Source organism: Triticum urartu, chromosome 1A (genome assembly GCF_056163025.1).
Source record: "Triticum urartu cultivar PI428250 chromosome 1A, HENAU_Tu73, whole genome shotgun sequence".
Lineage (NCBI taxonomy): Eukaryota > Viridiplantae > Streptophyta > Magnoliopsida > Poales > Poaceae > Triticum > Triticum urartu.
This window is the reverse complement of record NC_141873.1, coordinates 202,013,943-202,086,031: the sequence shown is the minus strand read 5'-3', so window position 1 is coordinate 202,086,031 and position 72,089 is coordinate 202,013,943. Positions and strand designations below refer to the sequence as shown.

Genomic DNA, 72,089 nt, shown 5'->3' with positions numbered 1-72,089 from the left:
ATTCTTTTTACTTCCCAGTCTCCTCATCGCTCTAGTAAGGCATCCTAACGTAGAGTTTTGACTCTTCTCTTCTCAAATTTCACTAAAAAATATTTTTTTAGGATCACGCGGGTATCTTGGAATCGTTTCGATGGTTTTATGATGAGAACATTGTCTTGGTGCCTCCTGTCAGGGGTTTAGTGGAAGTGTCCCGGGGAGTTGAGCTCTGAGGTGTTTTCATCATAATTTTATCGTTGCAGTTCTGGAATACCTGAGTTTAGTACGCCGACATCGAAAATCTCTTTTATGCAGTTCGTTGGTGAGATAACCTCGACGCCACCCAGTACTGGGGCGGGAGTTCGGGAGTATCGCCATAACTTGTATAACGGATGCTTTTCGAAGGTTGAGGTAGATGGTTTCCGAAGGTTTCTTGGTTATGTGTTGAAGGATGGATACAATTGGATGTAGGATTTGCTAGTTTGGGTGATATATTATGCTTCCCCTGTATCCCCAACACCTGATTGCTTAACCGAAAAGGTTCGGGAGTTTCATAGGTGGGAATTCTAGTAGCTCTAGTTCTTCTTCCAAGGATATTGGTTTGAGATTGGGATTTCTTACCGATTATTCGTTCTTGATCCGTACCTTGTTAATTTATTTCTCTACCTTAATTCTACGTGGCTTCTCAATTTATGGATATGTGACCATTTCAAGAGGAATGCATTCGTTCATTTTGTTCGGATGTGAAGACTATATGTTGCAATTTTCATTCCGTTGGATTCAGCTTCAATATTTCTCTGTCAATGTGCTAATGGTGGTCAACCTCTTCAGGATGGCTCCTCCAACGCGCGCGACTCCGAATCCTGATCCGCCACCACCTCCACCTCCTCCGGAAGCATGGCAAGCTGTGATGGCTGCAACCAATGCAAACACACAGTTGATCATGCAAATTCTCCAAGAGCGTAATCAAGGCAACCAAGGGAATCAAGGCAACAATCAGAATCACTTTGCTACAGTCAACCTGTTCCTTGCTAACGGGCCAAAGACTTTCAGCAATTGTGTTGAGGCAACCGATGCTGACGATTGGCGTGTGGATCTGTGCAACCATTTCGAGTGCAGTAACGTCAGGCCTGAGGACTTTGTTAAGTTCGCTTCGTTCCAACTCAAAGATCAAGCTGCAGAATGGTTCCAGCAGTACAAGGATTTCATAGGTGGACGTGTTATCACTTGGGATGACTTCCCTCGAGATTTCCGAGCTCATCATATTCCGCAGAGCATGGTTGAAAGCAAGCGTGATAAATTCCGCAATCTGAAGCAAGGATCTTGGTCTGTCTATGACTACAACAAGTTGTTCCAGAAGCTCGCCCGCTTTGCCAAGCAGGACATCAATGATGAGAAGAGCATGATATACCAGTTTAGAGGTGGTCTCAGAGAAGAAATTCAGCTAGTTCTTGTCCTCTTTGAGCCCTTGAGGTACGATGAGTTCTACAACATGGCACTGAAGCAAGGGGCTGCTCAGTTGAGGTGTGATGCTTCCAAGAAGCGAGTCAGAGATGTTACTCCTTCTTCCTCTACTCAAGTGGCCAAGCAGCAGAAGTATTGGCTTCCTCCTCCTCCGTTCCGTCAGCCGCATCAGCAAAAGAGCAAAGGTGGCAGTGGATCTTCCCACCCACCCAACCCTGGCTTTCAGAACAATACTTCGTCTCAAGCTCCAAGATCGAGTGCTCCGTATCACCGTCCGCTTTCAGAGGTCACGTGCAACAAGTGCCAACAGAAGGGTCACTATGCCAACAAGTGTTTCAACCAGAGGCGTCTTCCTCCTCCTCCTCCTGTCAGATCGGCAAGTACAGCTGTGGTCAAGCATAACCCCAAGTACGCCGAGGTCAATATGGTGAATGCAGCTCAGGCAGAGGACTCGTCAGATGTGATCATGGGTAACCTTCCTGTTAATGATGTTCCCGCAAAAGTTCTTTTTGACATGGGTGCATCGCATTGCTTTATCTCGAGACCTTTTGCATCTAAGCATGGGTGGTTTTCTCAAGTTATGCATAAGCCATTAGCAGTCGTCTCTCCAGGTAGATGCTTGCTTGCTAACTACGAAGTTCCGGATATTTCTATCTCGATGGGTGATTTCAAGTTTCTGGCTTCCCCAATGATCCTTGATAACTCGGATATTGATCTTATTCTCGGAATGGATTGGCTTTCTAAGCACAAGGCTCAGCTTGATTGTGCAGCCAGGCGGATTCAATTGACTCATTCTTCTGAGGATGTGATTGTCTTTGCCGCTCGGGATAATACCATCCGTCTATTTTCTCTCAATGAGAAGGGTGAATTGGACGCTATCTCGCAAATTCCAGTCGTTTGCGAATATCAAGACGTCTTTCCAGAAGAGCTCCCAGGAATGCCTCCGCACCGGCCAGTTGAATTCGTTATTGATCTTGAGCCTGGCACGGAACCTGTGTGCAAACGTCCTTACAAGCTCGGACCTGAAGAGTTGATGGAGCTGAAGAAGCAACTCGATATTCAAGAGAAAATGGGTCTCATCCGGCTTAGTTCTTCTCCGTGGGGTTGTGGTGTTCTTTTTGTGAAGAAGAAGGATGGAACGGACCGACTTTGTGTTGATTACCGTCCAGTGAACAAGAAGACCATAAAGAACAAATACCCACTTCCCAACATCAATGAGCTGTTCGAACAACTCAAAGGTGCCCAAGTATTCTCCAAGCTTGATCTCCGTATGGGTTATCATCAGATTCGAATCCGTGAGCAAGATATTCCCAAGACAGCTTTCAGAACAAGTTTTGGTTCATATGAATACACTGTCATGTGTTTTGGTCTCGCCAACGCTCCTCCGACGTTCTCTCGCATGATGAACTTCATCTTCAATGCCTACACCAATGACTTCGTTTTGGTCTATCTCGATGGCATTCTGGTTTTCTCGAAGAACAAGGAAGATCATGCCAAGCATTTGCGTTTGGTGCTTGATAAGCTCAGAGAACATCAGTTCTACGCCAAGTTCTCCAAGTGTGAATTTTGGCTCGATGAGGTTCTTTATCTTGGTCATATCATCTCTTCCAAGGGCATTGCCGTGAATCCTGAGAAGGTGTCTGCAATTGTGAATTGGGAACCTCCTCAGAACGTGAAGCAACTCCGTAGCTTCCTCGGTCTCGCAAGCTACTGCCGAAGATTCGTTGAAAACTTTTCTAAGATCGCGAAGCCTCTCTCAAATCTTCTCCAGAAGCATGTCAAGTACGTTTGGTCTCCGGAGTGTGACATTGCTTTCAACACTTTGAAAGAGAAATTGATCACTGCTCCAGTTCTGACTCCGGCTGATGAATCCAAGCCGTACGAGGTATTTTGTGATGCCTCTCTCCAAGGTCTAGGCGCAGTATTGATGCAAGAGAAGAAAGTTGTTGCTTATACATCGCGCCAGTTGAAGCCTAATGAGAAGAACTACCCCACTCATGATCTCGGGTTGGCGGCAGTTGTGCATGCTCTTTTGACTTGGAGACATCTTCTATTGGGAAGAAAAGTGGACATTTTCACTGATCACAAGAGTCTCAAGTACATCTTCACTTAGCCTAATCTCAACCTCAGGCAAACTCGATGGGTCGAAATGATTCAAGAGTATAATCCGAGTATTGAGTATACTCTAGGCAAGGCCAATGTGATTGCTGACGCATTGAGCAGGAAAGCTTACTGCAACAGTCTGATTCTCAAGCCTTATCAACCCGAGCTTTGTGAAGCTTTCCGCAAACTTAATCTGCAAGTTGTTCCTCAATGTTTCCTCGCCAACCTTCAAGTCTCTCCTACCTTGGAAGACCAGATTCGCCAAGCTCAGCTTCTTGATGCTATGGTTAAAAAGGTGAAGATTGGGATTGCCAAGAGTCAGTCCAAGTACAAGTGCTACCGCCTTGATGACAAGGACACTCTCTTCTTCGAGGATCGTATTGTTGTACCCAAAGGTGACCTCCGTAAAGTGATCATGAACGAGGCTCACAATTCTCTCCTCTCCATCCACCCTGGGAGCACGAAGATGTATCAGGACCTTAAGCAGGCTTATTGGTGGACTCGAATGAAGCGCGAGATCGCTCAATTCGTGAATGAATGTGATGTCTGCAGAAGAGTGAAGGCAGAACACCAAAGGCCAGCTGGTCTCCTCCAACCTCTTGCCATTCCAGAATGGAAGTTTGACCACATTGAAATGGACTTCGTGACTAGGTTTCCAAAGTCCAAGCGTGGCAATGATGCTATATTCGTTGTCATCGATAAACTTACCAAAGTGGCTCACTTTCTACCTATCAAAGAGTCGATCACTGCAGCTCAATTGGCAGAACTCTATACCTCTCATATTGTCTCTCTGCATGGTATTCCACAAGTGATCTCTTCAGACCGTGGCAGCATCTTTACCTCGAAGTTTTGGGATTCTTTCCAGAAGGCCATGGGCACGAACATCCGCTTCAGCACAGCTTTCCATCCTCAAACTAGCGGTCAAGTCGAGCGTGTCAACCAGATTCTTGAAGATATGCTCAGGGCTTGTGTGATCTCTTTCGGCATGAAGTGGGAGGATTGTCTTCCTTATGCTGAATTCTCCTACAACAGCAGTTTTCAAGCAAGTTCGGGCAAGCCCCATTTGAAATTCTGTATGGCAGGAAGTGCCATACCCCTCTCAACTGGTTTGAAACCGGTGAACGTCAGCTTTTGGGTGATGACTTAATCACAGAAGCAGAGGAAATGTGCAAAGTCATTCGTGATAACCTCAAAGTAGCCCAATCCCGCCAAAAGAGCTACTATGATAGTAAGCACCGTGATTTGGCTTTTGAGATCGGAGATCATGTTTACCTCCGCGTCTCTCCTATGAAAGGTACTCGTCGCTTCGGTATCAAAGGGAAGCTTGCCCCTAGATACGTGAGACCTTTCAAGATTCTCAGCAAGAGAGGCGACCTCGCCTATCAACTCGAGCTTCCGTCAAACTTTGCAAATGTTCATGACGTGTTCCATGTCTCTCAGCTTTGAAAGTGCTTCAAGACTCCTGACCGCACTGTCAACTTCGAGGACATTGAGCTCCAAGAAGATCTCTCTTATCGTGAGCACCCAGTTGCTATTCTCGAAGAGACTGAACGCAAGACTCGCAACAAGTCAATCAAATTTCTCAAAGTCAAGTGGTCACACCATTCCGACCGTGAAGCTACCTGCGAACGCGAGGATCACCTCCGTTCTGAGTACCCGACATTCTTTCAGTCCTAGATCTCGGGACAAGATCCTTTCGTAGTGGTGGAGTGTTGTAACACCATGGATGTAACTTTCCCTATTTGTACTCCAACTCTTGCCATTTCTGGCGTTAAGTTATATTTATTTCCTCGGGCTCGGTTTTTTGTCTCCGTGTGTTGTTATCGTTGTCATGCATCTCATATCATGTCATCATGTGCATTGCATTTGCATACGTGTTCGTCTCATGCATTCGAGCTTTTTCCCCGTTGTCCGTTTTGCATTCCGGCGCTTCGTTCTCCTCCCGTGGCCATTTCTAGCTTTCTTTCGTGTGTGGGGATTAAACATTTCCGGATTGGACCAGGACTTGCCAAGAGGCCTTGGTTTACTACCGGTAGACCGCCTGTCAAGTTTCGTATCATTTGGACTTTGTTTGATACTCCAACGGTTAACCGAGGGACCGAAAAGGTCTCGTGTGTGTTGAAGCCCAACACCCCTCCAATTTGGCCCAAAACCCACCTAACTCTGCTCCATCATCTAGAGCGTTCGATCACGATCGCGTGGCCGAAAACCGCACCTCATTTGGACTCTCCTAGCTCCCTCTATGCCTATTTAAGGAACCCTAGAAATCTCCCCGCCGCCGCGGGACAACGTCCGCGCCGAGTCGGACGTGTCCGACCTGCGCGCCGCTGCCGCCAGCCACTCGCCGCCCGCCAAGTCACCACCGCCACCCGCACGCCGCCGCGGCCCGGAGGGCCCATCCCTGGCCCCCGAGGCCCAGTTTGCCGCGCCCCGCCGCCCGTTGGTCGTCCGCCGCCCGCGCCTGCCCTTCCCCGACACCGGCAGGTCCCGCCGCCGCCTTGTCCGACCAATGGCCGCCGCGGATCCACGCCGCCGGCCGCCGCCTTCCGGCCCGCGCCTCCACCCAGCTGAGGCACGCCACCGCCTCCGTCCTTGCTCCGCGCCGCCACCCGGGGAGAGCGCCGGCCGCCACGGTGCCTTCGCCGGCCTTCCCCCTCCACCGGCGAGCTGTTCCTCTCCGGCAAGTCTGGTCAACCTCGAAGGGCACGCCGGCCGATCTGGATCCGGTTTGCGATGAACAGTAAACCCTAGGAGGTGTTTTTTTACAAAGTCCCGAAATTCCAGGCCCATATGCACATGTTCGTCAGGCCCATATGCGCCATTGCCGGGGAGTCTGCGCAAAAGTCAACATACCAAGTACCCATCACAATCCCTATCTCCCGCATTACATTATTTGCCATTTGCCTCTCATTTTCCTCTCCCCCACTTCACCCATGCCATTTTATTCACCCTATCTCTCTCTATCCTCCCTCTCTTTCTCTATTTGCCTCTTTTGCCCGTTTGCTTTTTGTTTGCTTGTGTGTTGGATTGCTTGTTTGTCGCGATGGCTCAAGATAATACTAAATTGTGTGACTTCACCAATACCAACAATAATGATTTCCTTAGCACTCCGATTGCTCCTCTTACTGATGCTGAATCTTGTGAAATTAGTGCTGCTTTGCTGAATCTTGTCATGAAAGATCCGTTCTCCGGCCTTCCTAGTGAAGATGCTGCTACCCATCTTAATAGCTTCGTTGATTTGTGTGACATGCAAAAGAAGAAAGATGTCGATAATGATATTGTTAAATTGAAGCTATTTCCTTTTTCGCTTAGAGATCGTGCTAAAGCTTGGTTTTCATCTTTGCCTAAAAATAGTATTGATTCATGGAACAAGTGCAAAGATGCTTTTATCTCTAAGTATTTTCCTCCCACTAAGATCATCTCTCTTAGAAACGATATTATGAATTTTAAGCAACTTGATCATGAACATGTTGCACAAGCTTGGGAGAGAATGAAATTAATGATACGTAATTGCCCTACTCATGGTTTGAATTTGTGGATGATTATACAAATTTTTTTATGCCGGATTGAATTTTGCTTCTAGAATTCTTTTAGATTCGGCCGCGGGAGGCACTTTTATAGAAATCACTTTAGGAGATGCTACTAAACTCCTAGATAATATTATGGTTAATTATTATCAATGGCATACTGAAAGATCTACTAATGGGCCACGTCACCACCGCCACCCACACGCCGCCGCGGCCCGGAGGGCCCGTCCCCGGCCCCCGAGGCCCACTTCGCCGCGCCCCGCCGCCCGTTGGTCATCCGCCGCCCGCCCTGCCCTTCCCCGACGCCGGCAGGTCCCGCCGCCACCTCGTCTGACCAACGGCCGCTGCGCCGCCGCGGATCCACGCCGCCGGCCGCCGCCTTCCGGCCCGCGCCTCCACCCAGCTGAGGCACACCACCGCCTCCGTCCTTGCTCCGCGTCGCCACCCGGGGAGAGCGCCGGCCGCCGCGGTGCCTTTGCCGGCCTTCCCCCTCCACCGGCGAGCTGTTCCTCTCCGGCAAGTCCGGTCAACCTCGAAGGGCGCGCCGGCCGATCTGGATCCGGTTTGCGATGAACAGTAAACCCTAGGAGGTGTTTTTTTACAAAGTCCCGAAATTCTAGGCCCATATGCACATGTTCGTCAGGCTGTAACTCTGCATCCGTATCTCCGATTTATGCATATAGTATATCAAAATGTTCATCTCAGAGAGTCCATCATTTCATTCCATTGCGTCATTTTCATTTGAGTTCATCTTGATGCCCGAAATGCTGTTAGAAGAGGGATACTTGAGTTAATTGTCAGATCTGCTACTCCGTTTAGCACTTTTGTCTTTTTTGCCATGATTAATGTGTGCATGCTATGCCCTGATGCTCTACATGTGTTTTGTTAAGGGTTTTGTCATCTTTCCAGAGGTGCAACCCATGTATTTTTGTGATGTGTGTGGTGACTTGTGCAAGCTTGCAAAGTGGGGCACTTGCTAATTCTGTTTTCAGGGACTTAGTAATTTCACCAAGTCATGGAGCTGTTTATCTCATGATGCCATATGTTTATGTTGTTTCCTAGTGATCCGTGCCTCTTTTGAGGATGATCAGTAAGGATGTTTTGTTAATATTGTAGTTCTCTATCCATCCATGTCTTTGTTTGCAATTATGGAGCAACCTATATTGAGTCAATTGACCTCTACTTTTGCTACTTTGTGAATCTGGGCAGATTGTCAACTTGTTTGCAATTTTGCCGGTGATGTTGTAGTTGATCCGTGCATGCTATGCCATTGTTCTTGCCATGTATAGCTTGTATTTTGTGCCTTCTTGAAGGATGTATGCTTGTCTTGCCATGACTTGCACCGTGGTGAGTGCATCGAGCTCGTAAACACGCCTTCGTGAGTTATATTTCAGCATGTGTCAGTTTTCACCAAGTCTGAAAACTGATTATGTTTTTTCTATGTTCACGTGCTTGCAATTGTATTTTAGGATCCCTTATGGCTCAAGGTCACTAAGGGACTTTTGTTAATATCTTTGAGTAGCTCCATGCCATGCTTTACTTTTCCATGTTCAGATCCTGTAGCATGTAGTTTTGTTGCTCCGAAGTGGGCTACCTGATCTGAAATTCCAGACAAGTGTTAATTTCACTAAGTCTGAGATCTGTTTGCCATATGCATTTTTGCCATGCTTGTTTGAACCTGTTAATGGATGAATTGGCCATAGCTCAGTGCTAGACTTTTGTTAAGCATCTTGTGTGCATCCCTGCCATGTATTTTGTTGTCATTTTTGGGTGCTGTAGCATGTTCGTTTCTTTGCATTTAGATGCCTACTTGCTGTAAATCGCAAACCGGTGTCATTTTTGAATCGCTTGCCATTTCCAAACCGTAACTCCGATTCCGGCGTTCTTTATATCGTTTTCAAGCGATTTCACCTCATCTTTCCAGTGGCACACTTGGATTGCCAAGTTGAGGCCAGGTTCATGCATTTCCTGTCATATCTTGCATTTTGCATCCCGCATCACATCCCGCATAGCATATCATCATTGCATCGTTTTGCTTGGTCTTGCACATGGTTGATTGTATCCTTGTTGCTTGTTTGTCTTGTGTAGGTAGAGCCGGGAGACGAGTTCGCTAACGAGGAGCCCGTTGAGTTTGCTTTTGAGGATCCAGTCAACTCTGACAACTGTGCAGGCAAGATGATCATACCCTCGAAATCACCACTATCTTTGCTATGCTAGTTTCCTCGCTCTTTTGCTATGCCATTGCTACGATGCCTACCATTTTCTTTCAAGCCTCCCAAATTGCCATGTCAAACCTTCTAGCCCACCATTGTCCTAGCAAACCGTCGATTGGCTATGTTACCGCTTTGCTCAGCCCCTCTTATAGCGTTGCTAGTTGTAGGTCAAGATTGGAGGCCGTTCCTCGTTGGAACATTTATTTACTTGTTGGGATATCATTATATTACTTTGTTATCTTAATGCATCTATATACTTGGTAAATGGTGGAAGGCTCGGCCTCTCGCCTAGTGTTTTGTTCCACTCTTGCCGCCCTAGTTTCCGTCATATCGGTGTTATGTTCCCGGATTTTGCGTTCCTTACGCGGTTGGGTTATAATGGGAACCCCTTGATATTTCGCCTTGATTAAAGCTTTTCTAGCAATGCCCAACCTTAGTATTACCATTTTCCACCTAGCCTTTTCTTTCCCTTGGGTTCTTCAGACTCAAGGGTCATCATTATTTTAACCTCCCCGGGCCAGTGCTCCTCTGAGTGTTGGTCCAAACTGTCAGCCGCCGGTGGCTGCCAGGGGCAACTCTGGGCTAGCCTACCAGAAGTTTAGACAATCTGAGTGTGCCCTGAGAAAGAGATATGTGCAGCTCCTATCGGGATTTGTCGGCACATTCGGGCGGTGTTGCTGGTCTTGTTTTAACCTGTCGAAGTGTCTTGAATTACCGAGATACCGTGTCTGATCGGAACGTCTTGGGAGGAGGTCTATTCCTTCGTTGACCGTGAGAGCTTGTCATGGGCTAAGTTGGGACTCCCCTGCAAGGATTTGAATTTTCGAAAGCCGTGCCCGCGGTTATGGGCAGATGGGAATTTGTTAATGTCCGGTTGTAGATAACTTGAACCTTAATTAATTAAAATGAATCAACTGAGTGTGTCACCGTGATGGCCTCTTCTCGGCGGAGTCCGGGAAGTGGACACGGTGTTGGAGTAATGTTTGCGTAGGTTGCTCGCTAGTTTCTCGCTCGAGCCTTGTCTCCTCTTCTCGCTCTCTTTTGCGAATAAGTTAGCCACCATACTTGCTAGTCGCTTGCTGCAGCTCCACTAATATTTTACCTTGCCTTACCTTTAAGCTTAAATAGTCTTGATCACGAGGGTGCGAGATTGCTGAGTCCTTGTGGCTCACAGATTACTATTACACCAGATGCAGGGCCTGATGATTCCGCTCCAGGTGACGCGTATGAGCTCAAGTGGGAGTTCGACGAAGACTCTCAGCGTTACTATGTCTCCTTTCCCGATGATCAGTAGTGGTGCCCAGTTGGGGGTGATAGGGACCGTGTCTCTTGTTGTGCTCTCTTTTATTTTGGCGCCGTAGTCGGGCCATGAGTGTTTGGATGATGTAATGTTATTTATGTACTTTATTGACGTGGCGAGTGTAAGCCAACTATGTTATCTCCCCTTTCATTATTATATTACATGGGATGTTGTGAAGATTGCCTAACTTGCGACATATGCATTCAATGCGATTATGTCTCTAAGTCATGCCTCGACACGTGGGAGCTATAGTCGCATCGAGGGTGTTACAGGTTATCAATGCAATTGCAAGGGTGAATGGACAATGGTGTCGTCGAGGTTACTGTCCTTGAAGATGGTGAGTGGCGGTGTTCTTGATGTAGATACCAAGATGATGGAGACTCGTCCCTAAGTAGCCGAAACACCTTAGGAAACAGTAAAAACCGCGAATTCAAAATCTCAAGGGCAAAAGTCAAATGATGGTAGAGGAGATGGTAATGTGGAAGTGGTGGTGATGGATGATGAAGAAGCAACCGTCCCTAAGTAGCCGAAACACCTTAGGAGACTCAACTCACCACTCAAACAACCACAAATGCTAAATGGAGCAAAATTGATTAGGTTGTGGAAGGCTATGGTGGTTTATGCGGATGATATGGTGGAAGGCCTAGGCAAAGATGCCAAAATGTCAAAATTTTGATGGAGTCAAATGGTGATGGAACCTATCTAGGTGGATGGGGGATGTCAATAGCTACTCAACGAGCTAAAGAACGCGAAAATCGGACTCCGGATGTGGAAGTTATGGGCAAAACGGTGAAGCACTCGTGGCTGTCCTGGGGGGTGTCGTGCGCACGGGGGTAGGAGCCCGTGGGCACGGGGTGTCCAGAGAGTTTTCGGGGGCCCGTGCGCACGGGGTCTGGGGTCCATGGGCACGAGGTCACCTGGGACACATGGGTTTGGCGGAAAATGGAGATTTCTTGGGCAAAAATGGGGAAATTTTGGGGGTGGATGGTGGGGAAAAGATGGGGGAAAGCTAGATCCACTTGAAACCAAGCAAATCCATGGATCAAATCCAACAAAACATCATCAAAACCAACAAATCACAAAAAAATGGGCTATTTTTGGTGGGGAATTTTCGAATTTAGGACGAAATCAACAAAACTAGGCTAGAAAACAAAGAGGGGGGCTCCAATTTCGTGAGAAACCATGGCTCATGATACCAAAATGATGTAGGATGACATCCTAGAGTTTGCCCTTTTCATTCTCCAAGTGTGAAAAGATCCCCCTCTAGGATTTCATCCTATATGATACCAAAATGATATAGGATGAAATCCTAGAGGGGGATCTTTTCACACTTGGTGGGGGAAAAGGGCAAACTCTCAAGAACACAAAGAGGAGATCACTCAAACAATTCCCCAATCACACATCCACTAGAATAGCGAAATAAGATCGACAAGTCACAAGCACAATCAAAGGAAAGATACAATGGCAAAGTTCTTCCCACTCCTAGGAGATGAGGTCTTGAAGATTGTCTTCTCCTAGAGGAGGTCTTGAAATCCACTAGGATTCTTCCCAAAGGGGTCTTGATTCCACAAATGGGAAGGTAGAAGGAGCAAAGCTCACAAATATCTCATCTCATACTTTGCCCATACTTTGCTAACCCTAAACATAGCCCTAGGTACGGTTTATATAGTGTTGGGGTCGAAAGAGATGAAGAGGGGCTCGGATTGGGGATCTCAGCCATCCATCCAGGGACGCCCGTGTGCACGGGGTAAGTTGGGCCCCTGCGCATGGGGTGCTCCAGCGCCAACTTCCTCGATAGCCCATGGGCACGGTGTCTCGGAGTCCCGTGCGCACGGGGTCACCTGGGACTTCTAGTTTTGATGCTGTTGCACTCCGTCTTGGTCCGTGTGGCCTTGGGGTGGTTCCTCTTCTCCTTGGGGTTGCTCCTGAGCCTCTTGGTGGTGTTCCTCTTCGTACCTAATGAGACATAGCGTATATTGGTGAGGTAGCAACAATGTCCCATTCGTATCCATATGCGAGTTAAGTAGGAAGGAGTTCACCTCGGTTTCCAAAGCACGTGTTCTCGCTCTTGTCATAGGTCCACGTGGGGCTTGATGTGTTGGTGTAGAGTCCGTGGGGATGATGGAAGGATGCTCCGCATCATCTCCCCCCCCCCCCCTTGGGAGAGATCCGTCCACTGATCATGATCTTCATCAACATGGTACTTGGCCAAGTCTTTGACGTTGAATGTGTCGCTCACATTGTATTTGTCTCGTGGGATGCCGACCTTGTAGGCGTTGCCGTTGTAGCGTGCGAGTACCTTGAATGGGCCATCGGCTCTTGGAAGTAGCTTGGACTTGCGTTCCTTGGGGAAACGATCCTTTTGGAGATGTACCCAAACTAGGTCACCCAGTTGGAACACCATTGGGGACTTGTTGGCGTTGCGCTTGGTCGTGAGTCGTTGTACTTGGCGCTCTATGGTGTGCCTTGTATCTTCATGCATCTTCTTGAGGAGGTTCACTCAGTCGCTCGCGTCCATGTTGATGTGCTCTTGTAGCGGTAGAGGAAGAATGTCCAATGGGGACAATGGGTTGAAGCCATAGACGACTTTGAAAGGGGACTTGCCGGTAGTTGAATGTCTTGCACGGTTGTAGGAGAACTCGGCGATTGGTAGGCACTCCTCCCAGTCCTTGATGTTCTTCTTGATCAAGACACGTAGTAGAGTGGAGAGTGTACGGTTCGTCACCTCCGTTTGGCCGTCGGTTTGAGGATGGTACGCCGTGGAGAAGAGTAACTTGATTCCGAGATTGGCGCATAAGGTCTTCCAAAAGTAACTCAAGAACTTGACGTCGTGGTCCGAGACAATTGTCCTTGGCATTCCATGAAGACATAATATGTCCCTACAAAACAAGTGTGCAACATGTGAAGCATCGTCTATCTTGTTGCAAGGAATGAAATGAGCCATTTTGGAGAAACGGTCCACAACAACAAACACGGAGTACTTGCCATTTCGAGTTCTAGGCAAACCAAGTACAAAGTCCATGCTATTGTCTTCCCAAGGTTGGTATGGAATTGGTAAAGGCATATAGAGACCATGAGATTGAGATTTGGACTTAGCTTTGCGACATGTAGAACATCGGTTGGTGAAATGATTGACATCACGAACCATCTTTGGCCAAAAATAGTTCTTGGAGAGCATAGCGAGTGTCTTGTCATGTCCAAAGTGTCCCATTAAGCCTCCTCCATGGGATTCCTGAGCTTTGCGAGCTCGAGGAGGAACTTGATGATGCAAGCGAGCTTGAAATCTTTGTTCTTGAATTTCTTTGCGAAGTGCTTCATCTTGTTCATGGGTTTGACGGCTTCGGTCGGCAACGGCTTGACTCGAATCGCGTAGAGCTTGTTGCGCCGCAAGTGCTTGAGTGTCACGGAGTTGTTGTTCTTGACGTTGTGTCTCGGCATCTTGTGCATGTTGGTGTAGACGCGCACGTTCTTCCTCTTCATGTTGGCGTTGACGTTGCCGTTCTCGTGCTAGCGCAAAGGCTTCTTGGGTTTGATGTCGCCGATGCTCTTGCGAGTCGATGTCGCGTAAAGGATTGAGGTTTGCTTGACGGCCGGTGCGTGGGCTTGACGAAGAGTGTTCGATGTCGGTGTACTTGAGCCGGAGAGGGTGAAGTCGGAGTGGCGGCTTGAACAGCTCCTTCTTGAAGTGGAAGACGAGCGGTCGAGCAACAAAGCGCGAATTTCGTCCATCCTTGCGTCATTCTCTTGCTTGTGATCATCGAGCTTGTGGTCGAAATAGTCCCTTGTATGTTGCTCGGACAGTCGCAAGTCGGCGGCAAGGTTGTCGGTGCGATCACTCATAGCTTGTTGCTCTTGATGCAAAGCACATTGTGCACCAAAGAGGTGACTCTTGGTGACAAAGGAGTTCATGTTGTCGTCTTGCTCCATGAAGAGTGGGTTGGTAGAAGTACTTGGCCTATCCATCATGAGCAAGTGGTGGTGAGTAGGAAAAATGAGAGAACAAAACCAAAGTTACCTTTTCCGAAGATTGTGGATGTAACAAGTACGATCACACGATGCTATAATAGGGGAATTGGTACCGGGAATTGTTTCTCACACCTACAAGTAAAAGGCTTATGGAGGAGCTCGGTTAGGATGGTGGCAAAAATTTCAAGCAAATGTTAGACAAGATATCGAAAAGGTTGAGAAGATTCACAAAAATGCAAGTAAAAACATATAGATCAAACCCAATGATATCACGAGGAACACACACACGGAAGATAGATGGGATCTGCACAACCAAGGGGTGAGCTGAAAATGTGCAACCACGGAAAATGCTCTTGTTGTGCGAATACTAGAGAGACGATAGCTTGATTGCTCAAATGGGCTAGATACGCATGTGCACCAACCTATAAGAGAAACGTGCCATCTTCGATCCCAACTATGCTACGTATGAGGTGTCGAAGATGATATGCAAAATGCCTCGATGCTATTGCTTACAAGCTCTTTGTTGCTCCTCTTTTGCTTAAAAGCTTTTCTTGAAGTTTTTTAAGCTAGAGCCAAGTATGATATGAGACAAGTATGTAAGATATGCACGGGAGAGACTAATGGCACTAAGATGGTAACAAGATCACTACAGTGCACAATAGCGTGGCCCGGCAATTCTCAACTTGCTAGTCTCGATGGGTATGCGACGTGAAATGGCTCGGGTTATCAATGCAAAAGCAAGGGTGAGATGTTGTCGAGGTTACCGTCTCATCGTACGGTAAGAATGAAGTTGGTGAAGGCGATGTGGTGTCCGAGTCGATCATCGAGTGGCGGCAATGATGATGTCCAAATGCGCCTAAGTAGCCGAAACACCTTAGGACACAAGAGAAACCGCGGTCCGAAACTCAAACAACCACAAGAAATAGTGCGTAAGAACACGAGTGTTGGTATGGAAGCAAAATGGTGCAAACAAAAGATGGACGAAAGTTTCTGGATGGTTCGTGCACACGGGGTAAGTGAGGCCCGTGTGCACGGGGTCTCGAGGGCCCGTGTGCACGGGGTGTGCTGAGAGCGGATGAACAGCTCCGGATCCATGGGGATTTTCCAAGATAAGGACAATTTCGAGGATTTGGAAGGTGGGGAAGAAGGAAGATGGGTAGATCCACTTGCCAAACTCCAAATTCGTGGATCAAAACAACCAAATCTCACAAGATCCAACAAATTGCAAGAAAAAAAATTGGGCTATTTTTGTGGGGATTTTCGAATTTGGACGAAAAACAACAAAATCAAGCTAGCAAATGGGGGGATGGGACTCCAAGATGTGAATCAACCTTTCTCATGATACCAAAATGATATAGGATTAAATCCTAGAGGGGGATCTTTTCACACTTGGAGGGGGAAAAGGGCTAACTCTCAAGAACACAAAGAGGAAAACACTCAAACAATTCCCCAATCACACATCCACTAGGATAGCAACATAAGATCCACAAGTCACAAACACAATAAAAGGAAAGATACAATGGCAAAGTTCTTCCCACTCCTACCGAGATGAGGTCCTGAATATAGTCTTCTCCTAGAGGAGGTCTTGAAATCCACTAGGATTCTTCCCAAAGGGGTCTTGATTCCACAAATGGGAAGGTAGAAGGAGCAAAGCTCACAAATATCTCATCTCATACTTTGCTCATACTTTGCTAACCCTAAACACAGCCCTAGGTACGGTTTATATAGTCTTGGGGTCGAAAGAGATGAAGAGGGGCTCGGTTTGGGGATCTCAGTCGTCCATCCTGGGAGGCCCGTGCGCACGGGGTAAGTTGGGCCCGTGCGCACGGGTGTCCCGTGGGCACGGTACAGGCCCGTGCGCACGGGGTGCTCTAGTGCCAACTTTCTGGATAGCCCATGGACATGGGGTCTCGGGGGCCCGTGCGAACGGGGTCACCTGGGACTTCCAGTTTTGCTGGTGTTGCACTCCGTCTTGGTCCGCGTGACCTTGGGGTGGTTCCTCTTCTCCTTGGGTGCTCCTGAGCCTCTTGGTGGTGTTCCTCTTCGTACCTAATGAGACATAGCGTATCTTGGTGAGCTAGCAACAATGTTCCATTCGTATCCATATGCAAGTTAAGTAGGAAGGAGTTCACCTGGGTTTCCAAAGCACGTGTTCTCGCTCTTGTCATAGGTCCAGGTGGGGCTTGATGTGTCGGTGTAGAGTCGATGGGGATGATGGAAGGATGCTCCGCATCATCATGGGCCCACTTGGAGCTTGGATAGTTGAGGTGGCATCCATGGGGATGGTCGTGGGATGCTCCGCATCACACATTATGCATACTAAGGTATCATGGCGAATCTAAGGAGCAAGGAGAAGAAGAAGAGAAAGATGGACGTGAAGACAGAGACGAAGAAGAAGAGCTTCTCAAAGTCTCCAAGCTCCGGACGACCGACGAACCCCTGACGTCCGATGACCTCCAGGCTCCGGACGCCCGGCCTCCTCCGGACGACCGACACTTCCACACCCGAGCCAAAACAGATGGACATCCGACGCCCCACGGACGCCCGATGCCCGGACATCCGACCCCGACCGGACGACCTACCGAAGACCACCCGAGCCGAATCTACGGACGTTCGACAGGCACCGGACGTCCGGACCCTCACGAGCCTCCGGACGACCGGTGACCTCCAGACGTCCGACGCCTGTGCGCTGTTTCATGTTGGGCCGCAGCCCATGTACCCCTTCGCTCCCCCCTCTTTTGCACTAAGACTATATATACTCCACCTCGTCGAACTTTCTAGGGTTAGCATTGGTTTAGCTCATTTGAGAGATAGAGCATTGCTCATCCACATCAGATCTACTCGTCGAGAGAGACCGCGGCCTCTTTGGAGAAGATCCCTTTGGATTCAAGACCTCCTTGCGGAGAAGATCATCAAGACCCCCTCTTGAGCGGCCCCATCAAGACGTCCTCACGGAGAAGACCATTACCTCTTGTATCGACTTTTGTTGACTTTGGATCTTGTATCTCTCTTTGTGTTTCGAGGATCTAGCACATGTGTGACTTAATCTTGTTGGTTTGAGTGTTCCTCTTTGTGCCCCTTTGTGATTTCCCCTCGTGTTCTTCGTGTTCATCGCGGGATCCGCTCCTTTCATGAAAGATCGGCCGTATAGGGTTCCACCCTACATCACAGCGCTGCTGCTTTCATTTGCTATTTAGCAGCACCGCTTGCTTCTAAAAGGTGCTACTGGTGAGCTTCTGTGTATAAGCATTTCCCTAGGAGTGATCAGCTAGTACTTGGACCGCGCCCAGTCTTGTCCATTGTCGGTGAGGAGGATTGCCGCACTGCCGACATGAAATATCTTGTTGTTCACCAACATCGGACGGTTTTGGCCCATGCAGGTGTTGAGGGTGATGGTCTTCGTGCTCACCACCATCGTGTACATGTTTCCGGTGCACCTGCAACACCATAGCAAATGAACGACATCACCTTTATTAGAGCGATTTGTTTTTCTCTAAGAAGATTGCTACTGTAACGCGTACTGATTTGATGAGATTTTATTTTCTGGATCGGAATTACTGTACACACGATGTTTGCGGGACGAAAATCACACGACAGTGTGATCAACGGCTGCAGCCCACAGATCTACATGGAATACATGGCTGCAAGTTTGTGTCGTGCAAATCATTTCTGCAATTCCAGATAGCCCATAATAAAGCACATACTCCTACACAAATGTGTCTTGCTGTTTGGGACTCAATCCCATCCAACCACGTCCCGAATAACGTGCTAATATTATTCCATGGAGTAATATTGAAGGCTATGTTAACTGATTGCCAAAGAATCTTTGCCAAAGGACAATCGAGAAAGAGGTGTTTGACTGTTTCATCCGTATCACAAAAACTACATCGAGAGGATCCACTCCATTTGCGTTTAATCAAGTTATCCTTAGTTCAAATGACTTGTTTGTGTACAAACCAGATAAATACTTTAACTCTCAAGGGAACTTTGACATGCCAAACATGTTTCGAGGTAGGAATAGAGCTTGAATTAATGACATCCAAATACATGGATTTAATCGTAAATTCTCCATTCCTACGCTGTACATGCAAAAGCACATACACTAATCTACAGCTACAATACTAGAGGAGATATTATCTACACTAGAGGCGTATGCGCGCTTTGCTGCGCCGAACCTAATAGTGTGAATGATCTTGCAACATTATCGTTTTTATTGTAATTACATAGCATTCAACTGGTTCATCATACATCCAGGGTAGTACAACTGGTTCATCGTTTTTACTATGATTATAAAGTATCAAAGATAACAATAGTGTACATCAGTGGACTACGACATGTTAAACCATAACATATGCATTTGAAACACCACAAAAAACTTAATCAGTTACAAAACTAACCAATTATCATGAGGCAAATAAGCAGGGAAGTAGTCAAGTAGACTTCATGAATTTTGTCGAAGACCGCATGAGCAAAATAGCTTGGATATCTAACATTACACCTCCAAGAGAAGTTTTTTTTAAATGCTCTACTCTAAAATGGACAAATAGATCATAGATGATTTTCATGCTTTATCAATGGCAACATCCATTGAGAATAGAAAAAATGAACAGTTTTTCAGTGTCAAGAATGTCAACAACGTTACACATTCATGTTCCTCCTTGGAGCTGACAAGTCGAGTAGGTGACTGAAGTAACTAAATAATGAACGGTGAAAGAATCAAATGCTGGGCTATTGGCAGAATTAAACCAAGAGAGAAGGTCCAGGGTAAACAGCAACCATCATTAGATGAGAACTGAAATATAGCACATAGAGGAAAGTCATCTTCGCAAAGAAGAGAAGCAGAGCCAAACCAGTAGAGTAACACATACATAACTGTTGTATTTATAAATATTGTATATATAGCGGGCATTCCATTAAGAAAATAATTAGCATATTTGAACATTCTCACTTTCTGATAATCTTTAAGTGAAACATGAATAAAGTTGCAACAACTTTGTTTTCAGAAACCAAGTACTCTAAGATTGTTACCATGTCTCATATGCTAAGCCCAAATGTGCTTAAATGTTTCTTATGCCATGTCGCCATCATATATTTTCTCGTCAATCACTTTTTTAAATAGAAGAACTATTCATGCTCATAATAGAAGAGAAATTACTATAATGTTCCTTTAATAAATTATATGCTGGATGACGACGAACTTGTAAGTACAATGCGTTCTGCGATTGTTGAATACACTTATGAAACCAAAACCAAGATGTTCCATTTTCTTGTGTTTCTACCAACTGAATTTTACTTGCTTATATGAAGTGATTTTTTTAACCTGCTACAATTTGTAACTTTTAATTCTGGTTCCATTTATTTGAGAATGCAAGTGGTAGGGGCGGTTGTGAATTTCTCAATGGTAGCACACCCCAGATAATTAGACCAGCTAAGTGGGTAGACCAGTTTGCACTCCTTGCTGAAACACAACAACTTCAAACGGAACATGTTGGAAGAGAAGGAACACAAGTGGAGAAGAGAGGCGGCTAGATGCACCTTAATGGTGAGATTCTTCTAGTGACATTCCTGCCATTGGACATGTGGGTTGTGGGCGATGTGCTTCGTATGAGAACAAACCGAAGAGCAATCAAAGGGGTCAGCGAAAACCAGACCACTGTCTTTCATGGTTGCATCTGACTGAGCTGCACGAGTCCAAGAAGTAACATAGAAGGCTCAGATCGAAGGTTGAATGTGTGCTCTAGTTCCAGGCTGGTGATGCCCCATGGCTACCACACGGCGACCCAAGCAGTGTGTACTATTCATAGGGAGTACTGCTAACAAATGATAGCAAAAAAGGCCGCTTAACCTGCAATGGTGAGCTTAAACACATCACACACACAGATTAATTTCAGCGTTATTGTTTGGTGATTCCTCACCAACCACTTTCATAGCTGTTTAGAGGAAGTAATTACACATTAACAATCAATACATCCTTGAGAGCATAACAATTCAGACAGCACATGACAGATGAAGAACACTGGTATGCACTATATTTGAAACTAATTGATACAACAAACTATCTTTCATGGCTACGGGCTTGCTGTTTTTTTTTGACAGAAAAACTGTAAGGGAAACCCATATAGTATAATTGGTGCAACAAACCCAAATTGCAAGTACCATGCCTTAAACCTGGGTGGGTGGGAAGGCATCAGCCCCTTCCCACCACTAGGCTATGACTTAGTCTACTATTCCTGATTGCCTCCTTTTCACTGCAGGTCAAGAGAGAAACCAAACAAAGGAAGAGACATAGAGGAATCACAGATGGGGATTAAAAAACAGATGAAATCAACTGAGAGTGTGCCTAGAAAACGGAAACCTCGTCATCTCCTCCTGAAATAGAGCCGTCGTCACCTCACCAGAATAGAGCAGTTGTCGCTCACCGTTGGTGCCAGCGCACACCATCCATGAGTCGCCGTCATTAGCTCCCCTCCCACCGTAGTTAGAGAGAACGGGGAGATATGGGACACCTCCTAGGGATATAGGACAAGCATCATACACGTCCGCTGCCACCCATCCTGAGAAGTGAGAAGGATAGAGAGGATGGCGAAAGGAAAGAGAGGTAGAGGGGTGAGAGGGAACCACCAGCTTCACACGCGCTGCCACCGATGCGAACTCTCAGCCGTCGTCGCCGCCGCCATCGATGCGAACTCTCAGCTGCCGCTGCCGCCACCGCCGCCTTTTCTGTTCGATCGGGGATAAGCTACGATGGGATCAGGTGCGCTCATCACGCACAAAGGGATCAGGATTATGGGTTGGAGGGGGTCAAACCGACTAAAGCGATATCCACCCCCTTACAGGTGGGGCCATGGGCGTGGTGAAAACCCTCGATCAACCACAATGCTGTAATTCGTGGGAGCTTAGAAACTCGAGAGATACTAGAATAAGTCCATTATGCATGCACATACACTATACGTGGAAAGCATTGTACTATATTAGTTACCATGTATATATGCTTTGCTTTGACATGTATGTTTGCTTTCGCGCATACACAGTAATTATAGAAAGATTAGTATAGGGATTCTAGTCTATATTTAACAATCTTCGTGCTAAAATTTTTAATCGGAATCATAAAAATTCAGGATTGGTAAAAAAACTAAACTAAAATAAAAATTAAACAAAATATAAAAATATTTTTTTCTAAAGAAGAATTAATTAAAGGCATTGGTAATTCCTAATAAAAAAGGAAAATAAAAAAACAAAAGCAAAAACTTGCACACAATTTGCACATGAATTGCACTTTTTCATTGTAAGAAACGTAATAGTGCAATTTTTTACTCCAATATAATTTGCACACATATTACATAACACTTGCGTGTGTACGTCAGAGATTAATTATCTTACTCATGCCATTGGTATTACCTAAATGAATAAAAAACACAAGATTTGGTAATTAAAAATAAAAATTAAAGAAAACCAAAAAAATAAAAAACTGAAGTTCTGTATGGAAGAATGAAATAAAGTCATTGGTATTACCCTAATGAAAAATAAAAAAGGGACAAAACTTACACAGAAAATTGCACCTTTTAACAATATGCAAGGATAGTCATATAATAGTGCAGTTTTTGGACTCCGGTATAACTTGCACAAATATTATAGTACTTGTGTGTGTACGTTGGAGATAAATTTTCTTACCCATGTCGATGGTATTACCCTAAATGAACCACAAAATAAAAACATAGGATATGGTAATAAAAATTAAAACAATATTAAACTTTGAAAGTTTCTTGGGAAGAATGAATAAATGCATATCTATACCCCAAATGAAGAAAGAAATAAAAAATAAAAAATGATGACAACAATTTAAAGAGAAAATTGCACCTTTTTCACAATATGCAAGGATAATCATATAATAGTGCAATTTTTTGGACTCCGGTATATTTTGCACATATATTACATAGTACTTGGGTGTGTACTTTGGAGATAAATTGTCTTACTCATGCCGATGGTATCACCCTAAATGATGACAAAATAAAAACGTAGGATCTAGTAATAAAATTTAAAACAAAAATAAACTTTAAAGTTTTCTGAGGAAGAATGAATAAAGGCACTTCTATTAACCTAAACAAAGAAATAAAATAAAAATAAAAACGATGACAACACTTGAAGAGAAAATTGTACCTTTTGACAATATGCGAGAAGAAATAAATAACAGTGTGGTGTTTTGGACACCAATATAATTTGCACACATATTACATAGTACTTGTGTGTGTATGCCGGAGATTTATTCTCTTACTCATGCTAATGGTATTACCTAATTGAATCACAAAATTAAAACGCAGAATTTGGTAATAAAAACTATATATAAAACAAAAACTAAAATATAATTAAACTCTAAAGTTTTACTGGGAAGAATGAATCAAGACATTTATTTTACCCTAAATGAAGAAAGAAATAAAAAATAAAATGATGTCAACAACTTAAAAGAGAAAATTGCACCTTTTCACAATATGCAAGAAGAAACATATAACAATACAGTGTCTAAGACTCCAAAATAATTTGCACACATATTACATAGTTCTTGCGTGTGTACGTCGGAGATTCATTGTCTTACTCATGTCAATGGTATGGCCTTGGGACGTGCATATACAAGCACCTCACAATTGAATTGCATCTCATATTGATATCGCCTGTGCAACACGCGCACGTACAAACGAATAGTGGCACGAAGAGAGTAAAAGGACCGGCACATACAACTATACACAAGAATCACTTGGATGATTTTTTTGCGGACGCAGAAAAAAATAGCGACATACACAAAGAGGGAAAACGGCTGGTATATACTAAAGAAAAATAAAATACTCGGAGCACTTGGACCATGAAAACAAATCAAAACGAACACAAAACTCTAAAACGGCCATCACAATTGCTATAAAAGTGAAGAGGAATTTATCAAGAAAACAAGAGAAATGTTGACCTAAGCTACAACAAGCATCAACTAAATCACAAATGCACTACTACCTGGCTAATGCATAACCCACTAACCTAAAACTAATGGGCTGAGGCCCATTCCGTTGAACAAAATCCACTGAAAATGAAAGTTGCGTCAGTCAACTACAGCCCAAACACATCTCAAAAAAGAGAACTACAGCCCAAACACACCCCACGTACGAATCACGAAATATGGGAATGTTTGCTCAAAAAGAAAAAAAACGAACTATGGGAATGGCTGGTTGCAGATTCAACTGAGCGCATGAAAAGTTTCAGGTGCCTGTTATAGACCAACACCACACAATCAGTGTCCTCCACCCATGCTTACGGACCGGAAGCTGCTCTTTGACATCTTGGGCAACATGATTGTTCCGGCGACGGCGGAGGCGAAGGCGAACACAGAGGCGAGGGCGAACGCCGGGATGTTTCCCTTCCCGAACAGCTCGTCCCACGGCCCAGCGCCGATGGCGACGATCATCTGGGGCGTCACGATGGAGATGTTCAGGATCCCCGTGCACAGTCCTGCAGCACAAATATAATTATTGGAGTTGGACACTCTGTTCAAAGTTCACGATCAGTTGAGAGCAGCTAGCTCACCTTGTCCACCACCTTTGCTCGCGGCAAGCTGTGCTGTCACGGCGAACGGAACACTGCATAGAACCTGCAAGCATTGGGCGCGAAACTAGCCATCAGAGACAATAAGTTGATCGGAGCTGCTTTAAGTTTTAACGATGCCATTATCAATGTATGCTGCTTACTGCAAAGGGAAGGCCGAGGAAGACGAAAAGGATGAGGGCTGATATCTTCAGGCCCTTTTCCGTTGCCGCGGCGTCTTGCACATTGCCGCCGAAGTCGCCGAGCGACCATGCGCCGAGGATGGCCACCAGCGCCATTGCGATGCACACGAGGACCTGACTAGCGACCCACACGGTCCTTGCTCCAAGCTTCCGACACATGGGCTCGATCATGAAGGAGCTTATCCCGAGAAGCACAGAGTTGAGCAGCAGGCCGAAGGCGCCCTGCCGGACGCCCTCCTGGAAGGCGGCGATCTCCGTCGGGCTCCCGTCCGGCCTGCCATGGTATATCTCGCGGCCCATCCAGTCGGTGTCGAAGAGGATGAAGGGGAACCATGACAGCCACGTGAGGCCGGTCACGATGAGCACCTGTGGCATGCCGGCCGGCAGGTTCTTTAGGCCCTTGAATACAGCCAGCGGGCCCGTCGCCTCCCCCTCGCCCTGCTTCGCCACCTCAGGGTCCAACGGCGTCTCTTTTGCAAAGATCATTGTTACCGCCGTCGAAAAACCCAGGAATATCTGTAAATCAAGACGCGCGACATGCAAATGAGATTCGAATTATTATTAGGAACGCCTAATGAAATAGACATGCAGTTCCTTGAGGTTGCGAGCTTGATTAGCCGCTCCGTGCTCACCACTGCGACCAAGAAGGCGGCCTTGAGGTTCGCGCAAGCTTCGCAGCAAGCTCTTGTTTGGAGGGCGGGAAACCACCTGTGTAGGTACGCATCAAAACAACCATCAATTCGCCGCACCGCTGCTGGATCAAGGTATATGCACACGATGAGGCACTTACTCGTGCCATTTGTCGGTGGAGCCAGAGGAGTATCCCAGGATGTTTCCGATAGCCATCCAAGAGACGAAGATCGCGTTGGCTGCACTCGGGCCATGTTTACCTGCATACTCAAGTACTTAGTTTCAGAATTAAGGAACATGAATGATGTATTCCTTGTTGAGTTGTATGTAACGTGACATATGTACTGGTGTATTTTGTGTATGTACGCATGTGCTGTTGTAACAGTGAGAGCTAGTCTCAGGCCATTATCTCACCGCATCCCTGCATGTAGGGATCGGCTCCTGTACTTGTACCGCCAGTTGGCTTGTGGAATAGATGAGATCTCTTTCCATCATTCTTATTTCCTTAGGGAGCAACTATAAGTCAGGAAAGCAGTCGATTTTCCAGAACCATTAGGTCCAAATCCAACGGCTCCAGTTTCTTCTTCTTCCTCCAACCGCTATGTTTCTTCTTCCTCCTGGCTTCTGTAGAGCCATCAACCTGAGCCGGCCTAACTGCATGTTGTCGCCATCTGTGTGTTGCTTCGCCACCCAGCCTGGCCAAACCTCCCCCCACCCCACCCCCTGCCCTTCGACTAGCCTCCGCTGCCCTGACCATCCTTCTATAGCTCATCAGTGTCTTACACCGACGAACCCCCACATCCTGCAACCAAATCGTCAACATCTCGCCACTCTTTTGCAAGCGACGCAAAATATGTGCATCTTTCCCTCCACCAGCGAGGTCCTAGCAAGCCCTCATAGGACGCGCTCCCTACTACATTATTAGATTAGGCATAAGCTCCGCGTGGAGTGGCCATCTAACCAACGAGCACTACAAAAGCGACAGGTGTTGTTGTCCCCGAGGGTCCAGGTAGTGGATGCGCGAAAAAATTGTCGCACCTCAGGCTCGCAGGGGGTGCAGGTGGCGGCCAGGTCATGAGGTATATGTAGCATGAAGCCAAAGCCATCACGCTCGTAGGGAGATGCCAGTATGGTGGATACCGCGGATGCCTAATCCACCGAGCTCGATGGGGCAGCACACTCATGGCCAGCTCACAAGGCAGCTGCCAGAACTGACCTCCTTTTGCCCATGCCAAAGGAAATATCAAATAGCCTTAGTGACCAGCTTGAGGATCAGTGGACTAAGCGCCATGTATAGGAGGAGGTCAAGCGGCATGACACTGAGGACCTGGCGAACAAGAGCAATATGCTCGCTACGGGAGAGGAGGGAAGCTTGCCAGGTATTGAGCTTTTTGTAGATCTTGTTCACCAGCAGCATGAGGGCAGTTTGGTCCACTTTCAGGACAGAAAGTGGGAGTCCTAGATAGGTAATAGGGAATGGGGCTACGGGGCAGGAAAGTACGGTGCCCATTATTGTCACGGTCTTGTTGGTGCACTGGATTAGGCTAATGGAGCACTTTGGTAAACTTAGTGTGCAAGCCCGTGGCATGCCCGAAGACCTATAATAGATCTTGGATGGTCTTGAGCTCGGCTTGGTTAGGATGTCTGAAGACAACCTCATCATCCAAGAAAAAGGAGATGCTCGAGGCAGTCTACCTAGTGCTAAGGAGCTGAAGAATTATTTTGCTCAGCGCGTGGTGGAGAAGGGAGTTTAGAGTATCTATAACCAGGGCAAATAGCCTGGGGGGACAAGGGAACACCCTTGAGCAGTCTGCATCCATGGGGCTCCAGAGGTCCTGGATTGCCGTTGATCAAGATCCTCGTGGAAAGCCGAGGAGATGAGGATGCCATCCATGTATGCCATCGCGAAATAAAACCAAGGTGCTGAGGGTTTGCAAGAGGAATGACCATGAGGCAGAATCAAACACACACGCGATGTCGAGCTTGAGCAGGGCATGTGGGGATTTTTGCTGGTGGACCAACAGAAAATTGTCGTGCTCGAAACGCCCAACCACGAAGGTGCTCTGGTTGGTGGAAATGATCTCTCCGAGTCTTGGCACAAGGCATAGGGAGAGGACCTTGGCAAATAGCTTGGTGAAGAGGTTGATCAAGCTGATGTGGTGATACTCGAAGCGCGTGGATGCGTCCGGTTTCTTGGGCAAGAGCATGAGCAAGGCCTCGTTGAGATTTTGGAAACCCTGCCCATTGAAGTTGTATGTGTAGCTTTCCAATGGCCTCACAAAAACCAGTCTTGATGATATCCCAGCAAGATCACATGAATTCGACGGTGAAACCATCCAGGCATGGTGATTATACGCTGGGGATCTTCTTGATGGTGTCCCAACTATCAGACTCAGAGAAGGGCCGGCCAAGGTCGTGTAAGTCAAAGCTGTAGTCGTCGATGAGGCCGAGTTTGATTGTGAAATATCAAGTTTCCGATGAGGCAAATATGGAGGACAAGTGCCCAAAGGCGGCTTTTGGCATGGTCACGTTCGTCGGTGACGATGTGGTTGTCCACGTGGAGATCATGGATGCGGTTTTTATGTTGTCGATGTGCTGCATGGATTTTGAAGAAAGTAGTATTAGATTCGCCATCTTGGACCAAGTGCAGCGGGTGCATTATCATGCAATGGAGCACTCTAGGGTGCATTATGGTGCAATGGAGCTTCGGATGTAGCCATGACTCAATGGGCATGAGTGGGCACATGTCTTGGGAGTCATCAAGGTGTGGAATAATCTCGCGAGAAATTTGGAGATGCAACACAGTATTGCCTAAGTTGCGAGTGATCCAACCTTGAAGGTGCCATGCAGTCACGATCAACCTGGCAGAGATGCGGAGAAAGAGGTAGGGGTCGGCAGGGACCGAGTTCCAAGCCTCAGAGACAACCTGGGAGAATGCGTCAAGGTTTGGCCAGATTCTTTCAAAGTGAAAACGTCACAAGTTTTTGGAGAGCCGGGAGTAGTCGATGATGAGAGGACAGTGATCGGATCCTATAGAGGCAAGACCGTTGAGCATGTAGTTGAGGTAGATCATTTCCCAACTGATAGTACAGAGCACCTGGTCATTACGCATGAGAGTTGGGTTATTTTCTCGTTGGACCAATGTAGCGGGGGCCATGAAGATACAGATCTCAGAGCTCTATGTCAGCGACAAAATCACTGAAAATGGTGCATCATACACCGTTTAAGGTGGTTGTTATTTTTATACGGGACACTGCGAATCATGTTGAGGTCACCTCCTATCATCCAAGGGACGGACATGGTCATGTGTAGATATTGAAGCTCGGAAAGGAACTTGAGCTTACAAGAGTCATCTTGGGGCCCATAAACACTGGACAGCCAACAGTGCCCATCTCTAGATCATGGTGAGACCAAAGAGTTGATGTGATGATCGAGAATGGATGGATTAGATAAGAATATAATTATGCTCTGTCAGGCTATCAAGATCCCACCCCATGTGCCGTCGGTAGGAGGAAATGAGAATTCTGGAAGGCAGTGTCACGGGACTCACAGACAGTGGCAGGAGAGATCGAAGAATTTTTTTTACTGAACAGACAATACAAGGGGATGAAGTGGCAATCACGCTTCAGGTGGTGATATGTTTGGCCCAGTAGTTGAGGATTACGTTCCTAGGGAAGGAGGCTGGAGGAACATAAATCGCACCGCGACCAGCTGGGCAGAGCCCTTTATGTGGCGACCTAGTTGGCTAGGCTTTTTAGGTTGCTAGGTATTTTATACCCCATAAAAACAGCGAAGGCCTACACCACATCGCTCTCCAAAGGCCGCTCGATTTTTTTGCTTATTTCTCCATGATTGACTGGGAGATCGTCTAACATTGGAGCATGCGTTTGGCCTAGGTTTGCGACCCAAAACCCTTGTCAGCCTTGGCAACTCTACTACTATGGCGTGACATGAAATCAAGCGGGATAACATGTTTGCATTATGGGGCTGGAGTAGAAAGAATCAGCTCAACCACATTTTGCACATAAGCATGGTAGGTCTGTATGGCAGGCTGGATGCAAGGGTCTTGGCTCACGAGTGCGGACATAGGGCAGGGGGCGTTGCATGGGATCGTCCGTGGACACAACACGTGCCATTTGGGGGTTCACGGGATCCATGGAAGGGACACACCGATACAGCAGTGCATTCAAGCATGGCTAGTAGGCTGGGTCCGGATTGGGCGCCTCACGATCCATCGAGTGGGAGGGAGTTGCCTAAGGGGTGCGGCCTATGTCCGGCACGTTGACGTCAATAGCTAGAGCATTGGTGGGGTGTAAGGGTTGGAGAATCTTCCCCAGGGGGCAATCGCGAATCACTGGAACCATGGTACACTAGTGAATGCTATGGAGGATTAGTGGTGGCCGACAGGGATGCAACAGCAAGAGCAGCCGCGTGTTAGACTGTATAGTTCCCGTATATGTGTATGTATGATGTAACGTTGTACCCCTTCATTATATATATGTGATAGGCCACCCCAAGAGGGTTGAGCCGGTTCCCCCAAACCTATTGTCTTACATGGTATGAGACTAGGTCAAATCGCTTCCGCCTAAACCCTACACACCGCCGCCATCGCCGTTCTTGCCGATCGTGCCGCCGCCGCCATGTTGGGCACCGCCGCATCCGGCTCCTCCACAGCCAGCTACCTGCCGGCCTCCCTCACGGCCCTTCTCTCCCATCCACTCGACTCCGCTGCGGCTGCGACGCTTCCGATCGGGATGAGGAGCGTCAGCTCCTTTTTCTCCTCGTCGTCTGGCCAAGCGCTGGTGGTTCACACCTCCAGAGTCACGACGGGTGCCTCGTCGCCCACATCCGTCGGCGATGCAGCGGTCGCCCTGCTGTCGGTGTCCTCGTCGGCCCCGATGGCTGGCCTCGCCGCATCGGGACCGGCTACCGCACCGTCCGTTCCCGCGGCTGCACCCGCGGCCTCTGCCCCTATGGCGTATACGCCTCCGGCAGCCTACTCCACGGGCTCTCTGCCACCGCCCCCGTTTCACTTCGGCAACCTCATCACCATCAAGTTGTCATCGGACAACTACATCTTCTGGCGTGCGCAGGTCCTCCCGCTCCTTGGGGGCCACTACTTGCTTGGCTACGTCGACAGTTCCCTTCCGTGTCCCCCTGCGCTGGTGGATAGCGTGCACGGCCCGGTCTACAATCCAGCGCACCATGTTTGGACAAAGCAGGACCAGGCGAACCTCTCCTCCATCCAGGGGTCGCTCCCTCCAGCTGTTGCCGGACTCGTTGTCTTCGCCAAGACATCTCATGAGGCATGGACCATCCTCGAGCGCTCGTTTGCGACGCAGTCGCAGGCCCGTGTCTATGCGCTCCGTCGTCAACTTGGGGAGTATGAAAAGCTTAACTCCACGGCCACTGAGTTCTACAACAAGGTCAAGGGCTTTGCCGACACGTTGGTCTCCAACGAACAGCTGCTCACCGACTCCGAGTTCAATTCCTTCATTGTCAATGGTCTTGACGTGGAGTATGAGCCTTGGTCGAGATCATCAACGAGCAGGGCAACTCAAACCCCATGATGGTGCACGAGGTCTTCTCCCACCTCCTCCTCACTGAGCAGCGGGTCAAGTCGCGCCGCTCCAAGAGCTGCGGGTCTCTCTCGGCCAACACCGCCACGAAGGGTGGCCGCCACCCTTCGTCATCCAAGTCTCCCTCGGGGCTGCCACCGTTGCTCGCCTCGGTCCCCCTGCTGCCGCGACCTTACCATGGCTCCGACAAGATCCACACAGCCAATGGAGCAGGTATGCATATATCGCATATTGGTTAGGCATCTCTTCTCACTAGGCATGCAAATAGGAGTCTTCAGCTTCGTAATGTTCTCAGAGTTCCCTCTGTGACACGTAATCATCTTTCAGTTCCTAAACTCACACGTGATAATAATGTGCTTTGTGAATTTCATCCTTTTGATCTTTTTATTAAGGATCGGGGCACGAGGGACATTCTTCTTAGGTTGTGGCAGGGCCTCTATCGTCTGGAGCATACTGGTGTTGCTCGCGTGTTCAGTGGAGTTCGGGTATCTCCGTCATAGTGGCATGCTCGTCTTGGTCACCCGGCCACACCTATCGTTCGTCATGTTTTGCATCGTCATGAGCTTCCTAGCATGTCTAGTAATAAAGATGTAGCAGTGTGTGATGCTTGTCAGTAGGGGAAGAGTCATCAACTTCCTTTTTTGGAGTCTAGTCGTGAGGTGAAACATCCTTTAGAACTTGTGTTTTCAGATGTATGGGGTCCTGATCAGACTTCTGTCAGTGGTCACAATTATTATATCAGTTTCGTTGATGCCTATAGTCGCTTTACCTAGATTTATCTTATTAAACGCAAATCTGATGTGTTTGATATTTTTGTTCAGTTTCAAAAACATGTTGAACGCCTTCTCAAGCACAAAATTGTTCATGTTCAGTCGGACTGGGGGGGGGGCGAGTACCGCAACCTCAACTCCTTCTTTCAGTCGCTTGGGATCGCTCACCGTTTAGCATGTACACATACACATCAACAGAATGGTTCTGTAGAACGTAAGCATCGTCACATTGTTGAAACTGGTCTTGCTCTTTTAGCCCATGCATCGGCTCTTTTCATTTTTGGAGTGATGCTTTCACCACTGCATGTTTTCTCATAAACCGTACTCCCACTCGTGTTTTGAACATGCAGACTCCCATTGAAGTTATCCTTAATGAACAACCTGATTACACCTTCTTCAAGGTCTTTAGGTGCGCTTGCTGGCCGCATCTCCGGGTGCGCAAGCTTGAGTTTCACTCCAAGAAGTGTGTTTTTCTTGGCTATAGCTCTCTTCATAAAGGTTACCAATGTCTTCATGTTCCCACCAATCGTGTCTATATATCTCGGGATGTCGTGTTTGATGAGCATGTTTTTCCCTTTGCCAAACTTCGTGTGTCCACCGCCGAACCACCATCTATGCATTCATCCTGTGTTACCTCTGACCAATTTGATGATGTTGCATATTCTCCTATATTGTTGCCTAACCATGGTGCAGGCACTGGACGTGGGGCTCGTTTGGAAATTTTGGAGGCGCCATCGCCTCCCTCGTCGGCCTCGCCAGCGGCTCATGACGATCAGGCTGCGCCCCTGCATGGCCTCGGTCATCATGCCCATGCACGTTCAACCAACCACCCAGCGACGCCATGCGTCTCGGCGCCTCAGGCCTCTGGGCCGGTGCTTCTGGTCTTTGGGCTGCCTATGTCGGCGCCTCTGGCGTCTGGGTTGTCCACTTTTCGGCGCCCTTGCCGTCCGGCTCGGCGCCCCTGGTGGCTCGGCCGCCCGTCTCGGCGCTCCTGGCCCCTGGGCCGGCCTCGCCAATTTGGGTTGTCATGCCGGCCTCGTTGCCCCCTCGGCCTGCCACACTGGTCTCACCTAGACCATGCTCGCCTGGGCCGAGCTCACCTGGCTCAGGCTCGCTCTCGTCCGTGCTGGCTGAGGCGTCTCCGTCGCTGGTCGAGGCTTCTCTATCGCCATCGCCATCGCCCAGTCCAGTATCGACTGAGACCTCCCCGGCTCCTGTGGCTCCCGCGGCTCCTCAACGACCACATACTCATAGTCACGGTGGTATTTTCAGCCCAAGCAGCATCATGATGGTACTGTTGCTTGGTTGGCTACTTGTCTGGCTCCTGCTCGTGCGGATCCGTCATCTGAGCCTCATATGTATCAAGCTGCTCTTAGTATACCTCACTGGAGAGAGGCCATGGAACAGGAGTACCATGCTCTTCTTCATAACAAGACATGGACTCTTGTTCCGCCACCACCTTGTGTTAATGTCATCGACTCTAAATGGGTTTTCAAGGTGAAGAAGCATTCTGATGGGTCTATTGAGCGCTACAAGGCGCGGTTGGTTGCCCGAGGCTTTCGGCAGTGTTATGGTCTTGACTATGAAGACACCTTCAGTCTAGTGGTTAAACCTACTACTATCAGGCTTCTTCTCTCTCTTGCAGTCACTCGGGGTTGGTCTCTTCGTCAGCTTGATGTGCAGAATGCCTTCCTCCATGGTGTACTGGAGGAGGAGGTCTACATGCGGCAGCCCCTGGCTTCTCTGATCCTGATCGTCCTGATTATTTGTGTTGTCTCACCAAAGCATTCTATGGTCTGAAGCAGGCTCCTCGTGCTTGGCATGCTCGTCTTGCGACAGCTCTTCGTGCTCATGGTTTTGCATCATCAGCTACTGATTCTTCATTATTTCTTCTACAAAGGCCTGAAGTTACAATGTATCTGCTGGTCTATGTGGATGATATTATACTTGTCAGTTCCTCTCTGTCGGCTGCTGCTGCTACTCTTGTTCGGTCTCTTGGTGCTGACTTTGCAGTTGAAGACCTTGGGAAGCTTCACTACTTCCTTGGCATGGAAGTTGCTTCCGGTTCTGATGGTCTTGTTATGATGCAGAAGAAGTACTCTTTGGATTTGTTGCAGCGGGCTAGGATGCTTAAGTGCAAACCGACTATTACACCTATGTCTACCACTGACAAGATCACTGATGTAGATGGTGAGCTTCTCACTTCTGCTGATGCGACACAGTATAGGAGTATTGTTGGTGGGCTTCAGTACATGACGATCACACGTCCAGATATTTCCTTTGCTGTCAACAGAGTATGTCAATATCTCCAGGCACCTCGTGACACTCATTGGTCTGCGGTTAAGCGCATTTTGCGCTATATTCGCTTCACGTTGTCCTATGGTTTGCACATTTGACCGAATCCCTCTGGGGTCATCTCGGCTTATTCTGATGCGGACTGGGCAGGCAGTCCGGATGACAGGCGATCCATGGTGGGCTATGATGTGTTCTTTGGTTCTACCTTGATCGCCTGTAGTGCTTGGAAACAAGCTACTATTTTGCGTAGCAGTACTGAAGCTGAGTATAAGGCTGTGGCTAATGCAATTGCAGAAATTATTTGGATACAGTCTTTGCTTCAGGAATTGGGTATACCACAATCACAGTCTCCTATTCTTTGGTGTGACAACATCGGTGCTACATACCTATCTGCAAATCCGGTATTTCATGCCCGAATGAAACACATTGAAGTTGACTATCCTTTTGTACGGGAACCTGTATCTCAGAAGAAACTACAGATCAAGTTCATCTCTTCTAAGGATCAACTTGCAGACATCTTCACCAAGCCATTGCCTCTACCACAGTTCGAGACCTGTGGGCGCAATCTTACCCTTCTAGATTCTTTAGGAAGTGTCTAAGATTGAGAGAAGGTGTTAGACTGTATAGTTCCCGTACATATGTACATATGATGTAACGTTGTAACCCTTTATTATATATATGTGATAGGCCACCCCTAGAGGATTGAGCCGGTTCCCCCAAACATATTGTCTTACACCACGATAGTGGGGCCTTGTCTGGTAGTTGTAAGCACATGAGTGGCATTGCCAGTTTGGCTGGTAGTAGAAGAGGTGGTGCAGGCCACACTAGTAGGCTGGCCACCTCCAAGGCTTCACATAGTCTCGGTCACGCTCAACAGGAGGGTGGCGTTGTGGGGCCGCAACTTCAGAGAGAGAGAGAGAGAGAGAGAGAGAGAGAGCTACGCTGGGAGGCACATCAAGTGGAGTTTGAATTGTAGGTTGGACCTAGTCAGCTTCCATGCCTGGCAGATCTTCATTGGTCATAGGAGCCTCACTCGACTTCTCCAAAGGAGAAAAGTGCCTCTGATGGCAGTTGGGCCGACAAAGCGGAGGGGCAGTGGGATATGGTCTCAAGACCCAATGCCATTTTCGACAAGGCGGGTGTCGGTGTCCACCACCTCTCCAGCCGCTATGGGGAGGGGAATCACTAGAGCGTGGCGGCGAGGCCACACGTCTAGGCTTGGTGGGGATCCTAGGCTTGGGGCCTCATCCAGGGGCAGTGTGACATGGATAGACACCCGGAAAGACATCGTGGGCAAGGTGAAACTATCGACGCGGTCTGGGGAGACATACAGGGGCACACCGTCGGGCACCTGAAGAAGTACTTCCAACAACTAGGGGATGCCATTGTGGTTCATCGTCCATGCCGATAGACGGAAGGCCTTCGCTTGTCTTGGGCGCGAGGCCTCGATCAGGTAGAATGGGGTAAGCAGCATATCAGCCGAGTACCAAAACCATGCATGGTCTCGCATGCCAGTGATCTTGATGAGCATACAGGCTCAACACCAATTGATGGACTCCAAGGGTGGAAAGAAGCTGGAAGTGTGCTGTGTGGAGGTTGATCATAGCGACCCTGGCGTGAGTCTTCACAAAGCCAAAGCGAAAGTGGAAGTCCTCGAGATAGTGACTATGAAGGGCGAACTTGTTTACAATTAGGCCATATCGCATCTGGAGGTCCTCCTCAACATCGGTGTGAACATCACAACTACGGTAGCTGGCCATGGTGTCTAGAAGCGCAGCAGCAGACCAACCTTGGCCACCTCCAGCTCAGCCAAGCGAGGGAGATAGAAGATCGAGCTCGCATGGTGGAGAGAGTGGTGTCCAAATAGGGCCACCACCTCCCGAGAGGATGAATCCGCCGACGATGTGGGGGGGGGGGGGTTGGGAGAACATGGTAGCCACGGCGGGGAGTGGGGGTGCAGTCGGCACTAGGGGCGTCACACTGGAAGCCTAGGACCCTCGGGAGCTAGGATGCAGGCACTTCGCTGGCAGCATGGCGCTAGTGCGTAGGCATGGGAGGGAGGTAGCACACACACACACGTGAAATGTGGCCATAGAAGCCACAATACTTGCAGCGCCAGTCTCGAAGGCACTTTGAGGGGGGGTGGCCAGATTAGAGGCACCTAGAGCAGGTTCTCGCATCAGGAGACATGCTTGGACGAGGGAGCGAGCCGAGGCCTGGCGGCGATGGCGCCGCCTTCGTGGTTGGTGGTTGCACAAGGTCTCCCAGTTCTCTTGTTAGCCATAGGCTCCTCCACTGGCGAGACATAGTGGATCTCGGAACGAGGGCCATGGCGGGGGCGTTCACTGCAGTGACTCAGGGGATTTTGACCATGTCATCGCAGAGTGCCTACATAGGGCTGATGGAGGAAGAGGGGCTCGCGTCCAACCGACGTAGCGCTCGGGAGTGGCCAGCGTCGGCGGAGGAGGGATAATCCATGGAGACAAGGAGGGGCATCGGGGCGCGAGAAGGAAGTTGTTGGACGCGGGGACAGGAGTGACCACCAGAGAAAGGCTGCACGGGAAGCGGGTATGCACTCATCAAATCCAAACATGTTTTCCGCAAAAAAAACATGTTGATGATCGATCGCATAAATTTTTCTTAGATGTGTGGGAAGAACATAAGCTGGATGACCGAACCAAGCAGGGTGATGCTCGTTATATACCTGATAAATCGGCCATCAACGCGCGTGCTGGACCCTAGACAAAAGAAGACACAGATAAAAAGACGTCAAGGAGCATATTTATCATGGAACCGAGACCAAGTTTCAGTGGTTCACGCTTTCGTTCAAAGTTTATAAATTAGACAATGTACCCCACAAATTATTGCCGCAATTGGTTGTTTTATATTTGAGCAAGATGTAAAATATTTATGAGATATGAACATCGTAATATTTTTCACACGCATTGTTGCATGTGTAGTCAATCTTTTCCAGAGTAGCTATGATAGAAACAACAAATCTGTACCTACTAATAAAAGAAATAGGCATTCTTAGTCCGTCATGCTACTTTATAGAAAGCCCACTGGTTTTTTTGACATTAAACCCGTAGTAGATATCAAATGTTTTTTAAAATACCCATATCTTCTAAACCGTAACTTCAAATTTAACATGTTATATATGAATTTTGATTAGAAAAATATGTAGAATCTTAATATGGTGTTATTTTACCTATTAGCAATTTAAACAAAATATTATATAGGGTGCAATCTTAATCAGTAATGCATTATCCGTCTTTCTATCATATTGGTAGTGATTCGGATTGGGGATGAACACCTCAGCAAAATCAGGATTAGATACGAAACTAAAGATAAATTAAAAATTGGATGCCCTCTATAAAAGAAATAAAAAAGAAAATGCATAGAAGATCCGATAAAGGTGAGATGTTGCACTATTCTACTATATATAAAAAGAAGAAAGACAGGACATGCATGGCAAAAAGTAAAAAGGAGGCATGCAAGACAAAAAAATAAAATAAAAGACAAGTTTGACAAGATATAAAAAAGATGAAACATGGACCAATACCTATGACATGTATGGCAATAAATAGTGATGAAATATGGACGCAAGTACCCGCGTCCACGGGAGACCATACAACAATGTTCTTTTTCAGACAAAAAAATATCTCTTTATGCTTAAAAAATTATGTATCTTTTTAACAACTCTTCATGTAAATATGCATGTGAAAAAAAGTTTTCAATAGTTACCCTAAGTTGGCGATGCTTATACTAAAAATTGCCCTTTATGCACATATGTCTCCGTAGTGTGCTGATGTGTCATCGTCTGTTTTTATCGTTTTCCTTTACCGGCCGGTAACAATACCCCATTTCACACATGACATGAATAAATACATGATCACTTGCCCATTTCTTTTGACGGATTAAATCCATATGCAAGCCGTGTTGAAATAAAATACATGTGGAATCTTGAACTGTGCTTTTGTAGGCTAAGACCATTTTTGTTTGGGCCGTAGCTACAAATTCTCAGATTATAGACCTTTTTTGTAAATTAAGAGTGTGTGGTATTTCTTTTCTCCCATTGCAACACAGAAGCCTTTTTGCTAGTCTATATAATGTGAAAAATTGACCACACATGCAACAATGCGTGTGAAAAATAACTCATAAATCATTGTACAATCCCAAACTCGAATGGATAGTGGAACATCACACCAATGTTATAAGGTAACCCAACCACGTGATTGTGAAAATATGCGTTTACGTGCTATCAACAAAAAAAACAATCATTTTAGCTCACCGCTGCATAAACATATATACTTAATTATTTATTTTTGTCCAAATCACACATAGTCGTATTTTTTTCAATCAGTCCATCAGATAATCTTATATTATGGGTGTATTATTCCAGTATTTTCCCTTGAGTTTTGAAAACTTTTACACTGCAGAAATCTCACAACATCTTAACTAGTTCTGTGTGATAAGCTCCGATAGAAAATCTTCCTCCTATGTGGTAAAATTGTATCTATATAAAATATAGATATGATTCAGTTGTGTTAGTTAATCCCTCGACGTCATGAATAAAATAAGTTAAATATTCTGCTTGCAGCTCAGTGGCTGATCTGAACCTTCTTTATATAAGCGAGAACATAAATTCTAAATCACATTACTATTTGCACCATGTATTTGTTCAAGGATGCACTCTTTTCAAGTCCCCCATTTGTGCTTGTTATTTCGAGTTTGGGATTGTACAATGATTTATTTTAGAATTGCCATGTAGGGTAAATGTTGAGGTGGAAGAGAGAAATCATAAAAAAAAATTCTTTTCTTAATTAAAGGATGATGTCTTAACACAATTTCTCTCACCACATATCTACTTACCTGAGATAAGACTAACATATTATTCACTATACATAACTGTTTATTGTCTTCTTGAGATTATGTAGCACACTTAAGATAAAATTGTCTAATCAACCACTCTACATGATCTAATATAACTCTAGCCAGAGGAGGATTCTTTTCGGAAGTGGGAAATTCCGTGACTTGCATATCTCAACTATTAAAGGGGAGTTGTATGTTGTATGTTCGCCTCCACCCATGCCCCTTCCTCATTTGATTTTCTTTGTCATGTATGTCGTCCCTCCCGTGTCATGTATTAACTCAACCAAACAAAATAAAATCTTGTCAACACCTGAACTAAGTAAAAAATCACTTTTTGTTTCCCTGCATGTACCTAAATTAAATTAAATCTTACCAAAACCTCAACTAAATTAAAAACATTCCATGCGTTCCCCTATCCATACTGAAATCAAATCAAATATTACCAAAATCCAAACTAAATCAAAACTTTCCTGCCTTCACCTACTCATACTCAAATACAATCAAATCTTATAAAATCTTTCTTTCAACTGCTCATACTCAAAGGAAACCAAATCTTACATATATTGTGTGTGTAAGGTATATTTCGGACACGATTGGCATCGAACCGCTGGAATATGTGTGGCTTCAATGCAACGCACAGGCAATTAGCTACTTAGTATGTGATTGAAATGTCCAGTTTTGTTTAGACAATCAAATCCAGCTGCGCATGATTCAATGAGCTACAATGAATGAAGGTAATACAAATCTTTTTAAACTGGAAGGTATTATAGACTTACAACTGCACCATTGTTGAGCACAATCACTACCGTTCAGATTCCAATCATTACCTGGGCGATAGACCACATACTTCCAAGGTTTCGGTCTGGCGATGAGGCCGAAAGGTCCGGCAAACACATGATGATGCAAAATAAAACCTTTATAAATTGATGCAAAATCCCTACCTATGTCATCGACAAAACTATGACACACTTGTTGATTACAAGGTGGCTGTGGTGAGTTTGTCAATCTCAACACGTGTCGTCTCAACTTCTCTTAGATGCTCACAGTAGGGTATGAGTGCTTGCCTTTATAGGGATGAGTGTGTGAGCATGTTATTAGCGTATGCATCCGTACTATATTTCTCATAAATAGGAGAAAATGGAAATTAGGAACTTTTCATGTTGTAGCTCGTGCTCGTACCCGACGTCAAACCCGACTAACAAAAGGTCAAGATTTTCCAAGACGGCGAACGGTTTAGCGCTCACGCTCGTACCGCCCAGTCGTACCAAAGGGCGGCAATAAGGACTGAACTTCTAGAGCAAACTATACCAGACTATACAACCAAGCGTGCTCGTATGAGGCAATAAATACCTCCAATTGAATTGTTTTCCACATCACATGTTGCTAATGTATTTTCTAACCGATCATTTGCTTTATAATTTGCATCAATTACCTCCGTAGCTCCTTAAAAATTAATCCCTTCGTATCAAAATATAAGAAGTTTTGGTTGGTCAACCTACCAAAATGTCTCATATTTTGATACAGAGGTAGTAATTCTCTGTAGAAAATATGTTTTCGTTTATTTACTTTCTTGATTTGATATATGAACTACATTCGTATATTGATTCGGTGATTTTCTCTATGTGTTATTTTCGCATGGGCTTGGACCTTATGTGTTGTCATATACAGTATGGTGCCAACTGTATAAAAGAACCGCACAATCTGATCTGTTTCTTCAATTTGAAGAACTTCAACCACAAGCGGTCGATAATGTTTTCAATACGAACCTCGTCTCACAAAAGTTTCTTAGTATCGAGTTTCTCACTTTAAGTGAGGATCTATGTTTTTATTAGGCACTTACGAGCTGCACAATCATGTTTGTTAACTTGTCTCACACATACTTCATGCAAATCTAGTGGTACATATTACTCCTAGACTTAGTTTATCCACTTACGCATGGTGCTTAGGTTAGTGAACTTAGTTGTCATGCTAATCCTCTGTACTATAAAAAATGAAAAACCCAAAAAAGCATAAAAAGCATAAAAATACCTTGTTTTTAGTCTTTCAAGTAGGTTCTATCGGGGGCAACCACTGGACCACAACTTGGAGATCCATTGAAGCAAGGTCCACATCTATTAAAGGAGAGGTTATATGTGGCCCGACGGTGGAAGTCTCTAACTCTTGCTTAATGTTAATCTTGGGGAGGTAACCACGTCAGACGCTTTCTTTTCATAACTGTATTTTCTTTTTTTACTTTCATAATTTTCCCTAGTTTTTATTTGCAAAGTTTTAAGTGTGGGGAAGTTACTTTTGCATGCATAGTGTTTCGTGCAATGCTCTTTATTATAAAGTTCTTGTGCAATCGTGTGTCCCCTTGTTTTGGCATACTTCTTTGCATTCATTTTAGTTAGCGCGAGGAAATCTGATTATTTTCTGGAAGACATTGCCATGTTTTTTTTATCAAAAATAATAAAGGATTCGTTTAAATTCTTGCCATTCTCTCACCTAATTACATAAGTTGGGGACTCTAATTGTGGCTTGATTAGCGATCGAATGTTGTAGAGGGTTTTGCAGATGAACCCGGCGACTTTGGTTGATCTGGGATGTGCAACAATATCCCCCGCAAATCTACCCCCTTGCAGTACTTAGATTTTGATTCTTACGCAACATGATACAGTGATGCCCTTGTGTAGTGTTTGCCTTCTTTATGACTAAAGTGATTTCAAAGCCTTTACATTTATGTTCATATTTTATTGCTAGCCTCTTCAATACCGAGCATTGCCCACTCTCACATTGAGACCTGGCGCATACTTCTCTAGTACATCCAAACCTATGGGAGAACTTTCTCTTGTTCTCCTACACATAAACCCTACATCGCCTCAAAACAGACAGCATACCTAGCTATCATGGCATTTTTATAGCCATTCCGAGTATACCGCCTTGCACTACCATCATATTACATTACATGACTAAAGACATATTATTTATTTCGATTTTCCTTGCATGACCGTAGTATGGCTAGCATGATATTTTTATGGCTTGTCCATTTTTTGATGTCTATGCTACGCCGAATCATTGCATATCCTGGCACACAACCTAAGTCATTCATACAGAGTTTCTCTCATGTTTTGATATTGAGTTATGATTACATTTAGTGTGTCACAGAGGTGCTACAAAAGTGTGTTGATCATCATTATAAGGTGTTGCTTCTACCAAAAAGAGAGAGACCAAATAAGAGATGCATCACAGAGGTGCTACAAAAAAGGGTGGTGATGAGAGAAGGAGCAACACCATTTCACTTTTTAGTATACACTTGTGCTTCAAAGTAGCACCACTTCATGCATTGTAGATTAGAAAGTTTCATAAGTTGCATGTCTTATTTCGATGACAAGCTTCCTCAAATGCTAAAGGTCTTTATGAGGAAGCAAGTTGGATGCACCTGCACTTAGTCCGTTGGGGAGATTTCACATATTCATAGCTCTGCTTGCATCCTAGTTGCACGGCCTACTCCTCGCATAGTCACATCAACAACGATCATAACGCATTCCTAATGGCTAGTTGTGTTAATGAAAGACTTCCTATGTTTTCGAATTCTTAAAACCCTAACAATTTTCTACTTTCCCATTAAGCACGAGGCATAGGCTTGCACAAATCTCTGCATAGGTAGTTGAGCGGTTGACTAATGCAGATGGATGATCTTCCAATTAGACCTGGTATTCCTTGGGTTGGTGCTTTTGAGGTGATTGATAATCCATAGTTTCTTTTGTCCATGATGGGCATTGCATTGTTCATAACATAATTTGACCTTCTCTCTAAACCTTTGGCTATGGGAATTTGGACTCTGTAGAAATATTCCATCTTTCTCGACCTCCATGGCAATGGAATTAAGGAGATATCATGTATCACTCCCTTGCTAGTTAATTTTTGCATGCTCGCACAATGAGCATGGGTTCACTCTTGGGGTTTGGTTTCAGCATAAGCTTTCGAGTTGGCAAATATTAGGTAGTCAACCCTCTTACTTGAGGACGAGCAAGATATAAGTATGGGGAGTTTGTTGGCTCTATATTTTATGATTTTTTGAGCTCCTTTGTTGCATGTGCTCTACATATATCATGTTCCATTGAACCAAATATATGTCCATTATGCATGATTACTACTTTTCACTCTTTTCATTGTGAGCATTGCATAGTTTTTTTCTTTAGTTTTTACTAGTTTCCTTTGTTTTGTTGTGTCTAAGGGTGTCTTAGAGCAACCTAGGACCAAGCACAATCAAAAGGCCAAAGATGGATTTAATACAGAGGATTACGAGCACCCGACTTAGGCCTTTCGAAAGGCCAAAAATGAGATTTTTTTTCCAAAGTGCTCCAAACTAAGATCTAATACCACAGATGCATCGGCGTTGTTCTTGCAATGAGGCCAATAACATTGAAAATAGAGTTTGGATGTAAAAGTTTCCGGATTCGACGACCTTTGGTATGATCAAACCTAGTCGCACCACTGCTCGTACCAGTCCTAGATAGCTCTGAATGATGCCTCTCTAGATAGGATTCTTCAACGATTTTGTCCCTGTTGGTTATTACGTGATCCTTGGCTAATAAGGAAGGGTTTGGGAGACAATTGGGCTCATATAGAGCCCTTGGATCAAAGAAGAAAAGTGGAGGCTTTGGGAGAGCCCTTAAAATACTTCTCCAACCATAGCCACCACCATCATCCATCATTCATCCAAGATCAATCTCTATCACCTTCATTGTTGCACCAACAACACCTTCATGGAAGAATGGACAAGATCAATATAAGGAGGAAGAAGCTCGGCCACTGCATGCACTAGCCTTCGAGCTAGTGCCATCTCCACCACGCCGCCTCCACCGGCATTTCCTTCATCACCAACACCACCGGCACCATCAACATCACCATCAGCACTATCTTCACCAACACCGCCATGCCTTCTCGTTTCATTGGCTCAATGCCAGCTTGTAACTTGGCCCTCTCTTTTATGTGCTCCCTTCACATGTTTGAGTAGTCATACTTATTTTCGAGGATATGGATGAACTCTTTATGACTAGAATTAGATTCCTTCAAGTGATCCAATATCTTATGTTTATTATCGAGTTAGTAGCCTTCACGAATATTGAGAGGAGGCCTCTCTTGAATTATCGTTGTGATTGCTCGTGAAGCAAACTACTTTTGTTTGTTTAGGTTTTGATGTTTAGGTATTGTGAGAAAACAGTAAAAGCTTCTTTCTTGTCCTTCTGCAGTTGGTAGGGGAGTAAGAGGGAAACTCACATCTGGCTGCATCCATGGGGAAACCCTTAAGAACCGTAGTGATAACTGGCATGGGGAAACTTTGGTGGTGGCCTATGTGATATGAAGTCTACTTCGAGTAGAACATATATGTATCGGGAACCGCCCACTTCGATATATAAAGAGTGGCTTAGTGATATGATAGAGAGCTATGCTCCGCACTTCTTGCGTGGATCATATTAGTAGCGATGACTCTGGAGCCCTTGAGAACACCTTACTTTTTTACATTTCCATTCGTAGTTTACATAAACTCCTTTTCATTCCTTTTTCCTAGTAACTTATAGAGTAGTCTATTTCCAAAGTCTGGTTTGGGTGTGTATGGAACTACATTGGCAGTAACATAATTATGAGGTTAGTAGTGCCTTCCATTCTACTCTCTATGGATTCGACACTCAACTTATCGTGAAAGTGCTACAACTGCCTTTGCTCTTGTAGGACATCACAAATGATGCCCATGAAAAGGAGTAACAGAACAGTGTCCACAGAAGAAGGCAACAAGATGTCATGTCCTACAAGCCTCCACGTTTATGATACTACTCGTATCGCATGCCACCGTCTCCATGATGTGATGCATGACAACATCAATAAAGGGTCTCTAGGCTCATTTGCATCAGAGGCACTCTGAAACCCTATTCAGCCCATCTGCACTATAAAGGATAGGAAACCTTCACCAAATGAGAGCCACCAATAAGACGACTGACCATTCATTAGAGCTACCAACTCGTTCCGATCTACATTACCCACCACCACTCTATAGCCATCGCCATCGCCATCACCATAGCCTTTATCTCCACTAGTCATCATACTTGTAATCGAGTGTATAACGTGATCAACATTGTATGACTTACTCATTCATCCCTAAGTAGAAATCTTCATAATGTCTATTGTATGTGATTTATTTGTGTTGTGTGAGTAGTCCCCAAGGGCTAAGGGGTGTCATAGCCTCGTATCCCCATGTACAAGCGTTAAGGTATCATTGGTTTACTTTGAGTTAACATTATCTCTATGTGCTACACAATGGTTTTGTCCCCTCCTCGATCCTAGGGCTTACAGATACACAAGATACCGAAGATTTAACAAGGAGATGCTTAGGGTGGAGAAGAATGGAAGGCTATGACGAATGTCGGTGGCAATAATATTAGTATTCTAGCTGAAAGATAGTGTCTAGGGGGTAGATAAGGTGCAATCATTAAGTGCCCAATGTATTGCTCTACTTTTCCCTTAATAACTGAGCTAACCCCATGTGTTGGAAGGGCCTTTGTTGGACCATAGAACCATGATTCAGAGGTACTTGGTCGCGGGTTATTTGGATGCATCTCCCATAACAATACTTTGATAAGATATATGTAACAATGTTTACCAGTGCCATGTTGATTATCTGATAGGATCTCGAGTGCAAGTTCATAGCTGCAGGTGAAAACCTTTAGACCTAGCCTATTTTTTATTGTTTTCTTTTAGTCACCTATGCATTTTGATCTGGGGCCATTTACCAATCTAACAACTTAAACTCTACTCCTATTTGTGTCTTCTTACTTGGTGCAATGTCTCGTACTTGATGGCTCCCCAATCCTGGACAAGTCCTTCCCTCTAATGGGCAAGACAATGGACATAGTGGAAGAATACCCCCCTCACACATTTTATCATCAAAATGCTGAACTTGGACACAATATGTTCGTTTCCACTACAACACTTACTCCATATGAGCAGGAACACAAAGGTACAATGGGTCTTGATGATATGTTTATCCTCCTACTGGACTTGGACAATTTGCATGATAATAATGCTCATATATTTATGGCACGCCCCATTTTTACCTTCTGCGTGCTTTGATTTGCCACCTATTTGTGATGACAATATATGATATCAAGTAGTTGTGATAGCGTTCTACATGTGATATCTTACGTCAATCCCATATGTTATATCATGCTTGATAGTCCCATGAATTTGTCTTGTGCTATGCTTAAGGTTTCTGAAATCACATCTTCAAGATCTATCCTTAGCACCTATGCATATGAATTAAGTTGAATTTTATTTGTGCGAAGACATAGTTGAAATGTTTTAGCTTGTGGTATTTGCATATATTATTATGATATTACCATGTTATGTTTGCATAATTCTTATAATAAACTTCATATGCCTTGCCATGACCACCTTTGTATGGTAAATGTTCTTGGTAATGCCTCACATGTTGTAACAAACATGATGAATAGTTCTTCTTTATGTTGTTTTGATTTCAAGCATAATAGTGCTATATGTATAATTTGTGGTTAACATTTTCCCATCCATAAAATAAGAATGCTTTGTGTGTCATGTTAAGTTTGTTGACTAATTGTTCTTCCATACAACTTGACTGCATTTATACCCATGCTTTGCACATGTCATTCCATAATTTTTTTTCAAAACTCTACTTGCTTGCTTCAAACATATAGAGTTTGGAGTGTAACAATGTTTATTCTATTGCACATGAGAATGCCCCCACAGACTTCTCCCATATGATTGGAGATTTTTTTTGTACCATGTGCAACATGTTTTTTCCTTCCTTGCACAATATGCGTAGTGCCATGGATATAAACATTGATGCACATATTATTCATGCACTTTGAGTTTAACAGTGATGTACAAATGAACAAACACATCGTGATGGATGATCTCTTTATCTACCATGCACACATATAATTAGTTTTGTCTTTTGCATGTGTAGGACGTCACGACTACTTCTCAACTCATACTCAACATGAGGTTACAAAACGAGCTCTTTAGAGCAAACAAGGCGTAGGTCTCCATGGAGTATCATTCCTATCTTCTTCTTCATGACACGAATTCACGTACCTCTTCTAAATTGCACTCCAATGATTCTTTGGTATCTTCCACTACATATGTTTTGCCCATATTACCATATTCACAATGCATGGTTTAATCATTACTATTCCAATGACATGCCTTTGTGACCCATGCTCTGCATTATAAATGACCCATCACTGTGTTACTTTTATGTGTATTTACAAGCTTGGCAGAGTAACTTTCTTTTATCATTTTAGATCTTTCACCCATAACTTTCATGATGCTTGTTGTGTTGGGGGTGGCATGATGTCACATTTTTGTTTATGTAGGAGTTCTTGCCTACACAATGAAACTTTTGCCATGGTTTTGTTTTGCATATACCTTGTGTGTTGCATCACCCATGATGAATAATTGCTCTTTCCATACGGTTGATGGCAACCATTTCCATGCTTTTCACAGGCTTTGTTTTGAATATTGTCTAATAATTCCCATTGTTGCCACCATCATGTTGAATACTTGCTATATTATATGTGCTGAGTGTGACATTGCTTTATTCTTGCACGATAAGGCCCCCATAGATTTCTCATATATACTTACATATTTTTACATGTTACATGTGAAGCATGCTTGTTTTCCTTATTTACAGCATGCATGTCATTTCTATGACATATGCATAAATACACCATATATTTATCAACCGTATTACTTGCTAATGGTATGCGCAAGAGAAGAGATGGGTATTGATGGATGACACATTTTTTGTACCATGAACGCACATTATTTTCTTTGTTTTGTGCATGTGTAGGCCTTTAGTACATGATGATTGACAAGCTCCATTTTTGTGGTAACTCTGATCTATCCCTTCTCTATGGTGACGATGTTTTAAGTAGAGGGAGACTCCTCTTGAAGGGTGCGGAGAATGACATGAGAAATTGCATCCGACGATCATCAACATGGCTTTGTCTCCATCGCGAAGGGTCACATGCATCACATCTACTAACATGAATTCTGCCTTTTATGCATGTCTACTTGATTCTCTCATGGATGGTATAATACTTGATGCTCCTTCATTTGCACATATAAGTTGCCTAGTGACAATTGTGCAATGGAGGGGAGCATGCACAAGAAAGAGCTCACACCATTTGTAGTGGAAGATGGGGAGCGAAAGAAGAAACACCAAGACACTCACGTGGCGAAAGACGGGAAAGGATGGCCACATCCAAGTGGCCAATATAACAAGCTCATCCCGCCCGGTTACACTAGCAGGAACCCGAGAAAACCTGACATTTGTTCCTATTATACCACCCACTTACCCCGATGTAAACTGTTGGAGCATGCCACCTACCTCCAATGCCTGGCAAACACTCGCCTCACTAGTCGGTTATATCAGCGAGGAGGACCCCATATAACCACCACATGCGCGCAACTTTTAGGCGACTAGCCTATGTATCTTTTTGTCCTCATTTACCCCGTTGTGGGTGGACCTATATATACCCATCCCCCTCCTAGATGTTTAGCTAAGAAATGACAATACATTATAGCTTAGCTCATGTACCTGCCCTTGTGGGACCTCTCCTTGTTAAGATGACTCCTCATATAGTACAAGGCCACCCTTTGAAGTGAATACTCGTTTGGAGTTCAAGACCTCCACTTCTGGAGAAGGTTCGTTCCATGAAATTCAAGCCATCCATGTCTTATGACTTGGGGAAGAATCTTCCACCTTGTTGTTTGCTTCACCAATGAATTTTTAAGAAACAATGGGAACCATGTGGTGTGGATGTATGATTACAAGAGGGTGTCGCCTTGGAATCACTAGTTTTCCATGTGTTTTCCTTCATTTGTTTGTGATTCCTCATGATTTCCTCCATTTCCTTGTGTTGTTCCGCAAATACACCTAAAATTCATGAAGATCGGGCCACCCTTGTGATTCCAGCGCCGATCCAAGGCTCCACCGGTGTATGGTGGAGGCCACCATAGGATTTTGTCATCAGCGTGCGGCATGGTACTATGGTTCTCCAGCATATGACAGACATTTTACCCCACGCATGCACGGGCTTTGGTGTGCCACAATGCTCCATGGTGGAGGCCACCCTAGGATTTTGTGAAAATTTAGGGACTTGTTCATAAATTGCTAAGAAAATGGAAGTAGTTTGTTATAATGAGTTCCTTGGTTCTCCCCATAAAATAATTGTGCAAAAACACATATGCAGTTTGCCGCTCTCATGCCATGGAGCCTAGAACATAGGGGAAAAACAATTTAGAAAAACTTGTAGATCGCTTCGATGTGTCAGGATTCGCTACTATTCGAGAAGTCAACATCCTCATGTGGAAAATATTTCCGGTAGTTCACTTGTTGGCGCTGAAAATTTCACTTTGAGTTCACTAAACTATACTTAGCCGACTTCTATTAGCAAAGCTCAGTTCAGTTGCCCCTTTGATGCAGCTCACTTGTCAATTTGGACTGCGCCAAAACACGAATTCTAGTTTTTATTAACTGCTCTTAAACCATAAGGAACTAGGAAGATGACGTCTAGTTTTTTTCCTCTTCGATATGTTTTCAATAATATACCATCTACATCATTTTCGCATGCGATAAAAAGTCTAAAAAATACTATCGATGTCGCTCGATGGGAAAAACTCCGTTTTCAAAATTGCCATTAGACTGCAATGAAGCTTGAAAAGTGTGTCACATAAAAAAGGGGTCACCTAATCCATAGCTTTCCACTAATATACTTTACGCATGATTTTGACAAACAATTTGATAATTGACTCAACAGTTATACCAAAAGCCACGTCAAGTTTATAAGTTTTCACTATTTAAATTTTGTGGTTTCTCTATTGTAGTTCAAAGTGCTTGCCGAATAAGTGTTTGTCAATTAAATATGTGTTATGTTAGTGTACCCATGGAGATGCAATCTAGCTATTCACCCCACTCATGATCCTGGCAGCTAAACTAGTAGAAAATCCAGAGAGAGAGAGAGAGAGAGAGAGAGAGAAAACATGCACCTCACTGACAGGTGTGGGTCCATACTGCTCGCCTCTCCCCAGAGCATCCTTACATCAACCTACACTTTTTGTCACCCCCTCCTCACAATTCCACTGTCCTCCCAAAACATTGCTGCTCTCCTCTCCAGCCGACCTCACCTCCCCTCTCGCCCCTACCAACCAGATCCAACCACCACTCCCCCAAGCAGCTGATGACACCACCTCTCCCCTTGCCTCCACCACACCTCTTCCTGGAAGGAGATGTGCTCTGGAAACCAAAATCATGGGTGGAGGTAGAAGTGGCGCATGAACCCATGGAGAGTAGGAGGTTAGTGTGCTCCTTCTGTGGTCACAATGTGGTCCTCACCATGGGTGACGAGGAAGACACGAGGAGACAAGATCTAGACAAGAACCGTCAGAATTTGTCAAGCTCACTATGTCACATCATCGTCGTGCCTATCCCCATCCCAGGATGGCGAGAACAACAAAAACATATCCCCTACCCTCCTCACTATAGTAAATAATTGACACCAACTACCTCCCTCTAAGGTGGGATCTAGTGATGTGCATCTGTTCTAGGCACATGACACGTTGGCCGTGAGGTCTTCCCCCGCCATTGCTTGAATGTCGAGCAGGAGCCTCCTACTCCCCATCAGGATCTGGCTGGCAAAACACTGATTTGTTTGTGCGCTCTATGATGCAATGTGTCACCATCACTTGGGTGCTTCCCATGTCTGTCTTGCTTTCTCTTCACTAGATATGACCGGTGAGCTGAAGTTGGTTGACATCGCGGACGCCGACCGTCCACCTCCATCACCACGAGGGTCTCTGAATCAAGAAATTGGCGAGCTCCCCTCCTCCACATCCCCGTAGTAGAACTTTGACTGCACATTACGATGTATTTTCTCATGTTGTAACTTAGTGGTTGACCCATTACAACTTAATGATTGATCAAGTAGAACTTAACAACATATTGTATTTGTAGAGATCTTCGTGTGAATTGACAAGTAGTTTGTAATATTTGGCACTTCGTGTAAAATTTTAGGCACTTCGTAATCATTTGGCACTTTGTGTATGTGTGGCACTTCATAACAATTTGGCAATTTGTTGTAAGTGGACCTTGACATGTCTGGCCGTAAATAGCGATTTATTTCTCCCCATCCATGTTTTATTTTACTTTTTCATAGGCACTCGACGCAGGGATACAACCATTCCTAATTCTCCTCGGAACATTAGGTCGGTCGGAAAGAAAGCATGGTGTAGCTGGCATCGGCATCTCTTGTTAGGTTTGCATGCACAAGGGTGGTGGGTATGTCTCTTTATGTGTCCCGTGAGGCTTTGATCTTTCCATGTACAATTCCCCTTGTCATACCACCACTATTCCACACTCGCTATTTGTATTATATTGTATCATTACTTAGCCAACACCTACTTTTCTATTTATGTTCTTCGTTACCTTGCAAAGCTACATATTTATACCCATTTTGTAGTTTTATTTCTTCTTTCTAGATAAGAAAATGGTAAGTGCATGTTGGATTGCATTCATGGCAGATACAGCCTGAAGACATATAGATCTTACCATTAGCTCTTTGTGGGTTTGACACTCCATACTTACCACTTATTCCTTCTTTAGAAAGTACTACGACAGTTTCCTTGCACTGGGGATTATCAAGCTCTTTCCAGCGCCGTTGCCGGGAGCAATAGAGTAGGATGAAAATTATTTTGTATGTTTTTTTGCTTTTATCACTAAGTAGTTTCGTTATTCTTGTTCTTGTTTTCTTTCTTTAGTTGGGGGTAAAATTTTAAAATGCAAAGTTAATAAATTACTTGCACCTTTATACACTGCTTAACGCTTTAACGAAAGCGCTGCCACGGAGACAACACGGAAGTTTTAGAGAGTCTTATTCTTCTTTCGTGTGCTATTTTTTTCAAAAACAAAACAAAAATAAAGAAGGGAAACGAAAACCTTTTCTTAAAAAGATAAGTGGTTGAATAGTTGTGCATTGAAGAAGTGAGGGTCGACCTTGAACACTTTGCTCATGCTCATGGAAATAATGTAAAGATTCCCATGGAAGTTTCTCATAAAAATAACTATCCCCATGTATAAAACACTATACCATAAAAATGAAGTGCCAAGGTTTGCCCATAGGATGTTTAAATTGCATATTTGATGTGTGCTCGCCGGAAACAGAAAGTTTTGTTGTCGTAATTAAATTATTATATTTTCCTTGAACGTGCTAATTTTATGAATTTTTTAAACAATATTGTAATAATTTTTTTATTACTTCCTAATCTTTCACAATTTTTGGAGCTTTAGAAGTATATGTTTAGAATTAGTTACTATAGACTATTTGGTTTAGACAGATTGTGGTTATAGTTTTTTATCCGCTCATTCTGAATTTTCATGGCTTACATTGGGGGATATAAATTGTGAAAATGATAGTGTATAGTAGCTAATGTTTGAAAACAATTATGTAACTTGTCTTCACAGTACATGATTTGGTGATTTATATTTATGTATACTGGTCTATCTCACGAGTTCTATTGAATTTTCTATGGATGAAAATTTTAAAACTCACGGGAGATATCGATACGAGAGAAAGTTGGAGAGATGCAAGATCTGAAGATTGGGGATGCCCGAGGGATCCCCGAGAAATATTTTTAAGATATCTCAAACTCCAAGCCTCAGGATGCTCTGGCATCCCCTTCATCGTTTTCAACAACTAAAGGTATGTCTTGGTTGAGCCTATATTTTATTCACATGATATGTGCAAAGTATTAGAGCATCATTTTTCTTTTTCTTTTCAATAAATTTACACTATGCTGGTTGAGGATGATTTCTTAGTGTCCATGGTTAGTTTATAGAATAATCCATGCAGTTCACTTATAATATCTCTTGATTATGGCTTTATTTATCCGTCACTTAAATCTTTTGAGCTTGGCTTTATAGGATGCTTTGTGTGCTTCAATTATATCTTTTGAGCTTGGATATTGGTCTCTTTATACTAATGTTATTTGTAGAATGCTCCACGAACTTCACTTATATCTTTTCGAGTATGGATCAAATTATCATTGAAAGTGGCTTTGAAGAGGTCAACTTTAGATAGTATTGATGTCACTATTTAGGAGGTTGATGCAATTCAAGTGGATTACATTATTATTGAAAGTGGGATGGAAGAGGTCAAACTTTAGTCATTAGTATTGATCCCACTATCATGCGGAATCCCTCATTGAGTAAGTATGATCATTTACTCTTGTGCTTCACTTATATCTTTAGAGTAAAATTTAAGAATGAATTAAATGCCATGTGCTTCATTTATGATATGTATATTGAGAAGTAAACATGCATCCTCTGTTTACTTCATTAAAATAGAAGTGAATATGATAGTGCATATATTTAATCAAGCAAGAGAGTTATATTATAATGACAAAGAGCATTAGTTGCATTAAGTTGAACCTATTATGTTGTGGTGGTAAGTATCTCCCAATGAAGGACAGATGATTGGCTTGGCACATGCTTACACATGTTTGATAAATTCTAGTTTAGCCTTAGAGGTATTCAAGGTTTGAAGGTTATCATCGGGATTTTATTTCCTCAATAATGTTACTATTAGAGAATCAATGATTAATGTTTTTGTGCATGGTAAAGTCGTTGCCCACAGTCTTTTGCTAGCCTTTTCTAGTACTAAGCAGAATTACCGCTTGTGCATCCAATCCTTGAAACAAGTTTATGCCACAAAGTGTCCACTGTACCTGCATATACATGGTATTTCACCACCATTCCAAGTAAATTTGCAAGGCCACCTCTAAAACTTCAAATAAACTTATATTTTGTGTGCTCGTAAAACTCATGGAGCGGTGGGGGTAGTCACTATCTTCCGTACTAAATGTGCTTTACTTAGGATGTGAGTTTACTTTGCTTGTTAAGTTTATGATATAGCTTGTATAGGGATGCCCAATCCTAATAATATATTTTTGAAAAAGAAGTTGAAAGTTGGCAGGCACCCATGGATTCAGCTAGCCATGGTTTGTGTTGGTTATGCTGGAGGAGTGTTGATGCATGGCAACCGCTCTTAATGTGTTTAGAATGGAAGGAGATGGAAACCATTGTTGCTAAACCGTTGACAGGAAAAGTACACATCTCAAAAAAGTTATCTCTATTTTAAACAAATGAGTTCTGGTGCATGTTAATCTCTACTTCTCTCTGTGAAGGGCCTATATTTTTTACTTTTATTGTTGAGCCAATTCCATCTTCTTTTTCTTGCGGCACCAGGTATTGAGTATGGCCATCACTCTTAGCTTTGTATGCATTCTCATAGTAGTAATTTGTTGAGCATTGTATAAGTATGATGGTTATGTTCAAATTGCGGTACCTAGTCATCATCTATACTTCATTGGTTGCTTTATGTTTGTAATATAATCCTAAAATATTAACAAGATACTTCATGACCACTTTATTATATGTTGAACTTAATGGAATGATGTTACTTGTTTTTAGAATTATCATTGCCTATGTGATCAAAGGTTTTCTCTATCCTACAATTCACACTTCAAAAATTATTCTTGTTATCATCTACCTACTCGAGGACGAGCAGGGATTAAGCTTGGGGATGCTGATACGTTTCCAACATATCAAATTTATTTGAAGTACTCATGCTATATTAACATCAACTATATGCGGTGTTCAGGTTTTGCTGCAATTTTATATTATTTTTCTAGACTAACCTATTATCTAGTGCCTAGTGCAAGTTGTTTTCTGCATATTTTTTCTTTCGTGAAAAATCAATATTTAGGAAGTTCAAAATACCGCGGCAATTTACTCTGACTTTTTCTGGAATATATGTTATTTTTGAGCGAAGGAACAACGCAAGACAGTGCCTGAGGGCCCCACACGACCAGGTGGTGTGCCCACCCCTAGTTACGCCATGGGCTCATTTGGGGGCTGTGGATCAGTTAGAGCTCCTTTTTATCTGCAGGAAAGCTAATTTATGGAAAAAAAATCCCTCAAAATTTCCGTCCGGTCGGAGTTACGGACCTCTGACTATAAAAGAAACAGTGTTCGACTAGAAAATAGTGGCGAAAAACAAAGATATATGGAGAAGAGATCCAATATCAGAGGGGCTCTCGCCCCTATAGGAGCCATGATGGACAAGGATCAGAGGGGACAAACTCTCCCGTCAAGGGGCATGCCATGGAGGAAGAATTCGAAGCGGGGCTCTCAACCTCTGTCTCCCGGTGGTGCTGGAGTGTCGTTAGGGGAACCATCATCGTGGCGATTGTCTTGATGAACGTCACCGTCTTCAACAACATCTCCGTCACCTTCTTCACCTCTTTTCAGTAGTCCACTCTACCAGAACCCACTGGAATCCCCTACTTGACATGGTGTTTTGGTGCTATGAATTATTACCCAATTATTTGTGTCATCACTATTATGTTTGAGTAGATTCTTGTTGTCCTTTGGGTTAATTGGTAAATTTCCATGTTTGGTTGAGTTGCTTGTTGTTATGTTACTATCCTTTGGTGTCCATCATATGAGCTCGCATGCGGATCATGCCATAGGTTTAGTTGTAAGTTGGTTGGACTATGCATATGGGGGCAGGAGTGACAGAAACCTCGTCGGACCATATAAATTTATACATATAGGATTGAAGGGGGACCAATATATCTTGCTGCTATGGTCGGGCTTTACCTTAATGAACTTCTTAGTAGTTGCAGATCCTTGCTAATAGTTCCAATCAGAAGTGCATAAAATTATGAGTAAGGGATGGCATGCTAGCAGAGGCCTCTCCCACATATAAACTTGCGTCGATGATCGATTTAGTAACTTAGTTGATTGCCTAGGGACAATTCTGCACACCATACCACCACTATTCCACGCCCGCTATTTGTATTTAATTGTATCATTACTTAGGAAGCACCTACTTTTACGGTTATGGTCTTCGTTACCTTGCAAAGCTACCTCTTTGTACAAACTTTGTAGTTTTATTTCTTGTTTCTAGATAAAGCACACACTCGGTTTACATAGGGTTGTATCAGTGGTAGATAGGAGATGGGGGAATGTTGATCTTACCTTCAGCTACTTGTGTGTTCGACACTCCATACTCACCACTTCTATCTTTGGAAAGTGCTATGGAAATTCCTCACACTTGGGGATTATAGCGTACTTGTCGCAGTTTGTATTGACTTGGCACATTAGGTTTGTTGATGTTTTCCCACATTTATGTTATCACAATTATTAACCATAGATTAATTGAAAATATTTCATTATTGTCAGCAATGTCAAACAAATGTTAGTTAAATACAAACAATTTTCACATGAAGATAGAGAGGTACTCAATTTTGAATTATTCATGTGGGTAGAGGCATGATGTTGGGTGGATACATGACATGACGTGTGTACGGAGGAGAGTGGATATGATTTGACTCAATGTTTTATGAAAATGCAACAAATGGAACGTGTTGAAATTTCTTCACATATCTCAAGACTTAATGGATGGCTTACATAGAATCTCCCTGGTTAGTGCCTGACATGATTATTATTTTCTATACCTATGAAGAATTGCCATTTTATCTAATGATTCTTTTGCCCCGTGGATTTAACTAGTACTAAATCTTCATAACAATTTTTTTGACTGAAAGTAATAAATTTTTATAGTCTAGACTACCAAACTTAACTATGAAATATGTCGATATGCTCTTGACCAAGCATGCGCAGACTCACTTGCACTGTGTTATTGGAGAAGTCGAGCAGCCAAAAGCCCAAAATGAAGGCGGCAGCCGCACGGTACCGAGGCCCAGTGTAATCTCTGTACAAATCTCTCGTCAACTTAGTGTTAGATTTTCGTAAGATTCTTTACTTTGCTACTATATGCCTAAAATTAAAGATTTAGCTTACTTGCAATCATCCTTCGTGTCCCCAAGTGCGTACCCGATGTCCGAGGAGAACCCAACAATTATAACCTACGGGGTCACACATATGAGTGTGGCAACACATTAGTGACTGTTCATAATAGGTTGATGGTGTATGTCAGCAGAAGAGGTATGATTGCATGGTACTCACCGATATGGAGATGACGATGCATCCCGAGAGGATAAACGGTCTCCGCCTCCCTAGTGGCGAACCGCACTTGTCACTAGAGAGACCCACGCATGGTTGCACCTTCATGAACATACGATGCATGCATTAATTTGAAATATATGCTTCACAATAAACTCACGGGGAATACGCCAACTCCTGAATGAATCAGAAAAATCATGTGCTTTGCTCAAATGATGGATAAAAGTGATGTGCACTTTATATCACTTCTTATTCTTTTAATAAATATTCATGAAGTTGCACCATGAATTTATTGCTTTTATAGACCACGGTTCAAAGTATAACAAATAAAATAAGCAACAGGTGTGCAGGTTTTCCTCTCTTAAGTTGTTAGAGAGTTGTCTTATGGAAATCAAACAATAACTCCTTGTTCTACAAGATCCATTGTCATAGTTACTTACAATTAATCCAGCAATAGGACCACAGAGCCACATAACTGAAGTAAGAGCGTGAGGTATTCCCAATGTCTGTCGAAGCAATAGTAAACATATTAAACCATGTTAATGAATCCAAGCATGTATACGCTACAATGATTGTAACTATAAATCTAACATAGTTTCTTAGTATAACTTCAAAACAAACAATGTTTCGGCTATCTTCAATCAAAATTATATCACATATCACACACATGCGAAAATTATAGCATGTTCGATATCTTTCCACCTCCATAAAAGTTCCAAATTTGACTCATTCCTCTTAGATACGGCTCCACGTTCTAAAGCTTAGAATGAGGAACACATTCTCTCACATCTCTAGCTCCCTAATCTCACATCTCTTATTAATATCTGGCATCTTTATTAGGCCAATGATAAATGTGAGATAAGCTAATTTTTCCATGCAACAGAATCCATCCAGATCCGCATGAAATATAATTTCTAGCATAAATCAATTGGCATTCGTCCCGCACCACCATCCAAAGCATAAGTACGAACGATGCCATATAAAAGAACAATATTGTAATTAGCCTGTCAAAGCCCATGATAACTCACTCTTATCATCCCCCATTTACCATTGTTGCCCCCCAAGCACTGTTCACTTGAATTAACATGTGTATCACATCTTGTAACATTGTGTCTAAGGGAGGCCCCACCACCAAGCACAACCCCAGGAACAGGTATTACTGATCGACAGTGTCGACCCATTGACATAGTGATGCGGAGCATCCCATGGTCATCCCCATGGACCTACCATCGTCTCATCAAGTGCCTACCGGACCCATGACTCGATCACGTGCAAGAGCCCTTGGAACCGAGGTGACATCTCTCCTCTCACAATTCCACCTCGATGCGCATGAAGCATGGCTACTACCCCATATGGATACCTTGTGCATACTCAGGTACAATGGAGAAGATAAGGAGCAAGGACAAGAAGAAGAGGAAGATGGACGAGAAGACGGAGAAGAAGAAGGGATGCAGGAAAAGTCCCAGCCACCGGACGACCGACCAGGACCGGACGTCCGGCGCCTGAAGCCTCAGCCGAACCCCAGCGAGCGGACGTCCGACCCAGACCGGACGACCGGTGCCCCTACACCCGAAGCGAACGAGCGGACGTCTGATCCGGACCGGACGACCAGCGCACCAGCACCCGAGCCAACATCTGCGGAAGTCCGGAGCTACCGGACGTCCGGCACCCCCATCACAGAGCAGAACCAACGGACGACCGGAGGACACCGGACGTTCGGCGGCTCCTGAGACACCGGACGACCGGTCCCCAGCGGACGTCCGGTACCTGGCTGCGTCCATATTTGGGCCCGAGGCCCATGTACCCCTTCACTTCGCCCCATTTGCACTTAGACTATAAATAGACCTCTTCCACCTCCTAGCTAGGGTCAACGTTGGTTTAGCTCATACTTCGAGATAGAGCTCCGCTCATCCATCCCGATCTCCTCCTCGAGAGAGACTGCGGCCCCTCTTTGGAGAAGATCAACTTGGATTCAAGACCCCCTCTTGGGCGGCCCCATCAAGACCTCCTTCTAGGAGAAGAACCGGTTACTTGTATCATCCTTTGTTGACCTTGTATCATCGTGTATCTCTTTGTGTTTCGAGGATCTAGCACATGTGTAATCGAATCTTGTTGGTTTGAGTGATTCTCTCTTGTTTTCCCTCGTGAATCCCCTCATGTTCTTCATGTTTCTCTTTGGGATCCGCTCCTTTCGTGAAAGATCGGCCATCTAGGGTTTCACCCTACATCACATAGCTCACCTAAGCGCTCTTCTCCTGGGTGAGAGAGACATAATAGTGCATCAGTGGCCTTGGTGCCAAGCACGTTTCCTACATGGCCGCATCGAGGGAAACCATCTCAAGCTCCACAAGAACCATATGAGCAAGGTTGTGGGGAGGAATCAAAGAAGTGTGACTCGAAGGAAGTACTTTTGTTGAATGTATCAAAGTTCCAAAGAAAAAGTACTTGTGATAGCTCACCAATGAAGTATTAAACATCGCAATAAGGGCAAGTACGAAAGTGGTTTGAGGTGGGGAGAGTGACAGGTGCGGCTGGAGAGGAGGAGGGCATCATCATGGTCAGAGTGAGTTGAGAATAGCTAGAGTACGAGCAACTGGTGAGAACTGTGACCAGGACGGACAACTCGTGTCGATCATGCTAAAAATAAGTCATAGATGCAATCATCTGATGATTGTAACCCTATGTGTTTGTGATCTATTATCCAGTCATCCATGAATATTGTCTTTACTTCGAGCAATAAATATGTGATCCGTTGTGGGAGCTTCGAGTTGTATGAAAATGTTATAATGTCCCTAGTCATGGAGGATGTGGGGAAGGGGAGTATAACCATAGACTACTATGTCTATCAATAGATGGCTACACCCAGATGCAATATACATGGAAATGTCAATCTCATGGATGTAGCTTGAGTTGGGAACTCATAGCTAGGATTTACATTTTCAAGATGCGTTAAGTTGTTTATCATTTATTTGTTTCGAGCTCAATGTATGTGACATGTCCTCAGAGTAAAAATTGTCTCATTATCCTTTGGAAGACAATCGACTTGATTAGGGGTTGCCAAACACTACTCCTTTACAAGGTAGTTGTAAAGGTATCTTCCAGGCATGTAGTGAAGCATATTGCAAGGCATGGTTGATTAAGGCATGACCTTTCCCTTATGAATTGCTGAGATTTATTTGGGTCCTCTTGACATATCTGATCACGGATTGCATTACCATACCACTGAGGTTAAGAGTTACCCTCACCATGGATTAGTTCATAGGTCGACAAGAGAGGTTGCAGCCACCCAACAAAGATGACAATCTATTGCATTGTGTTCAACAAAAATATGTTGTGACTCAAGAATATTTCATATATGACATATTGAGAGGTTCATTGCAATGATTTCATGGAAATTAGGAACTAGCATGTCTTGCTTGAGGTCACGGCCAGTTATTACATGAGTTCTAGTTGGCCAGGTTCTAGTTTATAAACTTGGCACCAGAGATGCAACTGATTCATGTGAGTAAGGAGTTACTCAACTACCGGGTTGAGTAAGAGTTACTAGGGTCACTTCGAATGACCATGTTCTCAAGAAACCATGGGGTCACACACATAAGGATTCATAATCGATAGGTCAAATACATTACAAGAATTGTAGCCTGCGTGATCATATGGTTGATCCCTTTGGGGGAAGTCATATAAGGAGGATTGCATTAATTTAGGTCACAAGTGAAATAACCAGTTTCGGGATGCACTCAAGGTTTGGAAAAACCCTCCAACCTGCACAACAGTCTCCTTCCGATGCTTGCGACATGGAAATTATCGGTTCATCTTTGAGCCATTCATTTATAGGTGGATACACTTCATAGGCATTGCACCCATGATGGTCGAACAAGAATTCATCAACGGCTGAAGGTGAGAGGATGTATGGCTACAACTACATCAATGATCATTGTCAACTCTGCTTCCATCATGGGTCAATATATCAAGCGGTAATTTTGTGGGACCATACCTACATCATGATCATAGGTGGTGCGTGGTGGAATATTTTTTGCACCAGCGTAGCCCACCTCGTACCCCAATAGTGGTATCGGAGCAATGCTGGTTGATTCTAGACTCAGATTACGTGTAAATGTTATACTTGGCAGTGTTTAGATGGGGGGCCTATCGCTGAACCGATGGCATATCTGTGAGATTAATAGAGATGAGTTGACTCAGTGTGATTTTGATGAGATCTACTGCATGCTTTGGAGACCCATCACATCATTAAACACATGCAAGTCTTCCAATCATCTCTTCTTATTTTCTATATTTTCAGCAACAAATCAATCCATTAAAGTGTCCTACTAGGTCCCCTACGATTCATATATGGTAAGAATATGCAGAAGTATTATCTAGCATAACTAAATATGTGATCCCACTAACATATTTGTCTCAACATGCAATCGTCCCATCTCAACACGCAACAATGCATAGGAAAAGTCCCACCCCAGCATGCAACTATGCATGAAAAGTTGCTTAATTTTTTCCTTTTAATTATGTTAGTTATATTCGATGAATACTATGGACTATGCATATTAAAATATATTATCAATTTCATCTAACATATTATTAATCAGAAAATTTTGTTTCGTGCAACCAAATCTTTACCTAATAATAAAGCAAATAGGGTTTCTTTCGTCCGTCATGGTATTTTTTAGAAAGGTCCCTCTATTTCAGAGAATTCAACCCGCGGTCCTGTTTTTAAGTTAAAACGAATTGTTATTTTCGTATTTTACACAAAAGTCCCTGTCTTTTCTTGAAATCAACCCGCCGTCCGGATTTAAGTCACACCGAACCGTTATTTTACATTTTTTGAAAACCCCCTGATGTTTTAGGTAATTCATCCGCATATCATATTTAAGTCAAACAAATGCTTTCTAAAATCATCCATATCTTTTAAACCGTAACTCCGATTTGAACATGTTATATATGAAATTTGATTAGGAAAATATGTAGAATATGAATATGAGATTATTTTTACCTGTTAAGTATTTTTTAATATTATTTGGAATATATTTGAGTCAAGCCAAATGATTTTCCAAATTTTCTGTATCTTTTAAACCGTAACTTCGATTTTAACATATTATATATGAAATTTTATTAGAAAAATGTGTGGAATCTAAAGGCTTATTCGGAATTCCACCAGCTCCACGAAATTCCAGGAGTTGTATAGTCAGGAAATAGCTGCTCCACAGTTTTTAACTACAACTCCACCAACCCCGGGAGTGGAGTTGTGAATTGGAGGCTTTCCGAATAGGGCTTAAATATGATGTTAATTTTACCTGTTAAATATTTTTAAAATATTGTTATGGAAGAAAACTTATAACTTATAGCGCAAGATCCGTTCTTTTCATATCGACGACGATCCAAATTGCAAATAAACACCCCACTATAACCATATAGGGAAAGAAAATATGGATAACTACCTGAAAAATGTCGCAGTGGAAAACAAAAGATTTCTCATCGCGAGCGTGAGACGTGAGAGAGAGAGAAGGAGGGAGGGAGGGGGGAGGGATGGAGTGAGGCCTTAGGATTAACCATATTCAACACACGTTTTTTGTTGTTTAGTGTGAACACCGAGGCCATCGCCAACGAGGTTGAGAAGGAGGATAAGCGGCAACACCAATATGATGTCTCGCAAAAATAAAGGAGATGGACCTATTGTGGTCTTGAGTGATGGTTGTTGAGTTAAGAGCGTGTGTTATGTTTTCTCTCCCGTTGCAACGCACGGGCTCTTTTGCTAGTATTATTAAAATATATTGCAACTAATCCCCGTAGCCACGCACAGGGTATCACCTAGTTTCCTCTTAGTTTTCTCCCCTAAAAACTAAATAAGCAAAGTCAATGGTCGGAAAAAACAAACTCAACACTCTCAAATAGGAATGCACAATAACTAACATAGAAACCCTGGTAGAAAATATTTACATTTAAAATATTGCTTATTTTTAGAACAACAATACACACTTTTCGAGGAAAACATGCCCGTGTACACACACGTTTGCATACCTGGACGTAGGGGGTGAGGAGGGAGAGTTGCAGCGCCCAGCCGTACTGCACACCGCCGGCGACCATGCACGCAAGGAACAATCCCACAAGGCTGATCTGGGGTGTAGGCGGGGGCCTGCCGCCGCTCTCGATAGAGAGCTCCATGTGGTCGGCCATCCCGGTCGTTGTCTAACTAGCTAACCAAAAGAGAGAAGGGCCTGTAGAAATTCTAGATTTGAAGGAGATGCAGAGATAGGAAGGGGTGGTCGAGCTTTGTGGATGCATGTAAATGGGAAATATCATAGGAGTCTATGGACACACTTAAACCACGGGGCCATGTAGTGGGGGTGCGGCCATTGATAGCTGGGTAAATGGAGTTATGCTAGTGCGAGGTTGCAGGGGAAGCCACATATTTTTTTCACTACAACCTATTTATAGGAATAGGAGGCCTCACTAGCTAATTTTCCTGGCCTCTGGTGAAGCCACATCACCCTCAAATCGCCCCAAACAACATTCATTCATCTCCATGAAACGACAACATTCCAACCCTGCCTTACACTGCCATGCAAATGCAGAAGAAGATGCTAGATTCCAACGACAACCCGTAAAAACCTCCCGCATCCGTCCGCGGATAGGGGGACCAGTCAGCGGACACGGATGCAGGAGACATCCATCCAATGCTAGCCGCATACATTTTCACAACAACTCAAATCAACTAGATGAAATTCATGCAAACATGGCCGAATTTCATATAAATGATGGATTTCCTATAAGAAGCCAAATTTTCATATAAACATGATGCATTTCAGTACATTTGCATCAGTGGTGCTAGTCCAACTCTAAAGGTATAATTAATACCTAATCTAAATCGCCGCCCGCAGATCCCTTTGTCTTCCACATGTCCGATAGCCCGATCACTGGACTGCCGGGAGCCCCGGAGGTATATGCTTCAGCACAAAGGACGGCTCACTTTCCGACCACTCATCGGAGTGGACCCCCGACTGATACTTCAGCGGGAGGGGAAGGCGGCACCTCCGCTTCCATGAAATACATGTGGGATCGACGAAAGTCGTCGAAAGAGAAGAATTGGGCAAGACACTAGCTGTGTACGCTAGTGTCGCCTAGGCGGTGCCCTTCATGGGACCCAAGTGGCAACGGACTCCCGTGTTCTACTTCTCCTCGATGATGGTGGCAGATGCGGAGGCGCCGGCCACCGACTCGTTGCTCTTCGCGCACCCGGTTTCTGCCTCTGCCTGCATGGCGTGGTCGCAGGCAAGAGAGGCGCATCGCATGCACGAGAGGCATCATCACACACACACGGGAGGTGCAGTCATCAACGAAAGCGATGATGCCCGTGCCGCCGTGCTCCTTGTTGGGATGACATGGAGCAACACGCCACTCATCATCGAGTGGGCCTGGAGATGGCAAGTTGTTGAACCACGCAGCTGCTTGGGGCAGCAACTTGTTCCGTCGGGTGAGGCACGGGGGGGGGGGGGGGGGGTTGGAGGAGCGAGCTTCCTCGCTCGTATCTGGTGGGCTTGGTGGGCCACCCAGCTAGCTTGTATGCCGGAGAACTGTTCTTCGGACGCCATCGGAAGAGTGGTGAAGGAGGAGATTGGGGGAGTGGCCGAGGGGTGTGGTTCTTGCCTAGCGTGTTCCCTCATTTAAATAGACGGCGGACAGCAGGAGCTTGGCCGCCCTTGCATTTAATGCCTACTCTCTCTGGACGGAAATGTGGCTGGAGTAGGTTTCTCAGCTTCCATGTGGGGTTAATGGAGGCGTATGAATGTGGCGAGGAGGCGTGTTTAGTAGGGCGTACAATGGGCGGCGCCCTCGGCCGACGGGCCGCTTCAATGGCGAAGGGAGTGAGAGGTCGCATCTACCTTGAGCCATCTTCAATGTGGAGTAGCGTACTCTATAGAGGCATTAATGTGCGTAGCCGGCACCGGGTGGGAGTGCGCGTGGGAGGGGGAGGGTTTTTTGTGGGCCAGGGCAGCCAAAAGCGTGCTTGGGAGCAGTCCGGACTCCCGCAAACCTCCCCCACTTTTGTCTCCGGTTTGCGGGAGAAATCGCGTCCGAACCACCCCGTAGACCGATACAGGTAGGTGTTGGATGGCTTCCGCGGGATAGAGCGGTCTGGATAGTTGTGGGATGTTTATGGGTCCGCCTTGAAGATGTCCTATCTGAGCAGCATGGAGGTGTAGTGCCTAGATAGACAAAAAATGAAAAGAAAAAACATAGACTACATCGTACGCGTCCGTCAGGCGGACATGCCGGCCCACCTGGAGATCCAGTTGTACACCCCAACAGTGGCTTCATGGCCATGCATGATGCGACACTCTCCATCTTGTGCCCCGCAGGAAAGTTCGGGCGGCCTACCAGTAGTCCAACATGGCAGCAGGGACGCGGCCAGGTGGATCCTCTCGGGTTGATGTATCGGGTATGCAGTGGTTCAATGATTGGATTGCAGACCATGGTGTTCAGGAGCTAGACACGGTAGGTGCAGGATTTACCTGGACAAATAGACAGGTTGCTCCCACCGTAAGTGTCTGATATCGGGTGTTCATGTCCCAGAGTGGGAACTCCGCTTTCCACATGCCACCCTGCAGGCCATCACGCGGATTGGCTTCGATCATGTTCCCCTCCTACTCTCATCGCAAGATGAGCGACCTAGGACACCGCCCCACTTCCGATTCTAAACCTTCTGGCTTTGCCAACCGGATTTTATTTCTACCGTGAAGGAGCATTGGGTGGCGGCCTGAGCCGAACCGCATCGTTGTATGCTAGTTATGGATGAATGGCACCACCTTGCCAAATGCTCCCGGCAATTCATGAAGGGTTAGGGCATGAATGCGGGCCACGACCTCAAGGTCTAGACGGGCATCCTCCTTTCGGAAATCCAGGCTCTGCACTTGCGTGCCGATGGCATTGGCCTCTCCCCGGATGAATGGGTGCTTAGGTATAGCCTCGAGGATGCTCGGATGGACATTTATACCAAGGTAGAGGCCTTACTAGCAACAACGGGGATCCATGAACTGTATACTCATTGGCAATTCCAACACGACCTACTTCCGGGCGATTGCTAATGGCCGCCGTAGGCGATGCACCACCCCCACTTGCAGGATGGTGATAGGATCCTCCAAGACCCGGATGAACTCCGGTGTCATGTGGACGGTATCTAGAGGGCGTTATTCACCAAACATCCTATGGGGGGCATTACCCTAGCAGATAATTTTTGGGATAGCCACCAATGGGTGTTCCCTGAAGAGAATAATTCCATTCTAGGTCCTTCCGAGGAAGCGGAGGTCAAGACCTTCATGAAATCAATGAACCTCGCTTTGGCTCCAGGCGCAGATGGTTTGTCGGTCCGCTTTTTGAAGTGTTCTCGCATACCATCAAAGGGGATTTCATGGCGCTCGAATTTATGGGAGGCACATTGGACATATCATGCCTGAACTACAGGTTTATCTCCCTAATCCCAAATGTATAGGGCCTAGAGACATTCGACAATTCTAACCAATCACGGTTATCAATGTGATCTTTCGGATTCTTGCCAATGGTACGCCACTAGGGACGCCCTGCTTGGTCCTTGGATATTGCACCCTAACCAGACAAGGTTTATTAAGGGCCAATTTATCTTGGATGGGATACTTGTACTCCATGAGGTCATCTGTGAAGTGAAGAGGAAATACCTTCATGCGGTTTTCTTTAAGATTGACTTCCATAAAGCATATGACATAGTAAATTGGTCATTCCCCCGAGAAGTGTTGGCGAAGCGGGGCATCGACCACCACTAGATCGTGCATGTCATGCAATTCGTCTCTAGCTGACGCATGATGATTAACATTAATGGAGAGGTGGGCCCATACTTCCACACATCACAAGGGGTGCGACAGGGGACCCCTTGTCCTTGTTTTTATTTAACCTTGTGGTTGATGCTCTTGACGCCATTTTAGACTTAGCTAAATGGGCTGGACACATTTGGGGTGTCTGTCCCCATCTCATTTCGGATGGGGGACTCACCCACCTTTAGTATGCAGATGACTGACACTGATGGTGGAAGGCTCGGAAGAAGACATCCAACATCTGAAGTTCCTCCTCCTCTGTTTCTAGGAAATTTCGGGATTGACAATAAACTTCGCCAAGAGCAATGTGATGGTGCTTGGGTACTCCATGGGGGAGTCACACTACAGAGCTAACCGACTTAAATGTCGCCTTGGGTCATTTACGACCACCTATCTCGGTATGCCAATTAGTGACTCATGTATCCTAGAGAAGGACCTATGCCCCTTGGTGACCAAGGTTCAACATCGGGTCCAACCATGGAAAGGGCGCTGGCTCTCTAAGGTGGCTAGAGTGGTCTTGATCAACTCATCCATGATTAGCCTGCTAATGTACCTCATGGGATTCTATAGTCTTAATGAATCCCTCCATCAGTAAATTGCCATGTACCAATCCCAGTTCTTCTAGGATGGGAAGGGCGATAAGAAGAAATACCACATGGTTAAATGGTCGGAGATTTGTAATCCTAAAGACCAGGGGGCCTGGGGGTCATTTCGTCCAAGTGGATGAACATTGCCCTCCTTTCCAAGTGACTTTGTCATATTGCCACCGGTCAAGGAGGGCTATGGCTCGATATTATTCGCACAAAATATTTGCGCGACCAGCCATTAGCCTTTACACCTACGGCGGGCGGCTCCCAATTTTGGCAAATGATCACACAATTGCTACCGGTCCTTAGGATAGGGTCATCGATTTGCGTTGGATCTGGCACCAATACCCTGTTCTGGCTGGACCGCTGGTCAGGTCCTATGTCATTCGCCGAGCATTTTTACTCGCTCCTCACTATTTGCATGTAGTCACTGCTCACTTTGGTGGTAGCCCTAGGGAACCTGGAGAGCATTGCTTTCCGGCGTACGTTTGGCCCGTTGAACTAGTCCAATGGGAGGAGTTGCTCGAATGCATCATCCTACACTCTGCCCTCACCTGAGCAGCATACTATATCCTGGCGGTTAGAGCCAAGTGGCAAGTTTTTGACAAAATCCTTATACCAAGCGGTCTCGGCCACACCTGGACCAATTAACTAAACATCTTTTGGGAGATCAAGCTGCCAATGAATATCTGTATCTTCCTTTGGCAATGGGTACGTGGCCGCCTACCTTTGGGTACGGAGGTGCTTAAACACAATGGCCCTAGTGATGGGTTATGCCCCTTATGCGGAGTACCAGAGGACTACAATCACATATTCTTCCTCTGCCTGATAGCTATTTTCCTCTGGAGCTATTTTCGGGGCATGATGGGAGGGAGCTAGTGACATAACAATCTTCCAGATATGTTTCAGGAGGTTATAGAATCCCCGTGCGTGACGCGCGTTTTACCCTCTAGTTGCGATGGGGGGCGCTAGCATGGCCCCTATGGAATGTGCACAATAAACTTGTGATCGAACTTGTGATTCCGCCCCGTGCGACCGATGCTATTTACAAAATGTGTGGATTCTTGCAGCTTTGGAATCTTCTTAGCAAGAGGTGCTGATGTAGGGTAGAACCCTAGTGGCCCAATCTTTCACGAAAGGAGCGAATCCTGCGATGAACACGAAGAACACGAGGAGGGAAATGAGGGGAAAATCACGAGGGGAACACAAGAGAACACTCAAACCAACAAGAACGATCACACATGCGCTAGATCCATGAACACAAAGGGAGATACACGATCCAAATCCAACAAGGGACGATACAAAGGGTAGCCGGTTCTTCTCCGTGAGGAGGTCTTGAATCCACAAGGGGATCTTCCCGTAAAGGGGTCTTGAATCCAAGATGGATCTTCTCTGAAGAGGGGCCGCAGTCTCTCTCAAGAAGTAGATCCTATATGGATGAGCGAAGCTCTATCTCACAAATGAGCTAACACAATGCTACCCTAGAAAGGAGGAGGGAGAGGTCTATTTATAGTCTTAGTGCAAATGGGGGGGGAGTGAAGGGGTACATGGGCCTCAGCCCGCAACTGGACACAGCCAGGTACCGGACGTCCGCTGGGGCCGGTCATCCGCTCGATCTGGCTCGGATGCTGGTGTAACGGATTTCCGGTCTGGACCGGTCGTCCGGTAGCGTTGGACATCCGCTCATTTGGCTCGGGTGCAGGGACATCGGTCCTCCGGTCTGGACCGGTCGTCCGGTGGATCTTCAGGCGTCGGACGTCCGGACCCGACCGGTCGTGTGGTGGCTAGAGCTTCTTCGGCAGCTCTTCTTCTTGCATCTTCGTTTCCACGCTTCCCTCACAGATGGTGTAGGTGTTCCTTGGCGCTTGCACTCCTCCACGCCGTCCGCAGCGTTCTGACAATACCTATGCATGCACACGGGAGAAGTGTCAAGTAGTATACCATCCTCGAAAGGGTCAAGTGAGCACATGTAAATGATATGATTCACCTTTGTGTATGTGAAGTAGAGGTCACACGTGTCACTTGCCAAACGGACTCTTGACATGGTGATGTCCGTAGGATGCTCCGTATCATCTCCCCTCCCTTGGGAAAGATCCGACCTTGGATCGAAAACCAAATCACCATGGGAAAGAGATGGCTTCGCCATGTAGGAGTGGACATTCACCAAGTAGTCGTCATCTTAAAGCTTGAAGTGGGCACTCTCCAATGTTGCACCATCTTGGGATTCCTTCAAAATGAGCAAGGACAACAAACACTCGGAAAAATGAATTTGATTAGCGTTAGTGCAAAACCAAGCATTCAAGAGGCGATTCACCAAACAAGTATTGTCATCATGCAAAGCATATGGTGTGACAAAGGATTCTGACATGGCATATAAGCGCATAAATTGAGCACAAGCAAAGATATCATGGGGACAAGCATGTAAATGGATGTTATCAACCGCATGAAGTGAGCAAGTATGAATCATTGGTGATGCAACAAGGCAAGCAATGATAGGAATCAAGTCGTGCAAGCTAGTAGTGCAAAGATGAAACATACTAGAGGAAAGCATGGCAATCATGTCATGTGAGCAAATAATAGTCATAGGCAATGTACATGACATATCGCAAGCACGAACACAAAGCGAGATCATAGTATCATCATAGGCATGGGGCACAAAGCAAACATGGCAATAACAAGCAATGTCTCCACCAAGCTTGCAAATACACATACAAGTATGAGAATCAATCATCATGTGTAATGCAAATCATGGGTCACGAATGCATGGCAAAAACATAGTAATGAGCATATCATGCAAAGTGAACATGGCAAGATGGGCATAGAATATGTAATGGACAATAACCCATAGCCAAGTGAGGGTCATGTAGAAGAAATGCGTGAAGTCTTTGCGCGAAGGGAGATGTGGGAAAGACACTCCGTGGGATCCCAAGTCATCATTGCTCTCTAGAGCTCGTTTTGTCAACTCATGGGATTGTGAGGTTGACAAGTATTCGTGGGTACCTACACAAAAGAGGCACAAACGAAAGAGATTGTGTGTGTGTGATAAATGTACACATCATCCATCATGATGTGTATGTGCACGTGAGAGTTAGTACAAGATAAGCATCGCTCAAAGAAATTTGATGCATGGTATAAGAACATGTCATCCATCATGAAAGAATAGTTTTTGTGTATAACACGATGGGGATGCAAATTGAGCATACAAGTATATGGCACATCAATAGCATGTTTATTCATGGGAAGCATATTGTGCACATAAGTATGAGGATCATGCAATGGATGGGAGTGATCAAAATCTCCTAAAATGTATGAGGAAACTTTGGGGGTCTCCTCATGAGCAATGTTGGAAACATCATATCGAGAAAATGGACAACATCCAAAACAATGCATATCCGAAGCTAGGTGGTTATGGCATGGCCTATGAGATAAATGATCCAAAGGTAGCATGTCAATATCATCACAAGAGAAACAAATGCAAATAACCATAGGCTTGTCATCTATGCCATATGTGCAAATTGGGTTTATTCTAATAGCATATGCATAGTCACTATGAAGAGATTGCAAATATGACATATGATTGATCTCATGCATAGCATATGACAAGTCAAGCGGATTGGCAAACATGATGTGACCTAAAGAATTGTCACAAGAAATCCTATGCAACATGGCATCACAACTAATAGAATCCACATGACAATCATCAAACTCATCATAAATGGGTAAATCATCGCATGGGGAAGTCACACTAGCATGAAGCATGGAAATAGGTTGATCAACATCGTGCAAGCAATTAACGTCAAGAATGTCCACTAGTGGGACTGGAGCATCACCTTCACCTATGTTTCCTTTGTCATTCCACTCAAGTGGTGTAGGTGAGGTGGTAAAGACCAAATGGTGGTCATCATCATCAACTTGATGGAACCATGTGGGGGTGCATCATATTCCACCATGCCCATCGTCTTGTCCAAAGGTAGGACGTAGTCGTCGTGAATTGGCGCGTCATCATATATGGGACCTAGCACCAAATGAGAAGACACAATAGAGGTAGAGGTCAAGTCGTTAGTGTTGAAAGTGGCCTCACATGACCTATCAATTATCCCACTCTCTCTATGTGGTGGTTCACTCACTCCCTCATGGTAGGTGCACTCAATGTCACATATGGTGGAGTCACTCATCTCACTCAAGTGGTGGTGGTTGTGGCTCTCCTCTCATGGGAATTGTGGCAACACATCACATATGGGGCTAGTGGTGAAGTCACTCTCACTCTCAATATGGTGGCTAAAGTCACTCAAATCATCACATGTCGCCGTGGTCGAAGGGAAAATCCCATGCTCAACCGTCTCGTTGTCGTCGCCTTAGATCAAGGCCGAAGATGGCACATCATCACTCTCGCCTCCTAAGATGGGAGCATCATCCTTGCTCGTCACCATGTCGCTCGCCTCCAAAGCTTGGTCCTTGATGGTGTCTGTAGTCGTAGTCGTCGCCGCACCATCTTGATAAAGAGTCGAAGTAGACTCGGTATCGTCAATGCCACAAAGAGGGATGGCGGTGAAGTCGAACTTGGGAGCATCGTCTTGGAGCTCGTCGGTCTTGGACATCTTAGTGATACTATCCTCATGCTCGCCTTCTTGGAGCTTGGTCTTCGAGAAGTGTGCTTGGAGTCGAGAAGCCTTGGCCTTCATGAGTTCTTGTTCCGCCTTGAGAGCACCAATGTAGTTGTCGTCGAGGGACTTGTAGTTCTCGAGGAAGATCGTCTTGGAGATATCGTTGTGCAATCCCATCATGAAGTGGAACTTCATTGAAATGGGGTTGTCCACGCCGGCTCGTCGCAAGGCAATCTTCATCTCCTTGAAGTACGTGTCGATGGACTTGGATCCTTGGATGGTGTTCTCCAATTGGCGTTGAAGTTGTTCCGTGTAGGTTGGAGGCACAAACTCTCTCCACAAAGCTCTCTTCGTCTTGGGCCAACTCATGTCGTAGGTCTCCGAAGGTGCGTGAAGCCACCATGTGGACGCGTAGTCGTGGAAGTTCCTTGTGGTGCACTTCACTTGATCTTCGGGAGGAACTTGATGTAGCTTGAGGTAGT

The 72,089-nt window shown here is 45.0% G+C and overlaps 1 protein-coding gene across 1 annotated transcript; it reads right to left on the bottom strand.

Moving 5' to 3' along the window:
- Positions 1–23,293: 23,293 nt before the first annotated feature.
- On the bottom strand, positions 23,294–62,869 carry LOC125523646 (sucrose transport protein SUT3-like). The gene is made up of 11 exons (XM_048688732.2): positions 62,593–62,869; positions 57,003–57,068; positions 56,566–56,664; positions 56,401–56,465; positions 56,227–56,311; positions 36,292–36,325; positions 25,104–25,203; positions 24,946–25,021; positions 24,275–24,829; positions 24,114–24,177; positions 23,294–24,038 (listed from the first exon to the last, which is right to left on the bottom strand). The coding sequence occupies exons 1-11, from the start codon at positions 62,746–62,748 to the stop codon at positions 23,821–23,823; spliced, it is 1,518 nt and encodes a 505-aa protein (XP_048544689.1). The 5' UTR covers positions 62,749–62,869; the 3' UTR covers positions 23,294–23,820.
- Positions 62,870–72,089: the final 9,220 nt, after the last annotated feature.

Coding starts and splice junctions, on each gene's coding strand:
- LOC125523646 (XM_048688732.2), bottom strand. CDS start 62,748: ATGGCCGACCACATGGAGCTCTCTATCGAGAGCGGCGGCAGGCCCCCG. Junction 24,830..24,945: donor CCGCCTTCTTGGTCGCAGTG/GTGAGCACGGAG, acceptor CTTGATTTACAG/ATATTCCTGGGTTTTTCGAC. Junction 24,039..24,113: donor GAGCAAAGGTGGTGGACAAG/GTGAGCTAGCTG, acceptor TTTGTGCTGCAG/GACTGTGCACGGGGATCCTG.